This window comes from Aethalodelphis obliquidens, unplaced genomic scaffold (genome assembly GCF_003676395.1).
Source record: "Aethalodelphis obliquidens isolate GAN/ISIS:26980383/991018 unplaced genomic scaffold, ASM367639v1 scaffold13, whole genome shotgun sequence".
NCBI classification, from domain to species: domain Eukaryota; kingdom Metazoa; phylum Chordata; class Mammalia; order Artiodactyla; family Delphinidae; genus Aethalodelphis; species Aethalodelphis obliquidens.
Window position 1 is genome coordinate 35802379 of NW_020837957.1, and position 72089 is coordinate 35874467.

General features: G+C 36.8%; 1 protein-coding gene and 1 long non-coding RNA gene across 5 annotated transcripts; one reads left to right on the plus strand and one right to left on the minus strand.

Annotated features, from left to right (window-relative positions):
* Positions 1-1365: 1365 nt before the first annotated feature.
* On the minus strand, positions 1366-39246 carry DPH5 (diphthamide biosynthesis 5). 3 transcript variants are annotated; one of them, XM_027114490.1, is made up of 8 exons: positions 39137-39246; positions 38215-38372; positions 30789-30913; positions 23866-23974; positions 11218-11338; positions 6303-6342; positions 4722-4825; positions 1366-2971 (listed from the first exon to the last, which is right to left on the minus strand). In XM_027114490.1, exons 2-8 carry the CDS (start codon positions 38347-38349, stop codon positions 2748-2750), a joined length of 858 nt encoding a protein of 285 aa, XP_026970291.1. In that variant the 5' UTR covers positions 38350-38372; positions 39137-39246; the 3' UTR covers positions 1366-2747. The 3 variants fall into 3 exon arrangements, with proteins under 3 accessions (XP_026970291.1, XP_026970290.1, XP_026970292.1); XM_027114489.1 differs by lacking the exon at positions 39137-39246 and adding an exon at positions 38598-38730; XM_027114491.1 differs by lacking the exon at positions 39137-39246 and adding an exon at positions 38598-38732 and having other exon boundaries at positions 2047-2968.
* Positions 38762-52313, plus strand: LOC113624556 (uncharacterized). 2 transcript variants are annotated; one of them, XR_003434384.1, is made up of 4 exons: positions 38762-38864; positions 39155-39202; positions 51387-51429; positions 52265-52313. It is a non-coding gene; the product is annotated as an uncharacterized LOC113624556 (long non-coding RNA). The 2 variants fall into 2 exon arrangements; XR_003434385.1 differs by having other exon boundaries at positions 38780-38864; positions 52238-52285.
* The last annotated feature ends 19776 nt before the right edge of the window (positions 52314-72089 follow it).

A 72089-nucleotide genomic window follows, 5' to 3' on the forward strand; every position in this document is an offset into this window, starting at 1 on the left:
ATTCCCTGGTGGGTTCCCCAATACCACTTTTGGTGGCTTTTAAGATTCTCTCTTATCTTTGGTTTTCATCAGTTTTAACTATGATGTGTTAGGTGTGGTTTTCTCTACATTTATTCTGCTTGGAGTTCACTAAATTTATTGGATCTGTATATTCATAGTTTCACCAAACTTGGGTAAATTTTGGCCTTTACCTACTCGTACTTTTTCTACCCTATTTCCTTTCTGTTCTTCTTCTGGGGATCCAGTTACATGTTTGTTGGACTGCTTGATATTGCCCCACATGGCACTGAGGTTCTGTGCTTTTTTTTTCTTCCCTCTAACCTTTTTTCCTTATTCCTCAGATAGATATCAATAATTTCTATTCATCTATCACCTGCACTCTGTTGTTAAGTCCAACCGTTCGGGGATTTTTGTTTGTTTCCAATTCTCTGCTGAGCGTACCATTTATATTAATTCATTACAACCACTTTTCCTTTTCATCCTCAGACATAGTTCTAATAGCTGCTTTGAAATCCTTGTCTGCGAATTCCAATATCTGGATTATGTTGGGATCTCGTTTTACTGTGTGCTTTTCTCTTTTTGACCATAAGTCATATTTTCCTGTTTCATTGCATGCCTCATAATATTTTATAGTATTCTAGGCATTACTGATAGATTGATTCATTTTGTTATGCTCCGGAAGTAATAAGCTTTGTTCTAGCAGGCAGTTAAATTATTGGCTAATCACCTTGATTTTATGGAAGCTTGATTTTACATTATGTTAAAGATTTTGTCTTTAGTTATAGCACAAATCCTTAGTGCTGGGCACAGCCTTTTCTGATAATACACAACCATTCTAGGGATTTGAGGGAAAGCTTAAGGTACTTACCAAGCCTTCTAGCTTGTTGGGATTCAAACTCTGTTTTCTCTTGCAACTGAGAGCAACAATCTCTGCTCAGCTTTTTCAGCCTTCCAGTTATGGCTTTCCACCTGGTTCACTAGAATCTTCCCTGCACATGCACAATGCAGGAGTTAGTCAAAAGACTTAAGAGGAAATCATATGCAGATTGGAAGTCTCCTCCATCAGTGCCACCTTCATTTCTAGAATTTCCTCCTTCAATTTACAGCTCCTCAAGCAGCCCCCAATTCCTCCAATACCTCAAGTCATTAAGACTGCAACTTTCTCTTCAGTTCTAGCCACCCCCTCACCAGACAGACTGGTGAATACCCTGAGGGAAAAGTCATATAAGCATAGTTCTCAGGCTGCTTCTGGTCACTCCCCAGTGCCTTTAGACAGTTATTTATTATATTTTTCCAGAGTTTATAATTGGGAGGGTTTGTACATTACAAGCTATTCCACCACTACCAAAACCAGAAGGCCTTCACTTTATAATTCTTCATTGTTTAATTTAACACCTTAGAAAAAAACAATACAGAACTGGTACTTAAATGCCCTTGTTTCTCTCCTCTTTTTCATCCAACATAGTGAAAACAGACTGTTTCACATATATTAAAATATCTTTTATCTCAAGTGAAATGAAACAACTCAAAATAATCTCTTCTTAATTGATGCTTTCAGAAAGTAGGGAAGTAGTTGCTCAACTTCCTATGAATCTACTGAACAAAGAGTTCAGATAAGTTGATTAGGCCATGAAAACACAATTGACTGACCTTGAACAATGTTGGGGTTAGGGATACTGACCCTCCATGCAGTTGAAAACATCCCTGGTTCCACAACCATGGATTCAACCATCTGAGGATTCAACCAACCATGGATTGTGTAGTACTGCAGTATGTATTTAGTGAAAAAAAAATCTGCGTATATGCAGACCTACACAGTTCAAACCTGTGTTGTTCAAGGGTCAACGGTACTCAGAGTTAGACCAATTAAACTAACATGTAGCAAAGCTATTTCTGTTATAAACTGACAAAAGTATGAGACTTCATAGTCGTGAAACATAATAAATGGAGTGTGATGTACAACTAGGAAGAAGAATGTGGCTACTTGCATACATACAGAGGCATATTAACTGTTAAGAGATATGATAAATCTTGACCAATCCACTGTTGTTTTCAAACGTAAATTTTTAAAGATTTTATTTTGTAGTCAGCAAGTTTTCCATTTGTCAGCTTGGATGTGAAAGATGCTACTTAAAACCAAACAGCAACTGTACATGGCTGGCTGAACATTTATAATTCAACAATTATATAACCTCCAAAATACAGCAGAATATGAGGCACATAATTAGGACATCAGCTAAACAAGACAAGGCAATTCAAAAGGATGTCATGTTGTGGCATGTGCTCAGCTGAGCTTTAAGTAAGTAGGACTGTTGGGTGGGGACTTATTCTTCCCACCTCTGTTTATATGCATTAATACCAAATGCTGTCAGGACAACTTATCTTGCAGTCAGGACATCTGACTTTTTAAGAAAGAAGAAAGTTCCACCTTGTATCAACTGATTTCATAAACAAAAATTGCTTTTAAATGGTTCTGTCGATGGATGTCTATCTCTAAGTTTTCCAGCATGGTCTGCTCCATGTATGTATATCCTGAAAAACTGCCAAAATAGCAGCAAAAACTGATGACATCATAGGGAAAAAACTCATTGCCAAAGGAAACCAAGCACTGTTGAGTCAGCATCTTTCTTCTTGGTCACTCGTTTTATACATACTAGGTAAACCAAAAGACCTGTTTGATTTGTTATACAAATATGTGTATGTGCATATATAACTGAAATTAACATCTAACAATAAAATGCCTATGTTCAGAGTCCATCAATGCTTTGGGATTCTGAGCTCTTTTCTGAGATGGAAAACAGACTTAGCATCTCCATCTCCAGTGGATGCAAGCTGCCTCCTGTGATAATCAAGGAATGTAATGGTCCTCCCAAGTCCACAGTACACATTTGCTGCAAAGTGCCTGCTGCAATTTTCTGGTCTTCAGCTCCAACCCTGGCTAAGCCAACACAGAGTGTCTCCTCGGTGACTGCTATTAAAAAAAAAAAAAAGATACCACCATTCAATTCAGCAAATGCATTATCTTGAATCCATTCAAACTAACACTAGTACCAAAGTACATTTAAAGAAGACCCAAATACATTACATCTCCTTAGTCACTCATTATGGACTGATTATCTACTGATAATCAGTAGATAGATCAGTAGCACTCATTATCTACTGATTTATCTAAGGCTTTTCTAAATTATTTGCACTACCTGACATATAAAGTAAAGTAGTACTGCCTAACTTTACCCTTTCAGAATTCCTAAGACCTACCTTAGTTTAAATTTTTAGGACTTGCATAATTCCTGTATCCATACTCTATTGCATAGTGTTTGTCTTTAAGTTCCGAGTGAACAATGTTTATTACATGCTTATATTTTAAATAAAACGTTTGAGATATATTCACATTGGCCAAGATATACTGGAAAAACCAGGCGATTATAAGCTAAATGCACAGATTTGAGTCTGTGCTTGGCCACCTAACTACGTGACAAACTTCAGTTTTTTTCTTTTCTTTTTTTTTAGTGGAATACTATCTGTCATAAATGGTGGTTTAAGGACTAAGATAATAGATATGAAAGTACTTAGTAAACTACATAGCTCTTAACAAATAATAGGCATTATGACATTCCTTATGCTTTTTTTTTTTTTGCGGTACGCGGGCCTCGCACTGTTGTGGCCGCTCCTGTTGTGGAGCACAGGCTCCGGATGGACGCACAGGCTGAGCGGCCATGGCTCACGGGCCCAGCCGCTCCTCGGCATGTGGGATCTTCCCGGACCGGGGCACAAACCCGTGTCCCCTGCATCGGCAGGCAGATTCTCAACAACTGTGCCACCAGGGAAGCCCCCTTATGCTTTTAAGTTCAAAATAACCAACATTAGTGAACTTTAGTATTATTCACTCTGGCCTGACAGCTGAAGGGCTGACGCTCTTGTGGTTTTATTTAGTTGGGAAAGCTGTCCTGATTGAAAAATGATCAAAATGGGGCAAATGATTTCTACAAGGACAAGCAGGCATGTAAGGAACTCTGTGCATAGGTATGGATATAGAGCACCCTTGCAGATTATTTGTTTCATGACTTTAACAAGGCCTACTGAGGCCAATTTTATTCAAGAATCTCTTCATGTATCTTTTCTATCAAGAAATAGGTGCTCAAAGCCAGTCAGCACCTTACAACAGAATATAATGACAGATTCATTTAAGAACGTCTCAATAAAAACCTACTGACAGTGAAAATTTTATGATATACCACATCTATTAATACTATGTCTAGATATTAGGAATATAAGGATAAATTCTCTTGTCTTTATCCTGAAGAAAACTATACCTGGTCTCATTGTTGAAAATGAGAAAAAGTAGAATAAGTATACTTTTACAGGACAGAGTTTACCATAGACTTGGGCTAAAATGGAAGTTCTGTATTTTACCAAAATATTTATATGTTAACATATTTACATAAAAGCTGATTTATAGTTAATTTGTAAAAAATCCTTACTTTCTAGAATGATATTAATTTTACTAGAAGGAACTCCATTATTTTTCTTTCAGTAGAACATTCAGCTTATGAGATTTAAGGTAATGTTGAAAAAAAGTGACATGGAAAAATGCAATGCAAACACACTGACTCTCACTTCAGTGGTGTTGGTATATATATGTGTGTGTGTGTCAGACGTTACATACACATCTCGGTGTAACAGTAGGGGAATACGAGAGCCCTTTTAAGGTTCTTCAGTACCTGGTTCTTCTCCTCGTATTCGCTGATTCTGAACAATCTCCAGAAGTTGCTGGGCTGCTTGGTTTACACTCATATAATGAGGAGGTTCATAGATCTTTCTTCCCCTGTAAGTGTAAAACTAGATGCTACTGTTCTTAGCCATGAAATTATACAATACATTTTTAACACAGTTACTCCCCCAGGTATACTCAATTACCATAGTCTACGTTATGTTTGAAGCGGTCACTTGTTACCCACTTTAAGTATACATTAAAGCACGGATACAGTGATCATTTATCTTAAGTTTCTTATGCTTTTTTCATTGTTCTACTTCAAATGCCCTCTCATCTCACTGAAATGCTGGCAGAAATAAAAGTCCAACAACTTAAAAGATAATGTTTAAATCAAAGTTACTTTTATTCAAAGTGATACTTCAGGCAAAAATAATTCAAAATAAGTGGCAATTTGTTCTATACCTTAGTTTAATCAGGTTCTATAGTGCTCATTTTTATTACCATGTTTAAACCACATATCCCTCTTTTCACATCTTCCTCTAAAAAAAGTAAACTAAAGAGATAAATATCTCAAAATCTTGGAGGATAAGATGTTTACTTCCATATGCCTCAAAAGCCTACCACATTTGCCCAATGATCAAAATAAAAACACTGCTTTTGCAGTTTACAAAACAGTTCATATAGATTATTTTACTGACTCTCAGAACAATTCTATAAGTCAGCACTCTTCAAGAGGAATATAAAGCAAGCAGTAAACAGAATTTTAAATTTTCTATAGTCTCTACATTAATAAAAGTAAAAAAAAAGAAAAAATTAACTTTAATATGTTTATTTAACCCAATAGATCCAGAATGTTATATTTCAACATTTATTCCTATAAAAATTATTAAAGATTGTTTTTGTACTAAGTTTTTGAAATCTGGAATGTATTTTATATATTAGCACATCTTAATTCAAATGTTAAATTTTCATTGGAAATACTTGGTCTGTATTTAGATTTCATAAAATTCATGGTTGTAAAAGTAGATTTACATACTGAATTGTTCTAAATATACTTAAATGTTTTCTATTAACTAAGTTGAGTATGTTTTAATTTAATTAAAATTAAATTATAAATTCAGTTCCTCAGTTACATTAGCCATACATATTTAAAGTGCCCATTAGTTACACGTGGGTAGCAGCTACTGTATGGGACACTGCATCTATAGGCAAAAGGGGTTAGTACTCGCATTATACAAATGAAGAAAATACAGCTCAGAAATGGAAGTAACTTGCCCAAGAGCACATAACCAGAGGCCAACTCAAGACTCAAACCTGTGTCTTCTGACTCCCAATTAACTCATTCCACAAATATTTACTGAGTGCCTATCGGGTGCCAACCACTGCTCTCAGTACTGACCCAAGAAATCTATTGCTATTTCCACTCTATCTATCACACTGCTTATCATTTCATAAGATTGAAAGTATTTAATTTTGCACTATTACTGAAAACTGATTTTCAACAATCTTTAGAACTCATGTTATTTAAGTAGAACTTATTGTTCACGGAATTAAAGTAGATGTAAGGATTCTCAGAATAAGAACTTACTTGATTAGATTTTCCAAAGACTGCTCCTTTACTTTGATGTCTGTAGGAAGTAAAAAATAGTTCTCTTTTAATTAACTACTTTATCCAAAATCCTACGTGTAAACTTCAACTGAGTCACCTAAGTTTGTGGTAGACATTATTCTCAAGTCTCCAAATGCTAATTTGATTGAGTCTATGACAATCGGTCCTCACACTTGTATCTGGCCACTTTTTAAAGGAAATATGAGGAAGAAGGGAAGCTTGTGGTTGTGTAAACGTCATTAGTTAGAAAACAAACATGAAGTTGGCCCTGAGACCATCCTGAAAGGATCGAATTTCCTCTTGGAAAAGAAGACACAGGAAAGAGTTAGATAAATATTGGCATATACACTACCAAACAGCTAATCAAAATTTTTGTGTTCATTTCTATTAGGTGGTAACTGCATAGAACCAACTGAAAAGTCTTGTTATGTTCCTCTTCTTACCTATTTTTCAGGCACTAGAATATAAGCTTCAATGCATGTAACATAAATAAAAGAAAATTCTTACCACATTTTGAAAAGAGACTTTTGCTTTCTTGTGAATGGTTAAGACATGCCTAATAACTTATGAATACTTTAATACCAAGTATTCATACTTTAATTGGGATTTCCTGAGCACTGACTGGTAGCCAGGTACAGGGCTACCACAGCGGCCAAAACCCACGTAGTCTTTGCTCTAATAAAGCTTGACAATGCAAGCATCACAAAGATTTGATCCTTTACGCTTTTTAATCACTGATGCTCAGCTAAACAATTCGGTAGAAGGTAAAAAAGCAGAATCACTCTACATCCTCACAGGAACTCAGCACACAACAGCAAGAGCGACAGCTGCTTCCTGTTCTACATGCTGAAAACAAATGGTTCAGTCAAAGTTTGTTTTTGCAAAAATAAATATAGTGCAACTGAGTGGTCTTTCTGATAGACCTCTACAGCTTTCCCAAGTGATTATAAAAGTTTTTCTCATAAAGGATACTAAGTATTTGCTTGGAAAATACTCCAGAGATAATCCCTACATGTATTTCTAAATGTTCTTGGAACCAGCAGTGAATATATTTTTCAGGTTCGAAATATCATTAATTATTTAATATTTCCAGTTGTCTGGCACATATAGGAAAAAAATGTATATCTATTATTGAAATATGGCCTGCAATAAAATTAATGATATATAAGTCGACTTTGAGCTCCTTTACACAGTAGTTGTAATATTTTTTAAAAATTAAACACATTTATTAATGTATTCACCTTGAGCTTCTGAAATGTTGTCATACTTAAGTTTTTAATTTAATATCTTCAATAGTTTTACTTTTTTACTGATATGCTCTACAGAATTTGATTTTAAAAATTAAGAGGGCTGGGGAAAATTTTTACAGGCAAATGCTTTTTAATTGAACATAAGACTGCATTAGTGAACTAATCTCAAGCCAGACCTATCTTGATACTTTTCCCTTGTCTTCACACAGGCCATAATTATTCCTTTCTACTTCTACTTGCTGGAATGTAAGCTTCTCCTATTCATCTTAGTACCAGCACCTAGCATAATGCAAAGTACCTAGTAGATACTCCATAAATTCTACTGAATAATTTGTTCACATGGCTCTACTACCACCAGCCCATCTTAAACTATCTACCCTTTAAGTAGAGTAAAAGTCCCAGCTCCTTCAGAAAGCCTTTACTGACTTCCTCTTAAATGCTCTTTGTCCTCTGAAATAGCCATACAATTAATGCTGTATTTTATTAATCTCTAATTACATTATATATAGCAGTCTTTTCCTTCCAAGTAAATTTTAAATTCTCTATGGTTTCATACCATGACATAATCCCTACAGGGCATGGCCCATAGCAGGCATTCAATAAATAGGTACTAATTTGAATAATGAGAATTCCAGGTGATTAAATGATGAGATCTATGGTTTGAGAATTTGGAATCATGATATCTTATACTTCACACCTTGTTCCTGTTTTTGTTAATGAAGCAAGGAAGATATATTGTTTAACCTTGTTTGTCTTTTCCCAGGAAAGCCAAGAAAAGAGGCAGCTCTTAGAGAGAGTTCAAGAGCCAAAGTTCTGGTCTGTCCTTCCTGCCTCTCCATACAATAGAACTTAACTGTTCTATAAACTTTCATGTACACAGCACATTAGTTCCAACTAGATTTCAAAACCCTGAGGGCAGAACCCATGTCTAATACTTCCTTAGTGTTCCAGAAGAACCTAACTCCACATTGGGCATAGAGTAAATACTCAATAAATACTGTAAACTGATTTTCTGTCCTTCCAAAGTTTCCAAAAGATAAATCCTATTTTTCCTCCTTTCCCCCATTTTTTATGATACATGAAGATGTTATCAGGTAGCTTGCCTCTTAAGACTACTTTTCTCCCCGTTCTGTTTTAAAACCTCAGTTCTGTTGTAAAACACACACACACACACACACACACACACACACACACACACACACATGCTTTTTAGTACCTGAGTTCCAATGAATCCTTATTTTTTATCCCTCAGTTGCATATACTTCTACATCTGCCTTTAATAAAAGTCCATTTAACAGCTGTCCTTCTCACATCCTTCTAGTTTGACTTTCTACCATACTGCTGGCCTTAATTGGATCTAAGTTTAAGATAACATGGATATATCTAATGGCATATTCCACATGAATTAACAAGTGTGTTACAGTTGGCCTGCCAGTAGGAACTACAAAAAAAGGAAAACTAGTATCTTTCCACATGGAAAATCTAAACACAAAACTATAAAGCTAATTAATAATGAATTACTAAACTGCCCTGATAATAAACTAAAATAAGAAAACATTATTATACCAGTTAATTGTGGGATACAGGCATAAGCCAAAAAAATGTTAGAGAAGCATGCATGGCCTGATCTAGATCTAGAATTAATTAGATGTCAATGTTAATGGAGTAAAAGGAATGTATTCTAGCTGGAACTGAATGAGCTAGCAAGACTTAAGTCCCTGCTCTTATGAAGTAGGGAAGAAAACCAACAAGTTAATAAAATAATTCAGATGGATGGTAAGACTTAAAAGAAATAATACAAGGTAATGGGAAAGAGAATCACTGGGGGATACAAGGTGTACCACATCCGATTAGGCAGAATTTCACTTTAGATCAGGAGTCAGTAAACGTGTTCTGTAAAGACGTAGGTAGTAAATATTTTAGGTTCTGAGGGCCACAAGGTCTCTGTCAAAATTACTTATCACTGCCAGTGGAGCATGAAAGCAGCCACAGATAATACATAAATAAAGTAGCATGGCTGTGTTCTAATTAAACTTTATTTATAAAACAGGCAGTAGGCTAGATTTGATCCACGGGTGCTAGTTTGCTAACCCCTGCTGGATAATTTCTGATTTTTACCCTATAAGAAATGCTAACCATTAGTAAAACTTTTCTACAGCCTTCTCTTTTAAAAGAGACATATTGATTGAGGTTCTGATAATGTACAAATTATATATCATTGAATAATAGAGAACTGTCTATATTATACAAATAACCTAAATGCCTTTGGCAAATAGAAGTCTTTTCTAATGTTCTGAATATCTGTACTTACTACAGAGGCCAAAACCATGAGTTCATTCTTTGCCCTGATTCTGTGCTATGTGGCAGACATTCTTCTGCTGTGACAGTATCACTAAAACAGTGCAATTCAATGTATGATCCGAGGACTGATGCCACTATGTGAGAATTCTGTTCCCAATAAATGATAAAAAAAAAAAACTACAGGAGTAAGAATAAGTGTTTACAAACACCTACAGTAATTTGACTTTGACACAAAAGATTAGAAACTTAAAAGTAAATAAATATATGTATTTTTACATATATTTATTTTATGTATGTGTGTATATACACACATATCTACACACACACACACATACAAATAAAAGAACAAAAATTTGGTCCTTCACCACAAATTGAGAAGTACTGCTCTAAACACTTCCATGAGGCAAGAAAAGATTATTCCTATTTGATAAAAATGAAGGCAAAGGTAAGGACTGTTGACAATATTCTCTAGCTAGTATATAGTAGCACTCAGATTTTGTCTTCTGATCCCAAGTATAAGTGTCATTTCAAAGTTATCAAAGATGCCAGTTATTTCTTTTCTGTTAATTAGCCACAGATTAAAGCTCTGGTTATAGCATTTTTACAATACACACTGTAGAATAGGAACTGATAGCAAATGTGAATCAGTACAATTCCAGTACCTCTGATGACAAACGCAGCCCATCCCTTCTGAAGCTCTATCAGTACCACCAGCTTAGTGTACAAAGACAGTGATCCCAGCCACTTCCACACTAGGTAGGAAACAGAATTTGGCAGCATAATACAGTGAAAAGAGCTGTGAATAACAGGCTATTTGGATTCTACGAATTCTGCAACTAATAATCTGGGTGACAGTGGGAAAATGATTCAATATCTCTGGGCCTCAATTTCATCTGTAAAATAGGGCTTCAGTAAGATGATGTCAAGAGTCTCTTTCAGATCTATAATTCTGTGATTCTGATAGCATTAATACTGCAGTATTCAAAGGACACCATAAGGAAGACAGGATGGAACGTGGTAAGAATAAATGCTCAATACGTCTACTGAATTGCTGTAAATTGACCAGAACAGGGTCTTACTGGACCAATGGGTAAAAGATGGAATGCTGGTGAGGCTCTATTAGGGCGTAAGTAGGCAGCAGCACGAACTATGGCACGTATGTAGGAGTAGCCATGTCGTATTTGGAACAGAAAATTCATTTCTCCACAGAGTACGGGGGAGAGCATGCCATGCAGAGTAGCTAGCCTGTATCCCACAGAACAGTTTCACCTTCACACAAAATCAAAATGAGAACAATATGACAACTCCACATTGTCACCCTAAAGAAACTCCACAGCCCTTACCTAGTAAGCATAATGTGTGCATGCCGTTTTGTCTGTTCTTCTTCACTTTGTCAAAAAAGCTTTCTGGTCTCCAAGTGTCTGTCCAAAAAACAACAGACACTGTCTCTCCAAACCTATACAACTAGAAAAAATAAAAACTAAAATTAATTAATGATGGAACAATTCACTAACTACTATTTCATAGACAACAATAAAAATAAAAAGCGAGAACCAAACTTGAGATGGACTGGGTATCAAGACTGTCACACACACACAAAAAAAGGTAATAAAAATTCTCTTTGATCCACAGCAGCTGGTGTCATTCTGATGCCCTTTCAGTTGGATATTTCTAGTATTTCTGCATTCAGTATGGGAACATATGTAACTACTTCATGATTTAGCTAGGTAGCTGCTAAAAATACTGAAATACAAAGAAACCAGAAGGAAGCCAAAAAAAAAAAAAAAAGACTTTTGAGCAGTCAGAGCACAGTTCACAAAGTTAATATTATCCTCACTTTACAGATGAGTCCACTGTCAAGATCAACTGACTTGCCTAAGGTCACACAGCTAGTTAGTAGTGAAAAAGAAACTCAAACCTAGGTCTGAGGAAAAGCTCCTTTCTACCATGACGTCTCAGTAAAATTCATGCACTGTATACTCACTGCAGCCATATCCCAAAATCTACTCCCTTACTTTACCCACTGTTTATTCCCTCACTATAGAGTTCAGTGATAGGCCTTTTCCCAAACCTCCTCCTTTCCCCCCAAGAGGCTCACCCACTCCACCTGACCACCACACAACCAAGAAGCTTGCTTTGTTCCAACTTGCTTCCAGGCTGACTGCACATCTCACTTAAGTGAGTCCAACTCCAAATCTTATGCTGAGAAAATCTAGTTTTGAATTTTGGTTCCTCAACTTGTTAGCTGTGTGACATTATTCTTTCTAAGTCTTAATCCTTAAAATAGGAACAGTGATAACATATGCCCTTCCAACCCACACGGCAGTATGAATCAAATAACATGTAAAAAGTTATTCAAACTGTGAATAATATGCTTATATTAGTTCTTATCTAGGTACTGCACAAAGGATTTTATTTTCAAAGACTTAATATATGGTAAAACATAACACTGAAGTTGTTATGTAAAGGTTTAATTATTCAATTTAAAGAGTGCCTGAAAGCATTTTTAGTAGAGCTGGAAAGCACTAAATGCTGGAAATTACATCTAGTTCTCTACTGTAAATTAGCTGTGTGATTGAAACAGCTCTGTGACTTCAGGAAATCACCTAACTTTTTTAAGTCTAAAGTTCTTCATTTGAAAAATGAAGAAACTGGTCTGGAGAAGGGATTATTGTCCCCAGGCTTCTCAGTTTTCAGAAGCTGCTGCAAGACGCATATAGGGAGGACAGAGAGAAGCTAGGACATTCAAAGTCCTTCATCCCCCCATCACTGAAGAACCTCAACTTTTCTCAATTTTTATATGTTGAGGTCTTAAAAACTATCACCAATATTCATAATGGTGACTTTGAGATCCCAAGGAAAGGTTCATCGTATTCCTCATATGGCCACAACCTCCAACCTACCTACCAATAGGCTTTATTCCCAAAGTCCATTTGAAAATTGTCTGAAAAGGTATTTCCCCATAGAAGCCATGCTATCCAGTGGCAGTCGAATTCATAGTGTACAAAGACCCATGTAACTCTCAGAATTCAGTCATAAACCTTCCAGCCACACCTAACATGGTTTCTCTGTAATAAATGTATTTAGAGTGCCAATGTAAGATCCCTGGAATACATTCACCCAAGCTACAAGGACTAAGCCTAGCTCTGTTGAGGGCTTCTGTTATTGTTGTTGTTCTGTAAGAGGCAAATCTGTCCAACAAATATTTTATAATAAATTTATTATAAATCATCCACTATGTGCCAGGCATTATGCTATGCACAGGCATAAAGTGAGAAGCAAAGTAGAGCTCCGGTCCTCATGAAGTATGCAGTCTCACTTATACCTTACATAGCAGGCAAAAGCTCTGGAGTCATGGCTCTGGTTCCTACTAGTTGGATGATCATGGTGACTAGTTCGGTGACTTTCAGGAGGAACTCCCTTGCAAAATGGATATAATAATTATAAACCTAATAATGTGTTTTGTTAAGGATTAAATGACATACTGTATGTAGTGCCTAGTGCCATAGTAAAGACTCAATAAATGTTAGGAATTTGATAATATAACAATGATAATGTTTATAATGATGATATGAAGATGTTCTAAAATGCTGTGTTGTGCTATAATCCAACTGCTCTCCTTACTGGAGTGAGCTCAAAAACATTAACAAACATTTGAAACTATGTTTATGATTTAATTCTGACAAGTTCAATCGTTTACATTCTTAAAAGGATTTTTGGCATCTCTGATCAGATTTTAAAATATTAACATTACTCTATTAAAAAAAACTTTAAAGGAAAACCATTAAAGAAAATTTCATATGCAACCATATATAAATACTTTAAATAGCTTTTCAATATTCTAAGAGTCATGAAAATATAGTTATGGAGGTAAATTCTTCATTCAGATATAAGGGGATAGATGATTTAAAAGAGAATTGAGATGCTAGTCACATATAAACATTAGTTGAAACACTTTATGTAAAAGCGTCTTTCAATTGTCTAATTTGGGGGATTAAAGAAAACCTCACATAAGCACTGCTTCCTAGGACCCTGATTTATAGACTGTAACCATTTCCATGGCTGTGGTACAAACTTCTTCAATGAATTCTGGAACATTATGCAAACAGTTTCGCCATTTAGATGTCAGTACCTCAAAGAACAGAAGGGCCAATTCCTTTGTGTTTCACAATTCAAGGACTTACCCGTAAATTACAAAAAGAAACTGGAACAAAATCATACAGTGACGAGAACTGAGGTTACAGAAGCCTAAGCACCTACCATCCTAAAAATGTAAGCCTTTGTGCTTGTGATCATTTTCCCCCAAACCATTATTGATGCAGATCTACATTTAAAGATTACAAAAAGTACTGTTTTCAAAAACAGTAGGTAAATACAGGCTTTTTGTGTGTGTTTTAACCTAGAGTAAGTTATAAGGAAAGCAGTTTATCTAACTTGATACTGGATCATGTTTTTTATCAATTGAAGACAAAAACTCAATTCAAAATGATTTACTTAATTATATATAAGGCACTAGTTAAGAGTGAAAAGATGCACAAGAAAGACAAATATGAGGTAATAAATACTAATAAAAAATTAGATATAAATTGTATAAGAGTTCAGCATTTCCCCCACCGAGAGCACACCTGAAGGTAACTTCTGAATAGACAGGATATAAGCTGGACCTTAAAGGATGGGTAAGATTTAGCCTGGGGAAATTGAACATGCAGAAGAATGAGATGATGTGAACAAAGTAACAGAGGTGGGAAATCCTGGGCAGTATTTACAGTGGCATTAACCAAGTATCTAGAAATAAGTATTGCCTGACTTTGCCTCTAACAAGTATGTCTAATTCCTGACACCTTACCAGGTACCAATTCCTGTCAATTCTAGCTCTACAGTTTATCTAGAAACTATTAATTTCTTTTTCCTCTACCTTAGTTTGAGTTCTCAGTACCACCTGCCTGAATGACCTTAATAGTCTTAATTCATCTCGCTGCCAGTATTTCCTTTCTTTCAGAAGCACAGGTGCTATGAAAACTCCATTTTATAATTAGATTTTAATGCTTTGGTATTTTATATTGAAATGAAAATATTTTGTGATTTTTAGATTGAAAAGTATCTTTTCTGGATATGGAAAAATTAGAAAATTTAACTTGCTAAGAACTCTATCAAGTCCCCCATGTATCTTTTATATATGTATATCCTAATCAGATCACTTAAATCTGTGAGGTAAAAGAAAGCTGAGCCAGCAGTTGTCAAAAAATGTACTACAAAACCATATAATCAAGAGTTACTAGTTTTTTATATAGAATACTTGCTGTTTTTAATCTTCACATGCATTTTGCTTAACATTGATAAAACACTGACTTTTGCTAACAGTAAGAAAGATTATACACATGCCTATACACTAGGTACACAGATAAAGCTGAATGACTATGTAGACAGAAGAGCAGCTAGATTTATATTTTCACATATAAATGAGAGAACCACATACAAATTAAGTGAAAGAATTACAACTTAAAGCATACAATTCCAAAGACAAGATTCAACTTGGGGTAGGGGGTGGGGAGGGGGAAATAAATAAGCAATTCAACTCAGCAAATATTTGTTACACATTATTTGTTACACATTGATTATATGTGCATGGCACTGCAATAAAGTACCATGGAAGATGTGAAGATAAGTAAATTAAGGAGTTTATAATATGGTAAGCACATAAACATATGCAAGCAACTGAATACTCTTATAGGATAGAGATTTACCAGGATTGTTTGAGTAGAAGAACGGCACAATCAGATCTATGATTTAAGCAGAAAACTATAAAGTGGAAGAGAATGATGGGAAGGTGGCTATTAAAATAGTGACTAAAAAAAGGAAATGGAAAGGAAGGAAAAAAATTTTAACATGCTCATGATTTAACAGGTGGTCAAAAAGAATTCCAAAGTGACTAAAAGAACAGAGAACTTATTAGATGAATTCTTCTAAGGTTACATAGTAATGTAGAGCTCTAATACCTTTATTACCCAGTTAAGTGTTCTTTGTACTCATTAGGTTTTATCATTTCTACAATAGTGCCTGGACAACAATGAAAGCAATTTAACGCTTCTGAAAACTAACAGTAAGAACTACTACAAGGTCAAAAATGCTGACTATCACAATGAGTGTTGTGTTATTTAAAAAAAAGGAAGGAAATGAGTTCTTATTTTTTGAAAGTAATATACATTTTTCCCCAAAGTAGATATGTATTATATAAACAGAGGAACATATGGCAATAGTCAAGGTCACTCATGCAACAGTCAGCGAAAGTGGAAGCACTTCATAATGATGAGAAAATTATACAACCTTTTTCCCTGAAGTCAGCCACAACTGATAATGCAGTTTTTTGTGCAGAAATCATTGCTACCTGGTTTCAAACTGTCTTACTTATCTTTCCTTTAAAAATGTCTCAAGATCATTTCAGTCACCAAACTTTTACAAAATAATTAACATATTCTATCACCCAAATGGCTAACAATAAATGAAGTACCATGCAAAAAAATTATTTGAGGATCTGTAATTCTTTTTTAGCCTGTCAGATTCAGGAGAATGTACACACAGTAAGTGCTAAGTAAAAAGACTGAAAGAAAACATACCAGAATGGTAACTATGGTTACCTTCAGGTGGTGAGACTACGGATGCTTTTATTTTCTTCTTTATACTTACTGTATTTTCCTGATTTTCTATGCGTATATATGTCATTTGTTAGCAAGAAAAAACGTTATTTTATAAGTGGCTCTTCAAAAGCAGCAACAATAATAAAAGCAATTCTGATTCTGCATGATTAAGCTGCTAAATGCCTAACTTGAAGATTTCAAGAGAAGAAGGACTTGTTCCTCTTGTCTTTTGTGTACTGAGAAAAATCCCTGATTTTTCATTATCAGGAATGTCTAAATACAACCACCTTGCCTGGCTCTCGACAAATAAATGGATTTTTCTTTGACTAGAAAAATCCTCAAAATACAAATAAGTGTTAGAAATATCTGTTACTTAGGAATTTCAGGTAACATGATTTTAAAGTATACATGTTTATAACTAATATTTTAATTGCAAAAAAATCTTAAAATTAACTCAATGAAAATTTGAGTATCTAACATATCTTGGTCTATGTATCCTTTGCCTAAAACTGGAAAACAGGCCCGCTGTTTTTTTTAATAAATCTTTTTTTTAAAAAGTTATTTATTTATTTTTGGCTGCATTGGTTCTTTGTTGTTGCACGCGGGCTTTCTCTCCAGTTGCTGAGAGCAGGGGCTGCTCTTCATTGCGGTGCGCGGGCTTCTCATTGTGGTGGCTTCTCTTGTTGCAGAGCACGGGCTTTAGACGCGCAGGCTCAGTAGTTGTGGCATGTGGGGTCAGTAGTTGTGGCTCGCAGGCTCTAGAGCACAGGCTCAGCAGTTGTGGCACACAAGCCCGTGTGGTGCAGGGGCTTAGTTGCTCCCAGACCAGGGCTCAAACCTGTGTCCCCTGCATTGGCAGGTGGATTCTTAACCACTGCGCCACCAGGGAGGTCCCAACAGTCCAGCTTTTTGGCTTCCAAAACTACAGGATATTAGAACTTCGCTAGTTTAGTATTCTTCATACTTTTTAGTGACAAATCTTTTTTCCAAATGAATTCTTATATAGAACATCACTGATGCTAAAAATTGAGTTAAAGATAATGACCTGGCTCTTCAGGGATTTATTCTTTGTGTTTTGGTGTCAATTACTTCATTATGTGCAGAACCCTAAAGCATCTTCATAAATCATGGTGCACTTTGAAAACCACTAGTTTTGTTCAACATTCCTCCCTGTTCCCACCTCATTCCCTTGTAGTTAAGAAACTTAAGATCCGGAGCAGTTAGATGACTCCTTAGTTACCACCTGAGCAAAAAGAAAACCAAAACCTTTTAATTTACAGTTAAACTCTAAACCTTTTCCATTATATCCATTATACCTTTCCTTTACTAATTCTTCCCAATATGTAGTCAGTTTTTACCCAACATACGTATTGTAAGTCTTGTGTTAACTTATCTCTAGATAGCCAAGGTTTCTGTGGTATGTATGTATGGATTCATTTGTGTTTCTGTAATACCCTGCAGATGCCCCAAAGTGCCTCCATGACTCTCTAACTCTACCTTTCTCTCTTTTGGGAATGTCTTTTAACTTCTTGTCCATCTAGAAAACCCCTTATAATTCCTTTTCTAAACCACTTTATTGAGGTATAATTATCATACCATAACATTCACCCATTCCAAGTGTACATGAAATGATTTTTAGTAAATCTAAGTTGTGCAACCATCACTATATGCAGTTTTAGAGAATTTTTATCACTCCAGATCCCTTATGTCCATTTATACTTAATCCTGTTCTCATCCCCAGCTTCAGCCAACCACTAATTGCTTTCCGTCTCTATAGATTTGCTTTTTCTGGACACTTTATGTAAATGGAATCATAAATTATGTGGTCTTCTATGTCTCACTTCTTTCACTTAACATACATACACTTATTATCTATGCTGGGACTACCAATTGTTCATAAGAAAAAAGGAGATACTTCAGGGAAACATCATGCCTTCGAGAGTCTGGGAGTAAGACAAACCCAATCCTATTCTTCTACATAATCAGTTCTAAGATTGATAATGGTCCTGAAAGCATACGAAGACTGGCACAGGGTTCTTAGGACAGGAGGCAACTTCTCTAGAAATGACAAGTTAATATAACCAACCAAAATGAGAAAACACCTGGGCAATGGTGTTAGAAGGGTCCAGCCCCATGGACAAGTCTATGGGGGTAAGGACCATGATAACTGTGGTAGTGAGATGGTAGGATCCATTAGCATACAGAGTCCGTTTCCTTTCCTAGGATTATCAGTAAGGCACAAATGGCTCTCTACATCTCCCTAAATCTCAATTCTCTTAATAGACACTGCTCCTATGTATCTACTTCTTTTAATCGTCTATTGCACCCTACCCTCTCCATGAAGTCCAAGCCCCCATCACCTCTTCTCTAAAAGACTGCAATAAACCTACTAATTGATTTCCTCACTTCTAGTCTTCCCTGGCAGAAATTCAATCTCCACATACCAGCCAGAGATATCTTTTTAAAACACTTACCAGATAAAGTATTTGCTCTGTTTAAATCCCTCTAAAGGCAGTTAGTCTATATCACTTAGAATAAAATCCAAATTCCTGACAGTGTATTAGCCTAGTGATCCAACCCTACCCACCTATCCAGCCTCAGATCACTCCTCTCCTTGCCTACTACTCTCCAGCAAGCCTTCCTTTGGTTCCTTTAACAAGCCAAGCTCATCTCTGCTTTAGGGTCTTTGTCCAAACTGTTCCTTCTGACTGGGATATGGTTGTTCCTTCTGACTGGGATATGGTTGTTCCTTCTTGATTCATATCTAATCTTAAATGTTACCACCCTGAGAGACCTCCCCTGACTACCCAACTATAGTAGTGACCTAGTCACTCTCTAAACTAGCAGTCTATTGAATTTCTTATACTTGCCACTACCTGACTTTATTTTTTAAATTTGTTATTGCCTCTTTTTCCTACTAGAATGTAAACTCTTTGAGAGCAGAGACCTTCTTGGTCAGGTTTACCACCATATTCAAAGAAACTCAGTAGGCAAACAATAAAAGAAAAACAGTATTTGTTGAATAAAGACATCACTATTCCTCTTAATGATGTCTAACTTGGCAACCTCTAATATACTTTCCATATAACAAAAACAACAATTTCATTAGGTATATGGGGTTTGTGGTAAGGAAGTATATTTACGGCATGCCTAGAATAGAATGCATATCAACTGGCTATGTATGTGTTTGTGTGTGTGTGTGTTTGTGTGTATGTTTGTGTGTGTGTAGAAGTGTTAGTCTTTGCAACTACTTACCTTCATAGATACTGATAATCAAGAATCTTCTGTTGGTTAATAAACTACGAAGTTAATAAAAAATACTCAGTGGTCGATTCTGAACTATGCTGCTTTAGAAAACAAAAAAACCCAAAAAAGATAGTTCAAAAGGAGCTGATAAATGATTGCTAAAAAAATTGTACCCATTCTCAGGTTAGGAATTTCATACTACTCCTCTTTAACCTAAGGTAAAGATGTTGGAAAAGTATATACCATTCAGGTCTGTAACCTTACCCAAGCAGAACTTCTGTTTAACAACTCGATGGCTATTTTTCAATTCATAGGAAAGCTCTTTCACATAGATGACAGAATGCCTTTCGAAAGGGGTGCCCACTTCCCTTTTAGAAAATTGAGCAAGAGAGCATGGCAAGGTAACCTGTTAACACTCGACATTTAGCAAGCGTATTTCTGGGAACTAAAACGTACTTTTCCAATTCTGCCATGCTAAAAGAATGACAGTGCAGTTTTTAACTTTCTAAGAAATTTTTTACCTGCCTAGGTTGATGAATCTCAAAGTGTGGTGCCTGTACCAGCAGCTTCAGCATCACCTGAGAACTTGTTGGAAGTGCAAACTCTCAGACTCCTACTCCAGATATACACTATATCAGAAAATCTGAAGGGAAGGCCCAGGAAACTTTAATAATCCCTTTAGGTGATTCTGATGAATACTGAAGTCTGAGAACCACTGGTATAGGTTATTGTTTTTCCATAAATGCTAGTCCAAAGAGTAAACAGAAAAAGACGAGCTATTATAAGGGGACTTTGCCAAAATTTTTGCATTATGCAGGATATCCATATACATTTATTTTAAAATTTAAGTGTGCTATGCATATGATTATTTTTTTTATGTCTTTTATCTTAGAAAACTACACAAAGGAATCAATAATTACCTCCTTCTCCTGGGATATGAATACCTTGGGTGGTACAAGAATTATACTTCCATAGAGATTTCATAAATACAAAAGACAGAAAATAGAAAGGTACTTCCTGTTTTTCACACTAGTAGTAAGTCATTTCATATCCAGATTAGGGAACAGAACCAAGATGGGGAAACAGTACTTTGTGGCTGCTTAGAGAAATCCCATATAAAACTGAGAGAAAGCTAAATTTAAAATAATAATAATATATGTAAATGTGGATATGATCTTGGGGGCTTATATGTATGGAGACTGTCAATTCTCATAGTAAATTCCCTCTCAAATACCTTCACCCATTTTAAATATGAGAACAATAATACTGCACTTCTTTATCAGTGTGGGTATCAGAGGGAAAGGGTCACCCTAGTCTACCTTTACCCAGTCTGGATAACAGATTTACATAATAAAGACAAAGATCTTTTAAAATATTTATGCCTTATACCCTGAGAAAACCATAATTCAAAAAGAGTCATGTGCCACAATGTTCATTGCAGCACTACTTACAATAGCCAGGACATGGAAGCAACCTAAGTGTCCATCGACAGACAAATGGATAAAGAAGATGTGGCACATTTATAAAATGGAATATTACTTAGCCATAAAGAAAATGAAATGGAGTTATTTGTAGTGAGGTGGATGGACCTAGAGTCTGTCATACAGAGTGAAGAAAGTCAGAAAGAGAAAAACAAATACCGTACGCTAACACATATATATGGAATCTAAAAAAAAAAAATGGTTCTGATGAACCTAGGGGCAGGACAGGAATAAAGACAAAGACACAGACACAGAGAATGGACTTGAGGACACGGGGAGGGGGAAGGGTAAGCTGGGACGGAGTGAAAGTAGCATTGACATATATACACTGCCAAATGTAAACTAGAAAGCTAGTGGGAAGCAGCTGCATAGTACAGAGAGATCAGCTCGGTGCTCTGTGACCACCTAGAGGGGTGGGAGGGAGACGCAAGAGGGAGGGGATATGGGGATATACATATGCATATAGCTGATTCACTTTGTTATACAGTAGAAACTAACACAACACTGTAAAGCAATTATACTCCAATAAAGATGTTTAAAAAAAGTACACTTAAAAAGCAAAAAACTCTAAATAATAGATTATTAGAAGATAATTTAGAGCAAAATATGATGGAAAGGGGCTAACTAACCTTCTTCACCAGAAATAAAATTAAAACCAATATGAAAAAATATATATAGTCCCTTATATATAGTCCATTAGCTTAAGATTTACATATTTTTGTCTATCACAAAATTTATTCCTCTCTTTTTTTCCTTTCTCATGGCAATCATTCTTAAATGATTAAAAGATAGCATGTCTAGAGGAAAGAATATTGGACTGAGAATCACTCATGAATCTGAGAGTCAAGAATTCAATTTATTCCAACACAGAAATGTTGGGAAAAAATTTTAAGTGTAAAAAAGACTTGAATTGGCAAGGTTTTTTTAAAGTATGCCTTTTATTAGAAGACAAAACAGACAGCAAAGTTCTTTGCCAATTTAGACGTAGTCATAACTAAGAGGAAGTAATGAATACTGAAAGGTGAATCATTTATACTTCTTCTCTGGTTCTTCAGAACCAAAGGCAGTATTTCTGGGATGCCTGGCCAGGATTAGTCAATTAAAGTGAGCTACTCTTCATAGGTAATACAGAAAATACAGGTCCCTCTAAAGCCACAGACACAGCATTGGGTACCAAGGCTAATGTAGCTTCTTGCTGTAAACAGCTACTTTTTTTTTTAATGGATGAATTAAATAGCATTTTATTGACCCTCAGAACAAAAGAAAAGAAGAAGTGTTTTTTGAGATTTCCTATATATACAACTAGCAATTGAATTCAGAGTCTAGGTGATCCATTGGCTGTGAGTTGTCTCTTTGTGCCTAATAATCAGCAGCTCTTATTCTGTGTGGTATCACACCTTTAATTTGGGACATCTAATTAGTGTGTAGAAAATTAAAAACTGCCTTTATCAGAATAATCATGCCACTACTTCATAACTGATAGTAGCTTTTATCCATGGGCTTCACTAAAGCATAGAAGTATTAATTAAATTTTATGGGATTATATTTCCTTTAAAATACCTGTGTAGAAAGGATCAAGCTATCTTTATATTTCCCAAGAGATTAGAAATACATAAATGATTCCCAAAAAATCTTTACTATTTTTTCTTTTATTTGATTTTGAGAATATTTCAGAGACTCTTGACTACTTTTCTAATGGACTCTCCATATATATGATCAAAATATTTAAGATTTCATTAAAATAAAATGCCTGTTTCATATTCCCAGAGAGGAAACCAACTAATACAGGCCAATAGTTCTCAGTTCATGCTGTCCCTTACTTTGTAAACAGCTATTTTAAATTATGCATTCCAGGAAGATATACTGGGAAATACCTATTTCATAGATTCTAAGATGCAAATTTTTTCCTGTTATAATACATCTGAAATAGGAATGTGTCTTAACAATCAATAAAGTCTTAAAACTACTGTTGGCCACAGGCAGTCACAATTGTCATGGATTATATATGTGTGAACATCAGAACACAGATATCAAACTTGTAAAATGAATGTCAGCAGCCTGGAAGAAAATATTAAACACAGTTATGGAGTGCTCCTTTAACTCCTCAGGACCAAGATTTCTGGGTTAAAAACAACTAACTTTACATATCAATAATTGCAAAGCTGGCTTAAAAGCCTAATATCACTGGTTTTTAGCTCTTTCATGGATTATTTTAAGAAATGCTGCATCACCGTGCTCTTAATAGCACAGAAAACAATACTGGGTGGAAAAACATGGGTCTCAGCAATGCAGAGTAAGTCATTTGGAATAATTTTAAAAGGTTTTAGGAATACTTAACCAATTTAATTTGGTTATATTCCCTTTTTTGTATATTACAATTTGGATATAAAATTAAAATCTTTCTCTAGCTAAATTTCAATGATCTATTCCAGTGAGGGGAAAAGAAGTCTAAGCTATGGGAAAATTATTATAAAAAAATCTAGTATTAAAAAACTTAATACATAGTCTTATATAAAATAATAATGTCTTATAATTCATGAAATACAATAAAATCTATGGAAATTTGTAGAAAACTAAAACATTTTTGCTAAATACCATAAAAAAAAAACCCGTTCTTTTGTAGTATTACCTGTAAACCGCAGCAGCCTACAGCATTCATTATGGAAGCATTGTGAATAACTCGGTAAGGGATTCCCAGTTTTGTTGCTCTCAGAATAAGATCACTATGTGTTGTAGCTCTGTAGTGAGAAAAGATCAGGTTGGATTAAACTAACCACAGCTGACTTTTTAAGACAGTAAAGCCACAGCATTTCATGAGCTCAAGTCAATCAAAGGGTCAAGGACACTGCTTTCCCTCAAATATTTCGAGGCACCTGCATAACACTTTCATCTGGGTTTCTGGGCAAGAAAAGTGTAAGTTTACACAGGCCCTGTACAATGTTGAACTGCACCTTTAACACTCTTAAAGCAGCCTTGGCAGCTACAGAAAAAAGGGAACTTTTAACTTGCTCTTTTCCTCCTGTTAACACCTGCAAAAGACATCTGTGGAATATTACTCAGCAACTGAACTCCTGAGTAGCAATTCTCAAATGTTTTGGTCTTAGGGTCCCTTTAAACTCTTAAAATTTCTGCTACAGAGTTCCAACTTACAGCACTAGACTTCCTCCTTGATTTCTGCTCTATTTTGAAGGCTTTGTTTCTGTATAAGGCACAATTTACAGAACATTTTCACAGCCTGTAGATCAGAGTTCTGACTGATATATTCCTAGTTGGATTTTATCTGTCTAGCAGTCATTTTATTTATAACTGTTTTCAGCCTGGTTGTTACTGTGCATAATTAGTATGTGTAAGGGTGTGCCTATTCTGCCTGCTGCCTTCCCTTTTTTGAGATAGATCTAACGATTATAATTAGATAGATTGGGGTAAGAGAGAATACATATAAATATAAATATGGATACTGTGAAACTTAACCCCATATCAATTTAGAACTGCATTATTAAAGGCATTTTTCCCCCTTGATGAAAACTCCAGGCACTACTGGGGAAAGCAACATTAGCATGTTTGAGAAACTACATACAAACAAGCAGAACCTGTCAACTGGTCAATGCATACCAAGTAGGAAGATCAAGGGCTTTCACCCCACGAGGCAGTCAGAAACAGATTAAAGAATGCCCACCAGGGAAGTCTGTTTTAAATCACACACATAAAATACAAACTACTATAAAAATAATCCTTAATTTGATTTAAAGTAAGCTTTTAAAAAATAATATAAATGCCAGTTATAAGTTTTTAATATCACTTTCAACAGAATTTCACTATTTAACACTAAGCTAAGGGAAAACTGAATCAGTTACTTGGTGAGTTATTTAAATAGATGAGCAGAAAGAAAAAACTGGTTTAAAATTATTCTCTTTTTATCACAAGTTCATTTAAAACGACCGGATGTGGTTGGTGTACTATGAAGATTTAATGACCTGGCAAAGTGATTTGATTTTTTGAAACTGATATAAATGTGATTAAATTAGCCTTTCAGATTTCTGCTATGAAAAACTGTGATAAAATTGGTATTTTATCATCACAATTACCTAGATTATATTGCTTCATTAAAAAAAAAGAACTGTACGAACCATGGGCTTAACACCCTTATACTGGGCATTCCTCCAGGTCCGTGGCTTATGAAAATGTTTCACTGCAGTGACTGGGAAAGTGTGTGCGTGCGTGTGCACGCGTGTGCACTGCCGTGTGTAAAGACAAATTTATTACTATTTCTGGGCATGTGGCTCTATCTAAAATCATATATACTTATATACACACACATATAGTTCTAGATAGAGCCACATGCCCAGAAATAGTAAATGTTTCTTAATAATATACTTGGAATTGCTCTGAAGGCAATTTCAAAAGAGGAGATTCAAGAATGTTGTGATTGGGCTTTCCTGGTGGCGCAGTGGTTGAGAATCTGCCTGCTAATGCAGGGGACACAGGTTCAAGCCCTGGTCTGGGAGGATCCCACATGCCGTGGAGCAACTGGGCCCATGAGCCACAACTGCTGAGCCCGCGCATCTGAAGCCTGTGCTCCACAACAAGAGAGGCCATGATAGTGAGAGGCCCATGCACCGCGATGAAGAGTGGCCCCCGCTTGCCACAGATGGGGAAAGCCCTCACACAGAGGCGAAGACCCAACACAGCCAAAAATAAATAAATAAACAAATGTGGGGTTTAAAGAAAATAGAATATTATTTAAAAAAAAAAAAAGAATGTTGTGATCAATGGAATCAATAAAATGAAATTCATAAAGGTGACAATTTGAATGTATAAGGCTTAGTATGTCTGTTTTAAATTTTATTTTATAATAACATTAATTTGCAGAATGGAAGCAATTAAATGATCCACGTTAAGGCACATAGGAGACAGGTGAATAAAGGTATATTTGTGTGTGTGTATGTGTGTGCATGTACCATGAACATATTACAGAGCATATTAAAATAGCGAATGGAATAAAAACAGAACCATCTTTAGAAAGAATTTGTTTTTTGTTTTTTAATTTATTTATTTTTGGCTGTGTTAGGTCTTCGTTGTTGCATGGGCTTTCTCTAGTTGCAGTGAGTCACGGCTACTCTTTGCTGCAGTGCATGGGCTCTCATTGCGGTGGCTTCTCTTGTTGTGGAGCACGGGCTCTAGGCACATGGGTTTCAGTAGTTGCAGCATGCAGGCTCAACAGTTGTGGTGCATGGGCTTAGTTGCTCCGCAGCATGTCGGATCTTCCCGGACCAGGGATCGAACCCATGATCCCTGCATTGGCAGGCAGATTCTTAACCACTGTGCCACCAGCGAAGTCCAGAAGGAATCTGTTTAATGATGACCCTGTTCAACTGCTCTTTATGGGGACAGAAAGCTTAAGACTGTCATCTCTCACATGACTGAGTCAGATCTACTGATGCAGAACATTTTTAGAGTCATTTACATTATTTATGTGATTAACTTCCACATTCCTTTTAATAACCTAGATTAAAAGGGCAAAGATGAGAACTACACCAACTGACTTAACTTACTTTCAATTACCTTCTCCATGAATTTAAGATTGCTGGAGATAAACAGTGCTGATGGATGCACAATAATGTGAATGTTCTTAATGCCACTGAACTGTACACTAAAAAATGGTTAAAATAATAAATTTTTAAATATTTTAAAAATATTAGAAAATTTTTAAAAATTAGAAAAAAGAATTTAAGATTGAGTAAACAGTTTTCCCTTCTTTTTGAAATTTTTATTCAAATAAGTAGAAAGGGGCCTAAAATTAAACAAAGTACAATTTTTGGTCATATATATACATGGAAGAATTTCAGTGCCTTGTTGCATTCTGTATTCCCTTCCTGGTTTATCCATTTAATTAATTCAAATTCTAATTCTTCAAGGCCCAATTAAAATTTACACCTTCCTTACCACCCTGTCTCCAGCTACTATATCCCAACAGTAATCCAGTGGATAAATGAAAAATAACTACAGTTACAGTAAATATTATACAAATCCAAATACAAGGTTATATATGATTAGTCACTGACATAGGGAAAATTAACTAGCTAGAAGTTTAAAAAAAAAAAAAAGCACTTACTCCTGAATAAAATAAGGGAGGATTCATGGAAGAGGTGGCATCTAAGCTGGGTCTTAAAGAATCTATTTCACTAAATAAAAACTAGGAAGAACAGTCTGTTTAAGGAAAAAGCACGAGCAAAGACATGGAGAGCAAATACTGTAAAACATTTACAAAATGGCAAAGTTATACAATTTGGCTCTACCATAGTCAAAAAGAAGAGGAGCCAAAGGAAGAAGTAGATAAACTGTTAAAAGATTTAAGGCCACGAAGGATTCTGAGTAGCGTCACAGCACTTTCTCTGGGCCTCGGTTTTTTCATTTACATTGAAGTTTCCCTTCCATCCCTCCTTCCTTCCACCCCAACCCCGCCCCCCCATCCTACCCCACAATCTTACCCCACAATCTTCAACTATTAAACCAGACCTTGCTCAAGCACCAACTCCTCCATAAAATAAAGCCTTTAAGTTTACACACACTTTTCTATCCTCATCTTCTACTTAACCTTTCAGCAGTACATCAAAGCTGACCACTCTTTCTTTTCTAAAACATTCTCTTTTCTTGGCTTCTGTGACAGCACACTCTATCGGTTTTCCTCCTCCTCTGCTCTTGAGAGACCATGAAATGCCAGTTTCCTAGGGATTGATCATCCTAGGTCTTCTGTTCTTGCTCTTGTTCCTTCCTAATGTGATTCCATCCACTACTCAGGTTTTAAATACCATCTAGATACTGATGACTTCAAAAGTCATATAACTAGGACAAATCCTCCCTTGATCTCCAGTAGCAGATATCAAACTGTCTATATGACATCCAAAAGTTAAAACATTTCCAGAACCAATTCTTGTTTCTCCCAGCCCTTTTTCCTGCTGGTTTTCATCATTTCAAAAAATGGCATCATCAACTACTCAGTTACTAAAGCCAGAATCCTTGAAGACTTACTTCTTTCCTTTTCCTCATCTATTATATACATCCGAGCATTTTTCCTTCTAATTTTTTCCCAGTTTGTCTTTTTCTCTCTTCTATCAGAGCCACCCTTGCCTCCCTAAAACCCATTCACCCAAGCATTTAGAGTGATCTTTTAAGAATGTCAATGAGATTGTGATTATTTGCTGCTTATAATCCTCTAAAAGTTTACCACTGTACTTCAAACAAAATCCCTACTCCCTCCAAAGCCTTACATGTCTGGATCCCACCTATCTATTTAACTCCTTCTCAGGTCCCTTTTTCCTTCACTCACTGAGCTCCAACCACTCTGGCCTTTCAGTTCCTTGAATACATTCTTGCTGTTCCCTCTGCTTAGAATGTTCTTCCCTTCTGCTTTTCCTTTTACTTTTTAGACACCTGCTTGAATATCACCTCCACATGAAGGATTTTCCATATGACCTTGCATAAATAAGTCTGTTCCTGTTAGTCTCTATTTTTTTTCCTTTACAGATTTATTGATTTTTTTTAATTTATTATTTTTTTCTTCAACTAATGTCAGTCTCCTTTACTAAACTGTAAACCCCATGAGTTATCATCTAATATATATCCAGCACATAGGAATGCCTGTCATGAGATAGGTGCTCAAAAGATATTTGCTGAATGGATGTCAGTCCAAATACACCTGGTCCTCCTTTGTCATGACCTCAGGCAAAATATTAACAATTCTTTCAATTAATATTTAATTGATGTCTACTATAAGCCCAGTATTGTGAAGGAAGCTAGGGAGATAAAAATGTGAAGGGCAGCCTACAAATCTAAAGAGTAAATATACAAATAAAAAAATACTTTGTGAGGTAATATATGAAAACTAACATCAGCAGTTAGGAAGAGATATAACTTCTGGTTGGGTTAATTAGGAACTATATCACAGAGAATGTGATGTTTGAGTTGGGCTTTGAAAAATGAGTAGGTTTCTGACAGTCAGAAACAGGGCAAAGGGCGTTACAGATGAGGAAAACAGTTTGAACAAATGCATGATGGTGAGAAAGCATGACGATCAGGGAAGGGCAAACTGGTTGGCGTGAGTGTGGGTTTCAGTACAAGACTGGCAGGACACCAGTAGAAGAGCAGGCTAGACAGTATTTTTCATGTCTGGCCAATGATGGAGCTAATAATAGTCTAATTTTGAGCCCAGGTGAGATTTTAAAATTGTGGATCTACAAACATGAATTTGATCACAGCATAGGTAATGAGTTAAGAATCTACACCTGGACCAGGTAAATGGTTACTATATTAAATTAGTATAATGAGAGCTTGGATTAGGTAGAATAGTGGCTGCCACAGAGGAAAGGAATGAAAGGATATGAAAAACATGGTAAAACAAAAGTCAACAGCAGTGCTTCTCAAACTGTGTGAAAGGCCAATATTTTTTAAGTTCTAAATTGTCATGGAACATTAGTTTTGTAAAATGCAAAAAAAAATAACTATTAGAAAAATAAAATAATACAAAATACAAGCTCCAAATTTTTATTATTAGTTTCAGCAGAGATAAAATTATTTTGTAAAATTGCTATAAAAGTTTCTAAATGCCTACTTTCAATTTCTGTAGTTATCTCATCATGGACTGGTAAGTTTGTGGGCTGGCAATAGCCTGCAAATCTCACTTCAAGTAGCATGGGTTTACTGGACTTCATCAGTGACCGGATACCATTTGCAACTAAGTATCATAATGATACATAATCTCTGGCACCTCATATTGATATAAATTACTTTCTTTTTGACAGACACATGCACATGTAACTAACAAGCACAAAACAATTACATGCACATGTAATTGTTTTGAAAAATATCCTTGGTGGTGGGTTCACAGTGATTTAATTGTCCTTATGTTCCTTAAACCTGTGACATAAATCCTGGGTCACCAGCTGGAGAAAAAGAACTGTTCTGTTTGGCTTGACATTAGAGATTGATGATGCTTGACTAGACAAGTATAAGCCCATCTTTTTAGTAATGGGGAAGAACAGAGCTCCCAGTGGATATAAGAAATTGAAATCTGAGGCTTGATAAACGATAAATTCAAGGCAAGTAAAGTGACAACAGTATTGCTAAATAGTAGATGATTAAAAAAGAAAAAAAAAGCCGAGGACAAAGCAAGCAGAAGATACTTGCACTTACCTGCAAAATAAATGGCGGGTACAACTCTTGATAATGTAATATACTTATTTAATAATGATATACTAGTTTAGGTTATTTGAAGGCCCTAAGTGACTTTCTAAAAAAATAGCTGAAGCAACGATATAAACTTTAGAGTTGACACTTGATAATCAATGTAAGCGATATATGATGACATCCTTCCCCAATAAATTTTCTTCATTAATCTCAAAGACAATGAAAGTTTAAACTACAAAATTTTAGACAGAGCCTAGGTAAACAGTCCCCTATCAGGACCTGGAAGATAGAGTTTTAAATGTAATAAAAGAATTCTTAATGATTAAAAAAGTAAATAAATTAAAACTCAAAATATCTCCTTTGACTTACCCAAATGGATCACCAACTACAAGGAATGCGACATCACTGATATCAGCATCCTTTAAAATATTATTTGCTTCCTGTTCCACTTCTTCTCTATCAGCGAGAATCAATTTTCTTCCATAAAACTCTTCCTATAGATTTAAGTCCAATATAAAAATGAGACACAGGTGACCATTTCAACACACACACACACACACACACACACACACACACACACACCCCTCTCTCACACACACAAAACAGTCTTTGTCTGGGGCCTGTGCAAATCTTGGCAACCATCCAAACAGATCATTGACTACAACTCTTCAATGAGCTAGGCCTCTGTATCATGTTGCAATTAAACTCTGTCTTTGGGGCTATCTTAATATCCCAAGAGGAGGTAGACCTCCTAACACCTCAGGCTCTTTGCATTTCAAATTAACCTCTAAATTTGGGTCTAATAGACCAGGCCAAACATTGTAGGATGAATAGCGAACATGTATGCATGAGCCTGACTTCAGAAACACAGTACTGCAGAATAAATATATTAAACAATAATTATACACATACATGGTAGCTGGGTTTGATTAAATTTTCCTTGGGAAATCTATGAGACCTTGACTAAAAAAGAAGATAATTTCAATGAGAAACAGTAGAAAATTAAGATTTAGTTGTTTACAGAACCAGCAAACATTCCTGCATAATTGCAGGAAAGACTAATTTAAAACTGTATTTCCTAGTTCCTGCTAAAAAAGGCAGAGCTGCAGGAGCAAGAAAAGAATTCTAAATATATAAGAATTCTCCATACAAACTGCTTTGTGAACGAATCCGCAGAAGTTCAACTCTAAAGCACAAACCCAGGAGGGTGACCTTAACTGGAATGGCAGCATGGAAGTAAGAGTGTGCTAGTTGTCATGGGGTAGTGGTTACAACCTATTATGCAAGATCATGAATTTTATAACAGATTTCCTGTGGCGTAATATATTGAATATAACTCAAATATAGTAAAAGTGGATGCACAGATAAATAATACTATTTCTTACATGCTGAGAAGTTTATTTTTGTCATAAGGATTATATCATATGTCAAAAGTTATAAGGATTGCTGTAATGGAAGAGTATCTGCTACTCAGTAATATTTGTCAAGCAAATGAGTAAATGAACAAATGATTAAGCATTTGAAGATAAAGGCTACAGTTTCAACTGTGATAATTACTTCCTAATACTTAACTAGAATCTGTTCCTCAAATGTGAAAAAAGATTATTTCCTTTTCTCTGAATATCTTCTTAGAGATAACGTTCCAGAAGTTCCCAATGACAATGATGTTTTCAGAGATGAAAATGTTTTATTTTCACTTGTACCACATATTTTTTCTTAATCCTTCATTTTTATACAACTTACTTTTATTTTGTAAGCCCAATAAACTTAACAGTTGTAGAGGGGACTTCCCTGGTGGTGGTTAAGAATCCACCTGCCAATGCAGGGGACACGGGTTTGATCCCTGGTCAGGGAAGATCCCACATGCTGTGGAGCAACTAAGCCCATGCGCCACAACTACTGAGCCTGTGCTCTAGAGCCTGCAAGCCACAACTACTGAGTCCACGTGCAATAACTACTGAAGCCTGCGCGCCTAGAGACTGTGCTCTGCAACGAGAAGCCACCGCAATGAGAAGCCCGCACACTGCAACCAAGAGTAGCCCCTGCTCGCCGCAAGTAGAGAAAGCCCATGTGCAGCAACAAAGACCCAATGCAGCCAAAAAACAAAACAAAACAAACAAAAAACAGCTGTGGAACATTTATATTCACATATGTAAGAGAACACACATATGATTATTGAAAACTGAAGGAAACAATGTTCTTTTCTGAACTTCTAACATTTCTTAAAAATCAAGGAGTCACAGGTTACTAGGTTAATGCTGGCAGTAATCCTATCCAATATTTTATAAATGACTTAACAACAGAAAACCCACTCTCTCCTCAAGACTTTTATCATGATCACTTCATATTTATCACTTACCCTAACCCAAGAAATATTTCATTATCTAATTGAAACAACAGATTATTTATTTTTTAAAACATCCTCCTTAAAGAGAAACACACATTAACACCTCAATATAATCAAAGGTTGATCCTCTTTAAAAAGAATGTTTAAAAAAAGGAAGAGCTTGCTAAAGCAGAAATAGACTGGTACTACATTATTTTTATCTTAACCACTTATTTATGTATTCGTTCAACCACTCATTTGAAAAATATTTCTGTGTACGACCTCCATGCCGAGCTCTATGCATGATGTTGGGAAACAGTGTGAATGAGACACACATGACCTCTGCCCTATGGAGCATAATGTCTAGCGGGGAATTAACTACCACATTATATGTGCTATAGGAACATCAAAGCTAGTCAGGGTCAGGAAAGGAAAATTTAAAAAACAAGCAGCACCATTTAACAAATGATTTTAAATTTATACTATATATTATCCAATGACTGATTACAGTTTTCGTATCTCAGCCCTAATCTTCTCCACTCGTGAAAATGAAGGTAAAACTCAAAATTAGTTCTTAGTTTTCCATTGGTGGGTTTTGTATATAGGGAAGAAAGTAAAAACTAACAGCTAAAATTACTTTTGGGTATTTCTGGAAGGATACACAAGAAATTAGTAATGATTGCCTCCAGAAGGAAGAACTGGGATAGAAATCTTTTGATGTATATATACCTTTTAGTATCTTTGAGTTTCAAACTATTTAACATATTACTTAGTCAAAAAGTAGAAGAGTAAAGGCTCAAAGTAGCATATGGAAACAAATGCAAGAACAAAATCTTAAAAAGAAAACAAAAACACTAACATTTAAAGTAGGAATGGAAAAATAAGGAGCTTACAAAGGGGACCGAGAAAAATGAAAAAGCAGGAATAAAACCAATAGAGAGCCATGTCTTGAAAGTCGGTTTCAAGGAATAGTCAACTATGTCAAAAGAAGTAAAACAGACAAAAATTCAAAACTATCCTCTGGAGTTCTCAGGTACTAAATAATTGTTCAATAAACAGAGAAGTATTTCAGAGAAATGGAATTCAGCTTGTAGGAGTCTTGAGACATAAGGGGACGTGGGGGGACAAGAGAAGTATACTGCTTTTTCAAAAAGCTTTGGAAAAAGGAGAGAGAAACAGAATAATAACTATGGGGAAAAGAGGTTTAAAAAAGGAGAGTTTTCGGAATGGACAATACACTTGATCCTTGAAGAATGCAGGGGTTAGGGGTGCTGACCCTTCAAAAAGTCAAAAATCTGAGTATAACCTATAGTCAGCCCTCCATATCCGTGATTCCTCCATAACCATGGATTCAACCAACCTCGAATCAAGTAGTACAGTAGTATTTACTATGGAAAAAAAACCCCAAATATAAGTGGATCTGTGCAGTTCAAACTCAAGTTGTTCAAGGGTCAACTGTATTTGACCCTTGAGAGGACAAAAGGATATTAATATAGATCGAACATAAAGAAGAAAGAATAATTGACAGGAGAAAGGTTCCAAAGGAATGGAGAGAAGAAGTTTGAAAGAAAACCCATCTAGATGGCATTAGACTTGAACAGGAAGAGAACCTCATCTTACAAGTCATTTTCTAAGACTGGAGGGAGGACAGATTCAGATTTAGGGTACGGATAAATAGGAAGCTAATAAAGGTCATAGATGATGGCCTCATTTTTCTCAATGCAAAGTTCTTTACTGTTCTCTCCTATCCCTCCAATCTCAATCCACAGCAGTTAGATAGGAGGACAAGGAAACAGAGTTGGCTGATATACCGAGGTGAAGTATGTTAGGAAGAAAGGAGAAGGAACAATGATAAATATAATTAACACTGCCGTACTCTACGTATGAAAGTTGTTAAGAGAGTAAATCCGAAGAGTTCTCATCACAAGGAAAACAATTCTTTTTCTTTTACTTTGTATCTATATGACATGATGAATGTTCACTAAAGTTATTGTAATCATTTCATGATGTGAGAAAGTCAAATCATTATGTCACTTATACACTTTAAACTTTTACAGTGCTGTATATCAATTATATCTCAATAAAACTGGAAGGAAAAAAAGAGGGAAAAGATACACCAGAGGAAAATGAAAGTTATTTTGGTGTTGCCCAAGGACAAGTTATAGGAAATATTTGTTTTTCTCCTCCCTGCTTTTGCTCACTATTATTTTTTCTTCAGTAAGGAATGTTCTTTCTCTTCCCCTTACCAAATCTTTTCTATAGTAATAACTGTCTCTTGCTCTTCCCCTTATCAAATATCATCTATAATAACAATATCTGTAATAATACATTTACAATGGGCTTACTCTGTGGTCAGGCACTCTTCTAAGAACTTGTGCATATGAATTCGTTTAATCTTTACCACAATTTATGACATAGGCACTATTTTTATTCCTGTTTTACAGATAAGAAAAAGAGCAAAGAAAATTTAAATGACTGCCCAAGGACACAGAACAATAGTTGACTGCAGGACTTCACAGAACTGCAAATGGGGCATAGACAAGCAGAGATGAATGATCTCTGCTTTATGCAGGGTAGCTAGGGCCCCAAAGTTAGTCCTCGCAGGCCATGAGCAGCTTCCTCCATTTATCCTGAAGAACTATACAAATATTACCATTTTGTATTTGGACCATGATTTAAACAAAAGAAACAAAACAAAAATAAAACAATTGAGATGTGTCGTTTGAAAACATAGCTCAAATTCCATCTGTTCCATAGTATTCCCTGACCAGCACAGCCTGAAGTGACCTTCTCTCTTACATGTACCTCAATTGTAATTAATACCTAGTAGCTATTTGAGATAGCTTCTACTACTTAATTGGTGAAAAAGTGTTGGCTTAAATAAAATAATCAAGTTCTTGTCAGCAATATAATTTTATAGTTTCTCTCTTCCACTACTGTCATGAATTGTTATTTACATCTTCCAGTATTGTTTAAGTTTTCCTGGGTAAACACAGATGAATCATGACCCACTTAAGAACAAAGATCATAGCTTATATCTCGTTGTATAACGTATATAGGTGCGTTATATCAAATCAGCACATAAGATAATAATTTAGCCACAGAAAGTGCCTAAAGAAATCCAAACTGTATATACCAAAACTAAAAGTCTTTCCTGGATTCACTGTCTCTAGTTTAATTAACTTCTGAATAATAGGGAATATATAAACGATACTACCCATCTGGCAATTTGAAAATAATAGCTTTCAATGTAAGAACAGATAAATTCTAGATTTCTTTAGCAACATCCATGTGGCCCTTTTTAAAAAACAATTATTATGTGTAATTAGTGATAAAAGGAAGCATATATTCATTGCAGAAAACAGAATTTTCCCATCTTTTTTTCACTGTATAATAACTATCTAGAGTTATTGAGACAAGATTGTACGATCACATCTTAACAACTTTTTAAGTAATTTGTTTAAAAAAGAAAGAAAAGGTAGAAATTAAAGGAAGAAAGTGGCTGAAGATAAAGTGGTTCTAAAATTTTACTGGGCAATATAAGGCATGATTGTATTTATTCATACCTTACTTTATTCCAGAAAGGATTCATTTAAGGTGGCTGATGTATGGAAAGTTGTTCAGGGAAGAACATGAATTGAGGACCCAGAGGGGCTCACGGAGAGCAGATCAGTAGAATTTTGTGACGGGGGGGATCCAGGATTGACCACTTTACTTGAATTCTAACTTCTCTGTAGGTGTTCTGTGACGTTATATTTTGTGAAGCTATTATCTATCCCTAAGAGTACAGAGACACAGTATGGTCAAAAGTGGTGGATCTCAACTGAGGACTGCTTTGGCCCATATTCTGGCTCTATCATTCACTATCTGTATGACCCTGGACAAGTTTCTCTGTGCCTCTAAAACTGCGAACAGTAATTAAAGAGTAATAATCCTGTTCTACATGTAAAGTGTTTAAAACAGTGCATAATAAGTGTTCTAAAAATATTAGCACTTTTTATTGTTGAGGAATAGAATTCTAGTACCTTAACAAAGTACATATAATTTACCTGTGAGGTTGAGCTCAGCCCCAGATCTTGACCCTGTATGTAGTAACTCTACAAATATGTTTTTGGAAAAAAAAAAATAATACCTAAAAAAAACATAGCAGCCGAAATTAACATTTAGCTAGCACTTAAATTTGCAAAGCACTTTCAAATACATCATCTTAATAAATGATACACTCTTAATAGCCTTCCAACTGATTATTATCTCCATTTGACAAATGAAGAAACTGAGGTTTAGAGACGTTTGGAAATGTATCTGTTAACAACTCATGTTTTCTGAACGCTTTTGTGCCAGACGCTATGCTAAAATCCTATAAGGTAGGCATTTCTGTCCTCTTTTTACAAAGTAAGAAACTAGTTAAAGGGCTTGTCCAAGGTCACATGTTAACATGTGACAGAGCAAAGACATAAAACCACGTCCAATTCTATAAAACTACTGATTTGTCTATATTCTCTAAAAAGATTTTAAGTTCATTCTAATTGCCCTTTATCACTAATTAGAGAGGAACATTTCTATCATCTTGAGCTTGGATATTAATAAACTGGAGCCAACAAATCAAAGCTGTTCATTAGACACAACTTTTATTTCAACGCATGGCCAATCAAGTAGCAGCCCTTCTTTAAGATTTTAAAGAAACTCTGAGACCTTCAGAATTCTCTGGGCTGTGAATCTGAGAGGCCAGAAGACCTGAAATTCTCTAGGTCACCTTTTTCTCTGGAAGACTTGATAGACCAGACAATCCTAAAATGTTGTCCCTCCTCCTATAACATGTCCATCAATCTTATCATCTTAATTTACATTGTATTTGAAATTTGACAATGAACCTGAATTTGACCCCTCCTCCAAAATTTACTGAGCCCTTAACCAAAGCCAGGTAAATGTATGATATACTAGCAAATTCTACGGTTACTAAGTTCCAGTCTCACTCAACACATCCAAGTGTATAGGTATAAGCCTTACTGGGAGATGTCTATTCAAAGGTTAGATCTCTCTGGATATGATACAGACAGAACGGCGATTACCATTCCCTATGGAAATACTTCAAAGGGGGGAGGTTTTCAGCTTGGTTCCTGAATACATTACCAACTCATTAAGGCTGTGTCAGAAAGGATTTCTTGTCTATCTCATGAAATAGGGATTCTGATAATTATCCCCAGGAGTGTAAAATAACTTTCCTATTTAATGGAGAAAGCTACACAATTAGACTTGTAAAGTAAGAAAAAGCACCCTTTCATTTTACAAGTCACTTGGTTAGTGTGTTATTTCCATTCTTGTACTCCTCAGATTCTTAATAATAAGCAGGGCATGTGTTTTAAAGGATTTGAACCAACAGACCTGAAAAATTCGGCTCAGCTTGGTGTAATAAAAATCAGCTGTTAAATATCGTTCTTCCCAGGAGGCTGGAAAGCCTTAAGCACCTACCAGAACTTCCTTCCCTACAGTCAGGACTGAGGTATAGGCTTCCAGATACACTCGACTGCAGCGTCTTAGAACTTCCAGCCCCTTGACTGTGATGTCCTTGGCATCTCCCAGGCCCAAACCGATCATGTAAAGCATTTCAAAGTCCAGGGGGAGGGCGACTGCAGGACGAAATGAATAAGAAAATCAAGTGTCAGCTACATGGAGGATGCCTAAAATCTAGTGATGAACACTTAGACGAAAACCAAAATAGCACGAGGAGGGACGGCATGTCACAAGGAGGGAGGTTTAAGAACCTTACTTCAAGGCTTTTAAATAAGGACTGTACTGTTTATAAACAACCCTACCCACTTTCTCTCTTGTTACACAAACCTAGGATCAATTACCCTTTGAGAGAATCGTAGCTGGGTCACCGTCCTCCCCAAACTCCTATCTGCCGCGGTTTCCCAGAAGAAGCTGCCCACCCGGAGGAATTGCGCGGAGCGAGGATCCACGCTGCCACCTCACCTACGGTGCCGCAAAGCGCCGGCGCTGCGCTTTGCGGCACTTTACGACTAACTGGAAGTGATGGGTCGTTCTGGCAGCTGGCTGGGCGACCTTGTCCCACCGCGACTAAGAATGATACCCAGGCTGCTGGGGCGGAGAGGCGAAAGGTCAGCAAGTCGGAGGGAGTCTGACCAGTGCCCACAGCATGATCTTTGGGAACGGACGAGGCCTGCCCGCGACTCCCTATGTTTAAGCCCCCAGCCTGGGACCGGCTAAGTGCCGGAGCTCTCCGCCCGCGAGGAGAGCCGGCGGCGAAGTTGGCCCGAGGAGCCCCACGCCCTCCCCCTCTCCTCCTGCAGACGCACTAGGAGGTGGCGGGTGGAAGGGGTTTCCCTAGTCTGCCCTGGGATTGCCCAAGTGCGCACGTTCCCATCCTCGCCTTTTCATTCGGCCGTAGTTTCACCAGCTGCCTTCCTCGTGAGCTGCCAGCTTGGCGAACCCGTTGGTGAGTGTTAGTTCAGATTTCCCAGCGGGGCGGTGATTCCTTGGGCTTGTCCCCAAGACCTCATTCTGGAGTGCCCCAAGGGGCATGACGGGAATCTGTCTCAGTCATCGTCAGTGTCGGGAAGGCCAGAACCCTCCTGTGCCCCGAGAAGTGACCTTTAAGAATGCTCAGGCATTTCAGACCTCGTCCCAATGCTTCCACAGGGGGAATTCTTAAAGTGGTTGGTTAAATGAAGTTCCAATGTCGAAATGATTTGTTTTGACTGAATATGCTCTTCCTAAGGTCACTAATGACCTCATCCAAGTTCAGAAGACAAGTTCCATGGCTTATCTTAGTAGACAGTGTTGATTATTCAGAGTTTTCCTTGTGCTTCTCTGACAATGCCTTGTGTCTTTTTTGCTCAACTCTACTTCCTTTAGCCTAGGCTTATCTTTTCTCCCCGAATTTCATCCACCTTTTGGCCTTCTTATTGTGTACACTCTTAGTGGTTGGTTCCATCCACTCACATTATATCAATCCATTCCTCAATAAACAAAAATAAACTCAAAATGTCTCATAGATGTAAGTGAAAAACTTGAAACTTCCAAAGGAAAACAGGAGAAAATATTTGTGACCTTACTTAGGCAAAGATTTCTTAGGTGCAACACCAAAAGCATGATGCAGAGAAGATAAAATGAAAAAATTATACTTAAACAAAATAAAAACTATGGTCTTCAGAAAACACTGAAACCACACACAGGGAGAAAATATTTGCAAAGCGTATATCTGGTAGAAGACTTATATTGAGAACATACAAAGAACTCTCAAAACACAATAATAAGAAAACAAATTAATTTTTTAAATGGGGAAATATTATGAGCAGACACATCCCCAGAGAAGTTATATGAATAGCAAATAAACATTTGAAAAGATGCAAAACATCATTAGGGAAATAAAAAATAAAACCACCATGAGCTACTACTACACACCTATTAGAATGGCTAAAATCAAAAACAAAAACAAAATCCTGAATATTCAGTCTCACGATTTCAAATATCTCTATGTTTTGCTGACTCAAATTTCAACCTCCCATTCAGACCTCCTCCTCAGCACCATGTATTTAACTTCCTTCTGGAAATCACCTAGATAACCCAGAGGCATGTCAAATCCAACACATCCAAAGCTGAATCCATCAGCTTTCAACTTGGCTTTTCCTTCTGTGTTATCTACTTTGATGGGAAGACTTTGTTATCTATTGACTCTTATCCAATCCAGACACCTGGAAATCACCTCACATTTTAATCCGACAATCTGCTGGTCTTTCTTAGTAGAAACCATACCTACCATCACAATCTTGATTCAGGTCCTCATTATGTCACTCCTGCAGCTGGTCACCATGTCTCCCTCACATTCATCCTTCTCTCAGGAGCCAGGGAGATCTAGCTAAGATACAATCTGAAAATGTCACTCCACTTCTAAATCCTTATCAGGCCAAGAGAAAGTCCAGGTTCCTTTATATATCCCACAAGATCATCCATGATATGACAACTGCCTACCTCCACAGCTTCATCTGTCTCCATTACATACCATGAGCTTTTTCTCTAGCAGTACAGTTCTGTGCCCACAACATGCTGCTCTGTGCCTTTAGTCAGGCGGCCACCTCAGCATAGAATACCCTCTCCCATTTTCTCCTGCCTAAATCACTGCTACCCATTCTTTAAGACTAAACTCAGCAAGCAGTCCCAGAGATCCCCCAGCTAGGTTAGGTATCTCCTTTTTCTTACAGTAACACTCCACACATATACTTATTGGTCAATATAAGTGTTTTGTAATTGTGTATCTTCTTTACCAAACCGTAAATTTCATGAAGTCAGGGACTGTATTTTATTTATATTCTCATCCCTAAGCCTTAGCCCAGTGTCTGGCACATGGTAGGTATTCAATAAATCTTTATTAAATAGGTCATTATCCACTACTAGCTGAGCAATTTCTTTGAGATGATGTCTTTTTCTGTCTTTACGAAATGCAGGGAGTGATATGCTTTTGATGACTACCAAAAAATCATTGATAGAATTATCAAACATAAAGATGCCTTGCTTATGACACTTTAGAAAGTCATTTATGTTGAAAGGCTTATGACACATATCATATATACTTTATATGCACAAAACATACATACCTAGGCATATAGCTGATTAAATGATATCATATTTAGTATGTAAATTTTCCAATCTACTGGTCATTTTTTAACATGTTTTTGTTTTTATTTTCTTTGAGTGATTTCAAACAGCTTCATAGGGAAAGGGCATTGACAAAAAGAATAATTAGTAATCCAAAGGAAGGTATACTTTATCTCCTTTCAGGAAATCTATATTGAAAATGAAGTTATTCTGAGTAGGTAAAGAAATATTGTATTTTTAGATACACAAATAATTTCAAGTCTTACTTTTCAAAATTCAGCTAAAGGAACTTACTTTCACTATAGAATTCTTGAACAAACCAGGCTTTCTGCCTGCCTTCATTTCTCAATAGCAGTGTGAATTTGGATGACTTTTCTGGAGGTAGATTGATGAAGGTGTTATGGCAGTCATTTTCCTCCTCAACTCAATATAAGCGGCAAAAACTGGTCTCATCTTTTTTTGCAGAATTATTCTGTGTGATTTGGTTTCTCCCTTGCCACGTAAAACAGGTTTCAAGTATGATTGCATTTTCCCCAGCAATTTATCGTTAAAAATTTCAAATATATAGAAAAGTTAACACAATTTTACAGTAAGTGTCCATACAGTGACCTCCTAGGTTCTACAGTTTTAACATTTTGCTGTATTTTTTCAATCATACATTTATCCACCCACTCAGCCATCAGCCCATGTTATTATTTTGTTGCATTTCCAAGGGAGTTACAGACATAAGCACGCATATGATTGCATTTTGCATGAAAGATAAACCCCTCATCTAGGTAACAGATTAACAAAACATACATATCTAAGCATATAGCTGATTAAATGATACCATTTCTTCATCTAATTTCAGCAGGGCCTTGAGAATTTTGCTTTAAAACAGTTTAGTTTTTAATCAACACTGTAACATTATTTTGATGATAATGAAAGCAAATAGAATATTTATTTCTAACGTCATAGCAAATATGAAATTTCATACGTAGCAGAAGACAGGGGCATGGTTATAGAGAACCATTATTCTAGGGGAAAAAAGGGGGGGATAAAAGCCTTTTTAGTGTAAAGAATCATGGGGGGCCTGAAGAGTTTTCTGCTTTCTATTTCTGCTTTCATGTAGGACAATAGCAAATCATCCCTGAGGGTAAACATTCAGGTCTTTCCTGAAAGGTCTTTAAGATGCTTTCGTAACCTTTGTTAGTAACTCATTTTTAGTACCTTCACTGTCAGAAATTCTTCTTATAGCTAATCTAAGACCTTCAAGCAGTAGTCATAAAATGTGAAAAAGAGATGCAGATAGTCCTAAGAAGTTAATACTGATGGGTTTTCCATTCCATTGTCATAAACACATCATATAGTAGTTTTATATTAAAGTGATAACACATAGTTGAGACACTGCATTACATTATGAACAAATTGTAATTACCTTACATCTGAAAGGACTCATCCATCAATTTTCCTATTTGAGTTCATTGTGTGTCTTTTGAAAAGAAGATATCAGGGCTACTGAGTAAACTCCATCTGACCTTATTGTGAATAGAGAGTATTATTTTACTCTGAAGCTGTTCCCAGAGATTGCCTCTTTGTTAGAGGAAATTTTGATTAATATTCGTAGAGCTTAGAAACCCTGAATTGATTGTCATTATTTTCTAACAATTCACAAATAAGTTATAATTAAAGATAGCATTGCTTCAGAAGACAGAGTTATATTTACTAAGATCAAGAAAAGTTCTGAAGTTACATTATTGTGCATTTGCTTACTCAGGGGGAAAAAAGGTAATTGTTTATTCAGTGATCTTGCTCATCTACACATTTTACATGATGTGATCATGTAAAATGCACAATAATATTTTTTTAAAAAAACCTCCATATCCATAGTGATTTTCTGTGAAAAATATGGAATTTTTACTGTTATTTTTAACCCTAACTTAATAGATTGAAGGAGTAACCATGTGGACTGATTGTAAGAAAATCACTTACAACCCTATATTTTTGTGTAAAGTAACTCCCCAAGATGTTTCCTTGTGTGTGTAAACTTTTTTTCTTCGTTTCTAACCCATTTTTATACTTGGCAATTCCTTCCTCCAAAGAATATTGCTAAAAAGGTAGAATCAGGGATACATAGTTTCACTCTTTCTACGCTTAAAAAACTACATCCTGCCCTTTTAAGATTTATTTAGGGAAACATATCTCAATTAGCCAAGATTTGGTGGGAGAAGGAGGGTGGTTTCCCCTTCACTCAAAAGCCAAAGTTCTTAAAAGTAGTCTATCAACCCCCCCCCCCCCACCCTCACTCTACTGCTCTTGTATTTCTCTGACCTCACTTCCTGCTATTCTCCCTACCACCACCACCATCCCCTCCACAGATATCTGTGTGGCTCTGGCTCCACTTCCTTGAAGTCTTTGCCCCAAATTTACCTCCTCAGTGAGGCCTAATCTGTATAAAACTGATACTTCCAATCACTTCATCTGCTCTTTTCCCCCAGAGCACATGTTCATCTTCTAACATAACTGTATAATTTACTTACTTATTACGTTTATTGTCCATGTTGTCCTAGAATATAAGCACCACAAGGGCAGGGATTTGTTGTTCCATTTGATTTACTAATGTGAAGGAAATACCTAGAACAGTGTTTGGCACATATGCTCAATAGATGTATGTAGAATGAATGAGTGCATATCTACATATGGTAATATATTATAAATACATTTTTTATTCATAAGGGAAGAACTGTGCAGAGAGAAGTTTGCATAATTATTAAGAACTCAGGTTTTCGTGTCACTCAGACCTTGGTTTAAGTTTAGGTGTTTTCTGTTCAGTAGTGTTACTGAACCAAACTTAGGTCTGCTTACCTGCGCACGATAAAGACAATCTACTGACAATGAATTGTGGTGATGGGAAGTGCAGCATTTATTGCAGGGTGCCAAGCAAGGAGAACAGGCAGCTCATGCTCAAAAGACCCAAACTCCCCAATGGCTTTCAAGGAAGGGGTTTAAAGGCACTGTGAGGGAGGGGACTGCAGGGTACATGATCAGCTCATGCATAGTTCTCAGATTTGTTGGCATCAAGGTAAAGTTTCAAGCATCATCAACCTTTGGGTTTCAATGGGTCTAGGGTCTATGTGCGTGTGGTCAGTGTTTTTACATCTGATGGGGGTCTGCTTCCTCTAAAAACAACTTAGGAATGTGTGTCAGGCCTTTATATATTTTAGGGAACTTGGAGTTCGGTGATTCTGCCATGTGGCAGATTTATAGTCTAAACTGTTACCAGTTTCCCAGCCCAATGGCTATTTGTCTCCACATCTTCACATTTCCTAATCATTAACTCTTGAGTCAGCCTTTTGAGACTCAAGGGAGGCCTGGGAAACTAAAGCAAAAGCCTTTTACTTCAAAGGACAGGGACACAGGGGCTTGTATATGGTTTCAGTAGTTCATTCCCTTTCTAAACCTCAGTTTTCTCATCTGTGGAAATAGTGATAATAATACCATCCCTCATAGGATTATTGTGAAGATAAATGAAAGAATACATATTAAGGACTTAGCATAGTGTCAGGCAATTAGTAAAGATTCAATCAACACTGGCAGATATGGAGTTTGAAATTAATTTTATAGTAATCTACAGTGTCCATCAGATTATGAGAATCAGCCCTTATCTCCCACCTAGATTTGTTCTCATTCTTTTCCTCATTCACAATAGTTCTCTGAAATCATTACATAGTTCATTATAGACCAGTCCTCTAGATGGACTATTTTATTGATTCACAAAGGGTCATCTTAAGCAAACATTATTATTATACTCTGAGGTACTTTCTGAGAAAAACTTTGTTTCTATCATTTAATTGAGTTTAGCACTGTAAACTTGATTGGCACCAAATAAATGTTGCTTGGTAATATGTTAATACTTAAAATAGAAGATGGCTAGCATGCAGATAGACTTTGTTTCTTAGTATTATAGTAAACAAAATCTACTGATGAGCAGAGAAGATGTTCACTTGGGTTTGAAACAATTTTTAAAAATTTTAGATACTCAACAACAATTAAAAAGTAATTGTGGTACATTCATACAATACAATACTATACAGCAATGAAAAAAATGAACTACTGTTACATGAAACAACATGGATGAATCTCAGGATCTCAACATGGATAAATAAAAGAGTACCTTGGAAATGGGATATAGCTTACATACAGCAAAGTCCACAAAATCTTAAGTGTACAGTTTGATAAGTCTGCTCTGAACATTGTATCTGACTTTTGTGGGACATAAGCACTCATTTCTCTTGGTATATACCCAGGAATTGGAATTGCTAGGTTATAGGATGCATGTGTTTTTACTTCAGTAGATGGTGCCAAACAGTTTTCCAAAGTGTTTGTACAATTTACATTCTCACCAGCAAGAGATGAGAGTTCCTGTTCCCCCATTTCCTTGCCAATACTTGGTATGGTGAGTTCTTCGAATTTTGGTGAGTGTGTATTGTTATCTCATTGTGGTTTTAGTATGCAGTTCCTTGATAATTAAGATGTTTATCACCTCATATGTAATTTTTTTCTTGAGTCATTCTTTAATTTCTTTATTCTTTAATAGTTTTAAATAAATGTATTTATTTATTTATTTTTGGCTGCATTGGGTCTTCGTTGCTGAGCACAGGCTTTCTCTAGTTGCAGTGAGCAGGGGCTACTCTTCGTTGTGGTGTGCGGGCTTCTCATTGCAGTGGCTTCTTTTGTTGTGGAGCATGGACTCTAGCTGTGCAGGCTTCAGTAGATGTGACACACGGGCTCAGTAGTTGTGGCTTGTGGGCTCTAGAGTGCAGGCTCAGTAGTTGTGGCACACGGGCTTAGTTGCTCCATGGCATGTGGGATCTTCCCGGACCAGGGATCAAACCTGTGTCCCCTGCATTGGCAGGTGTACCACCAGGCAAGTCCCTGTTTCCCTGTTTATTCTTTAATATTAAAACAATATCAATTTTTGTATTGGATGAAAGTAGTTTTTTGTTTGTTTACTATATGATTCCATTTATATAAAATTCTAAAAGAGGTAAAAGGTTAGTGGCAGAAAGATCAGTGGGCCAAAGATGGGAGAAAGGATTGACTACAAGAGGCATGAGGGAACTTTTTGAAGTGATGAAAATACTCTATACCTTGATTGTGGTGGTGGTTGTATATTTGTCAAAACTCATTGAATTGTATACTGAAAATTGATCAGTTTTATTGTATGTAAATTATACTTCAGTAAAAAGCTGATTTAAAAACTGAAGTAGGTAAATATAGTTTGCTCATGAAAAAATAGAAAATGTGATCTTGAAAGAGAAAGGAGGAACATTGTATTACAAATCAAAATAGATCTCCTTTATAGTTTATATATTTCACTTTCAGCTTTTAAATAGTCAATTTTCCAGCCTCATCTCTTGTGCTGAACATTAGTCTCTAGTGATACCAAACTCGGTAAGAAGTCCTCCATGCACACTATATTGTTTCTTTCTTTGCTGTCATTGGCTTATACTGAACACTTGCCTGGAACAGCTTTCTCTCTTGTCCTCCCCTGAGACTCCCACTTCCTCTCTCCCTCACCTGGCTAACTCCTACCTACCCTTGAAGACTCAGTGTGGAATTCACCTTGGATGAAAGTATTTTTAAAGACAGTATTAATTGAAAACATTTCTAAGCAAGTTTATTTATTTTTAAAGATAAACGCTGTCATTTTTTTAATCTCCTTGCTATACTTAAGCAATATTTTTTCTAGCTCATTGAGGTATAGTTGACATATAACATTGTGTAAATTTGTGTACAATAAATTTACTTGTTGTTTTAAAGCATAAGTATTTATTTCCCCCATCACAATGTTATTTAAGTGGTGAATCTGTACTTGTAAGTAAGTAAACCAATTATAAACTAAGATACTTTTTTTCAGTGGGAATATGTGTGCACCAATGACTGTGCGTGCCTAAATATTATTATTCCCAGAGAGAATACCTGTGGTAAGGATGCCCATTCACTCTGGCTCTGTTGCCAGTCACTATGTGAGTTTGGACTGTTTTTTTTTTTTTTTTTGCGGTACGTGGGCCTCTCACTGTTGTGGCCTCTCCCGCTGTGGAGCACAGGCTCCGGACGCACAGACTCAGCGGCCATGGCCCACAGGCCCAGCCGCTCTGCAGCATGTGGGATCCTCCCGGACCGGAGCACGAACCCGTGTCCCCTGCATCGGCAGGTGGACTCTCAACCACTGCGCCACCAGGGAAGCCCTGGACTGGTTTTGCTCTCAGTGAAATTGATGTTTTTAGCTAGATGATTTCTAAGACACACTCCAGGATTCAGAAACTTCCTTCTGTAGAATAAGCAGGTTAGAATGGAAAGAATACTAGACCAGGAATCAACCTGGGCTCTGCACCTGTGGGCCTTTGCTTCATTTCATGGTTCTAAACCCCAGTAAGTTTCTTTGTCATCGTACTCTTTTCCTACCTTCCCTCCTTTAACAGATTCTGATATAAAACAGTGAGCAATGCAGTAATTCCTTAAGCCTGGAAATTAGCATAACCAGAATATAAATTTTTTAAAAACCGTATAAGTTGTTATTAAATGTGTACACTAATAAACTGTGTAGACATTGAGTTATTCAGATTTAGTAATACGGTCACTTATGATACTTAGAGTGTTTTTTTTTCCTATGATAAATCTAGAAACTTTTTAAACCAAAATTAAACCCCTGGGCTTCCCTGGTGGCGCAGTGGTTGGGAGTCTGCCTGCCGATGCAGGGGACACGGGTTCGTGTGCCGGTCTGGGAAGATCCCACATGCCACGGAGCGGCTGGCCCGTGAGCCATGGCCGCTGAGCCTGTGCGTCCTGACCCTGTGCTCCGCAACGGGAGAGGCCACGGCAGTGAGAGGCCCGTGTACCGCAAAATAAACAAAAAGAAAAAAAACAAAATTAAACCCCTGTCTATATCAAGTTGCAGAATTTCCACAAAATTAATTTTCTTGGAATAGATTTGGTTTGCATTTTCTAGATCCTAGGCAGGCATGGGATATGATTCACCCTAACCTTATTTCCTTGCATTTTACTTTATTTTATTTGTTTTTTTGCTTGTTTTACAGTAGTTTTCTGCTGTAGCTGAGTATCATTGTTTCTTTTCAGCAATTTCATCACCTCACTATCAAAGCCCATTAAATTTTCTGAAAATAATTTGCTTATTGGGATCCAGACTCAAGATCTATTTTAATCTTATCTTTGCTTCTGGTTGTTGCTCCTCTTTGGACATTCATTAAATAATATGCACTTGATGAAATTCTAACAGTAGTATCAAAGATATTATTTACTCCTTGAATACCAGTTGTAGAAGCAGTAGAAAGCTGTGAGTAAGAAAGAGCTTGGGCTTTGGAGTGAGACTACTAGACTACTAGACTACTAGAGTGGGGGCTACTCTTCGTTGCGGTGCACGGGCTTCTCATTGTGGTGGCTTCTCTTGTTGGGGAGCACAGGCTCTAGGCGTGTGGGCTTCAGTAGTTGTGGCACGCAGGCCCAGTAGTTGTGGCTCGCAAACCCTAGAGTGTAGGCTCAGTAGTTGTGGTGCACGGGTTTAGTTGCTCCGTGGCATGTGGGATTTTCCTGGACCAGGGCTCGAACCTGTGTCCTCTGCACTGGCGGGCAGATTCTTAACCACTTTGCCACCAGGGAAGCCCGATTTTACACAGTTTCTATGTGTCCAAGTAAAACTGCACTTTAGGACCATTCTCTCCCCTCCCCCCACCCAAAAAGTGAATGTGCCATTAATATATTTGTACTCTGAAAACATACAGATTTCTAGGCTAAAGCTCAAAGTTTTTAAAAATTATAACATAGCTGAAATATGATTTGTAATGAAAGGAAGCAAACAGGGTATTAATAACCATAAAAATAAAGGCTTAAACATTTTTTTCTTAAATAATGATGTGATGACATATTTTCCTTCCTAATAACTTTGTTCTATGGCCAATTAAACTCCATCAGTAAGTTGGGGGTGTTTGGGGGTATTGTGGTGCGAGACTCTGGAGCCAATCCTTTTCTTAAAGAAGCTATAAGAATTCTTACATAGAAATTACACTGAGAGTCATACTGTCTTGATACATTGCTTATATCTTGTTCCTAAGTTATAAGGACCTGCATCTCTATCTTGTTGTTTCAAGACTTTGAACCGTACAACTGATTTCAGTCTTCTGAGAGACTTGATTTCTTGCCCTCTGACCCATCTCTACATTAATGAGTTCCCTTTTGCAAAGCTAGACTCCGGCAAAGTTAATTACTCACCTGTCTGAAACCATCAGGGTTACTGAGTACTTTTGAACAGGTCGTGCACTGAACAACTTTAGAAAGTGCCATTCACATAGACTACATACAACTGTACAACTGCACATGGTGGCCCAGTGACCAGTTTTCTATTTCTTAAACTATTGTTCACCTGCTATGCCCCTGCCTGGGTAGGTACCCTGAATCTTGCATTATTTGATTTCTTTGTTTGTTTTTGTTTTAAAGTAATATTATATGCCATATCATTATGTACTAGATAGAATAGCACTTTTAAAGAGTGGTCTTCATTAGATAGCATGTGCTGAGTTTCCTGCCCAGTGTTTGTAGTCTTTAATTATTTGATCTCATCTGCTTTGTATATTGCTTCTGGTTAACTTGCCTCAACTTTCACAGCCACTCATTGCTCAGTGCTGTTGCATCCACCTGGAACACTCCTCTACTTTACCCATAGGAATCTCATCCTTTAAATTGTAGTTTAGAAGCTGCTCATCTATAGTATCTCACCTGAGCTGCAATTTTTCGTTTCTTCCTCTTCTGATTTCCTTTAATGTTTTATTACGATTGCATGTTACTTCTCTAGTTAGACTGTAGATTTGAAGGGCAAGCACAGTGTTTTACTGGTCTTTATCTGCTCTATAACACCTATATCAGTGCTTTGCTCATAACAGGTGCTCAATGAATATTTGTAGAGTGTCTTGGTGAGACTGCCACTTAACAAGAGCCATCAAGTAGATATGCTTAATGGAACTGAGAGGGGAGAGGCTAGAAGCAGGGAAGTGATTTGGTAAACTCTTGTAGTGATTTGTATGTGAGGTGATAATCAATCTTGAGTCTACTCCATGGCAAAATAAGTTGAGATGCACTGATTATATAAATCAATGTGGATGACCATGAACATAATTAAATGGGGGAGGGGAGGACAGGGATTGATTAAAATCTGTTGTTGATGCAAATTGGAACCTGTTTCTTATGTTTAGAAGTTTATGTCAGATGTCAGGAGAATAAAAATAAATTCAGATCTAAGTTAACAGTACTCTGCATTCACTTTAGTAATGGTTAAAACCACCGAGAAATGTATCCTTAAAAAACTTTTGTTTAATCTTTCTAAGGCTGTCTTAACATTTGATTATTTTAAATATGAAATCCAGTTTTTTGTGAAATTCAACAAAACCAGAATGTGCTGTGGGATTTTTTTTCCCACTTGTAACCAGCTGGACACAGGAATAAATAGGCATAGTGAGAGTTGAGATTATTACTCATTTTGGCAAATTATTTGGAATACTTTTATGCCTTTCTCCCCAAAAGCCCCCAAGAGCTAGACTTACTCATATCTGGAGGATCACATTTTTGACAGATTCTTGCACATTCATGAGTGTCCATCACATGCAGAGATTTAGCTTAATTCCTTTCACAACTAATCTGAAGCCCTATAATACCTAATTGACCTTAATTGTGCCTGGTTCAATATAGCAAATATTTATTGAGTGTCTGTTGTGTGTAAGGCTATGTGTCCTGTATTCTTAGGGAAAAAGAAAAGCATAAGTTACTATCTATGCTCTCTAGAAATTATATTCAGGTGGGAAAAACAGCATAAATAGCTATGTTCCATAGTGATAACATGATAATAGGCAGTGATACACATGCTATAATAAAGGCACAGGCAGTGTACAGTGGGAGAACAGAGGGAAGAAGGGATTAATTAAACTGGATACTGCTCTAATAGCTTGGTCTAATTCTGTTCTTTTTATAATATCTAGGTAACACAAGGAAGCTCTTTCTGGATGCTTGACTGGTCTCCAGGTAAGCAGAGTTTATTTATGTCACAGTTTCGGGGAGACTGTATTGGTGGGTGTTGTCCAGGGAGCCCAGCTAGTTGCAGATGAACTTCAGCCTTGCAAACATATTAACTGGATTTTCCAGGTTACCCAGAATACCAGTTTCTTAGCAGTGGGCTAAAACTAACTACATTTATCTGTTTCGGACATACAAAAATATGGGTGTCATTTTGTCAACTTTGTTAGTGTTTGGGGAGAGGTAGGGGATGTATATTCCTAATTTGGATATTCCTTCTTTTGGATACCATCTTGAAGGTTACTTGATGACCATACAATCCATACAGGAAAGTGAGTATTATTACCTAGATTCCGGGAAGACGTAAGGAAGTAGCAATCTTCCACACAGTATACAGGCATAATGGGATTCTTGTGAGTCCCATTTTTATAAGTTCCCAGTCTGAAGCCTGTTTCCAGGACATAAATTTGAATCAGTTGCCCTGAGGGGTTGGTATGCAGAAATGAGTGACTCACCTTGTGAGGATTCCAAACAGCTAAGTACCACCATCATTTCAGAGTGTTTTGTTGTTGTTGTTTGCATGAAAACTGCCAAAGTCCTATTGAAAAATTTCAGTTATAGGATGAGTTCAGTCAGTTTTTGTGGGCTATTTTTATGAATCTTTTCATAGAAAAATGAGTACTAGTGATTACTAGTTTAAAGTGTTGTAAATACACCTCAACAATATGGCCATGCATTCTGCATACTCAGCAGAAACAGAATATCCACTTATGTATCTATTTCAATAGTTAATTCCTGGGCTTCCCTGGTGGCACAGTGGTTAAAAATCCACCTGCCAATACAGGGGACACGGGTTCGAGCCCTGGTCCGGGAAGATCCCACATGCTGCGGAGCAACTAAGACCATGCACCACAACTACTGAGCCTGTGCTCTAGAGACTGTGAGCCACAACTACTGAAGCCCGTGCGCCTAGAGCCCGTGCTCTGCAGCAAGAGAAGCCACCACAATGAGAAGCCCACGCACCGCAACGAAGAGTAGCCCCAGCTCACTGCAGCTAGAGAAAGCCTGTGCGCAGCAACAAAACCCAACACAGCCAAAAATTAATTAATTAAAAAATAGTTAATTCCTGGCTTCCTCAAGAAAATGAAACATGGCACAACATACTTCTTATTCTTTGAGGCTGATATTATGCATAGCATTCCTCTGTAGAGAATGTATGTAAATTGTTGCCTATTTTGTATCATTTTGAAAGATTAGCAGGCTCAATAGGAGCCATTGTTAGTGAATTTCCTGTCCTTGTAAGTAGTTTGAGTTGTAACTTAAGTTTTCTCTTTGTAGTGCCATCCCTACCATTGTTTTTTTTTTCCTACTCAATACAGTATTCCTCATATTGTTTGTTGAACATGTATCCCTCTACCCCTTCTCTTAATCTCTTCTCCCACATTCACAGAGCCCTTGCTTCATCCATTATGCTCTTTCCTAATTTCACTGCTTGCTTTTTCCCTTCAGCATATTAGAGTGTACCCATCTTAAAAATAATCAGAACAACCTTCCTCTAATTGTTGCCCCATCTAGCTATTATCCAATACTTCTTCCCTTCACACACCATGTTTTGAAAAAATAACCAGAGGTCATCTCAAATTCCTCATTCCTGCTATTTTCTTAATCCATTTTATCTGATTTTTCATCCCTTCTACAATGAAACCATGGTCTTTAATGACCTGTGTTACCTTCTGCTGCTGGATCTCTGTAGCTCTGTTGATCCTTCCTTGGTTTGTGACACCATTTCTCTTCAATTTCTATATTCTGATTCCATCTACTCCTCAAATGTTGGTGTTCTTGGGATTCTTATCTTGATCGTATTCTTTCCTTGCTCTACAGACTCCAATTTGATGATCTTATTCATTCCTGTAGTTCCAAAATCATTGTTAAAGTTATAACCTTTAACAGTGGTTGTATTTTCACTTGCAGTAACCTTCCTGAGCTGCCATCTCATATATTCAGCCGTATATCTGCTATACTTACTTGTTTCACAGTATCTCAGTATGTACAGAACTGAACCCTACTCTTCCCACCATGGATGCTTTTCTTCCTGGATTCCCTTTAATGAAGAGAAGCACCATCCAGACCAAACCCTGATGCCTCCCTAAGTGCTTCCCCCCTCAAAATCAAATGAGGCTAAGCCAAGTTTACCTGCTTACGGTCTCTTGATTCTAATTCCATCTTTCTATCCTAATTCCAAAGCCTACTGTTTTTGGCCAGAATTACCTCATCACTTCTTAAGACTGATTCCAATCTCATCTGATATTTATTCTATTTATAACACTGCTTCAATTTTTTTTTTCTGAAACACATCTTTTATTATTTTATTCCCCTTCTTGAAATCCTTCAGTGCTTCCCCATTACATTTAAGATAAACTCCAAACTTCTTAACGTAGTACATATAAGGCATTTTATGTTCTGGGCCCAGTGTTTCTCTCTAGCTGCAACTCTTACCTCTGCTATGTGCAGTTCAACTTTGTGTCCGGTCCCAGAGGTCACTCCACTCTCCACCTTCCACGCTGTCCTCTTTCCCCTTTTTACCCTTCCTTCTGGCCATTCCCTGCCCAGCTCTCAAATTTCAATCCTAACAGCACTTCTTCCAGGCCTCTGCTTTTCTTTCTCACCTACTCATTTGGCATTGCCATGTTCCCTATTCATGTTTCTTTTATCACACTGATTAATTCTACTGTAATGGTTTGTCTGAGTCTTTCCTAGACCTACACTCCCTAGCAGCAGGAATTATGTATTATCTTTGTATCCTGCTAACTAGAATGTAGCTATGGAATATACTTAATAAAAAGCTTGTTGGATAAAAATGTCTGATGTCTGATTTACTTCAGAAATAATCACTGCTATCTACAATTATAGTTCTTTTTTTAAAAATTACATAATGCATAACAAGTTTACTCTTTAAAAATGGTCACAGTTCCTCTCTGAACCAAAGAACTTAGAGATAAGGGAAAGTAGCTCAGGAATACAAGTGGCAATAAATATGGTAGAGCCTTTGCAATGCAATTCTGACTCTACCCATAGTTAGGCCAAATTTCATAGGTTAAGGGCACAATCTTCCACAAGACTGCCCTCATTTCATTCACCAGCTGCAAGCTTCTGAACTCCCACAGCTACCCTCACTTCTGACCAGCTGACTACAAATTTGGGAGGTTCACATGACCCGCTCAGGTTTGATTATTCACTAGAACAATTCACAGAATTCAGGAAGGCACTAAATGTAAATTATAGTTTTATTATAGCAAAGAAGATTCAAACCAGAACCAGCCAAAAGAAGAGACTCATAAGGTGATGTCTGGGAGGGCCCAAAGTGTGAAGTTTCCGTGTCCTTTCCCCATGGAGTTAGCTACCCACCTTACACTGATGTGTGACAATGCTTAGTGTATCACTAACCAGGGAAGTGCATCTGAGCTTCAGTGTCCAGAGTTTTTACTGGGGTTTCATTACGTGAGCATGATTGACTAAATCGTTGGCTATAAGGTTGAACTCAGTCTCCATCCCCCCCACCCCTTCCCAGAGGTTGTGCTGATATTATATGGCTCAAGGTCCCAGTTTTCTAATCACATGATTGCTCTTTCTAGCATGTCTCTCTCCCATCCTGAGTCATCTCATTAGTATAAACTCTAGAAGCCACCATGAATAAGAAAGCCACTCCAATCAAAAATTCCAAGGATTTAGAGGCTACCTCACAGAAACTGGGGACAAAGGCCAGCCACATTCTCTAGCCAATAGTCTTAGACCATCTAAAATTAAAACAAGTCTGGCCACCAGAAATGAAGCTTGTGCAAAACCTAAATTATATTGATAATCTAGAATTTGTATTCATCTGTCCTTTTAATCATACCAGGAAAGGACCATGGTCTGAAGGAAATGAAAACAGAATACTGAACAGATATTTGCACTCCTGTGTTTATTGTAACATTATTCATAATAGCCAAGATATGGAAACAACCTAAGTGTCCATCAACAGATGAATGGATAAAGAAGATGCAGTGTATGTGTGTGCGTGTATATGAATATATTCCACACAATGGAATATTATTGAGGCATGAGAAAGAAGGAAATCCTGCCATTTGTGACAACATTGATGGACCTTGAGGGCATTAGGCTACGTGAAATAAGTCAGATGGAGACAGACAGATACTACATAGTATCATTTATGTATAATCTTTTAAAAAGTTATACTCATAGAAACAGAGTAGAAAAGTGGTTTCCAGGGTCTGGGGATGGCAGGAAATAGGGAGAGGTTGTAAAAGGTTACAAACTTTCAGCTATAAGATAATAACATCTGAGGATCTAATATATAACATGGTGACTATAGTTGATAACACTGTATTGTATAATTAAAATTTGCTAAGAGAGTAAACTTAAATGTTCTTTAAAAGGGGGTGGGGCAAGGAATTTGGCATTCATGTACAGGTTAAAAGTCTTAATGTCACTTAAAAACTGAAGTGATAGCATAAATTTCTATTTGGCAAAGTCTGTTAGAAGCTGTCCATACAAGAAAAATTTATCAGAATTAGGAGCTACTTCTGAATTAGATTACACAAGGTGTAATTAGATTACACCTTGTTTAGAGAATATGTTTCAGAAATTGTGCTAATGTGTACGTTAAGAGCGTATAAAGAGAATAAAACTTGAATGATCCTTCTTATAAAGCTGATGGTCTGTGAAATCTTGTTAGGTTCTGCATCAAACAAACTAGATAGAATAGACAAAGAAATCTTCCCTGAAAAAGGTTTATTTCCTCCATTTGGTATTTCTTACTGATTGAATTTAATATTTTTACCATATATAATACATCAAAATTTTGTTTATAAACAGGAATTAAATCTTGATTAAGGTTTCTGCCTACATTAGAGATACCTTAAGTAACCAAACAACATTAAATCTATTTTACCAGTATTGACACTCTTTCTTAAGAGCTGTTAGCCTGGAGTGAAGTATAACCCCTAGGAAGAGGGTCTCTGTTTCTGCAGAATGGCAAAATATTCTGACTAGCCCTCCTACTGATAACAGCAATAAATGATTGGTAAATGTATAACTGAGTTGACAAATTTTAAAAATTCACAGGACAAAAGCAAAGTGAATACAGAAGCCCAGAGAGCTAAAGTAGTGCTCAAGCTACCTTTTGTCCCAGGGATTTATGCAAAAGCATTTTGACCCTGAGCTTCATCTGCACAACTCGGACTATTGAGTGCAGGAGACAAACTCTGCAGCCTACCAAAGTAAAGCAATAAGAAACCTCTGCTGTAAACAGAGCTGTCCTCAAAGGGCTATACCTTCAGTGTAAGGGTGAGCCTAGATGTAAACCTGTCCCACAAAAGGGAACAGCAAGGAATATTAATTCCCTTGGTTAGGGATCAGCAAACTGTATATCTCAAGACAAATCTGCCTGCTGCCTGTTTTTGTATAGCCTGTGAGCAAAGAATGATTTTTATATTTTTAAATGGTTGAAAAAAATCAAAAGGAGAACCATATTTCATGATGTGAAAATTATACATGAAATTCAAATTTCAGTGTCTATAAAGTTTTATTGGAACACAGCCATGCTCATTCATGTACATATTGTCTGTGGCTGCTTTTGCACTGGGACAGCTGAGTTAAGCAATTGCAGTAGAGACTATGCATGGCCTGCAAAGCCTAAAGTATTTACTATCTGAAGTTTTACAGAAAAAGCTTGTCAACCCTTGGTTTAGGATTTATGATTAGAAATCATTCGAGCTTTCTTCAGGTGCAACTCATAACCCATGTGATACTACATAGTCCTTTAAATAACAGAATTAAAAGAAATAGTGATTTGAAGTCAAAGAAATAGAACTTAAATTACTTCAGCTCTGCCATTTTTTGTGACCACTTTGGTTTACATTTGAAACTTAATGAAACTGTGCAAACTATGAGAAATAATATCTTACTGAATTTTAATATCTTTAAAATTGAAATATATTCTCATTTATTAACTGTTAATTTTTTAAACTAAAGAACAAATCAGGAAAATAATTTCTTATAAAAGTCCCCCAAAGCACTAACCCTAACCTAAAAGCAATTAATAAATGTAAACTTCAAAATTAAAATCTTCTGCTCATCCAAAGACATCATTAAGAAAATGAAAAGTGAAGTCACAGATTGAGAGAAGACATTCAAAATACATACATCTGGATAAATAAATCCTGCAAAGAGGTGAAACTCCCTGTTTCTACTTTGCTCTTACAATACAACCACACTACTTCTGTCACTAGACGTGTGGAGTTTTCCCACAGCAACAAATTCTCCAACACCAGCTCAGTGTTGTACAATTCAATTCAATTCTGAAACTAACCAGAGTTAGCACAGACTCCACAGGTTAAGGGCTCAGTTTCATGAGACTGCCCCCAACTTCAGATGCCAATGACAAGTAGTAGGTCTCCAGGTTACTGTTTGGTGTGTTTTTTCCAACACCAAACAATTCTCCATTTCTCAGCAGATACTTACCAGGTGTCCCACAAATTTAACTCAGTTCTGACATTATCTACCTGGAGATAGTGTCAGAACCCACAGGTTAAGGGCTCAGTCCCACAAGACTGCCCCCACTTCAGATGCCAATCATAAGTCCAGGTTGTTACCTGTGCTGCTGGCCAAGTGGCTGTAGGTTGGAGAGTATCACCACCTTGTCTTTGGGCTTGATTAATTTGCTAGAGTAGCTCATAGAACTTACTAGATTACTGGATTATTACAAAAGGATATAACCCAGGAACAGCCAGAAAGAAGAGAGGCATAGGGCAAGGTATGCGGGAAGGGTACTGAGCTTCCATGCTCTTGGCTTGCGGAGTTTCTGAGAGACTCCATTAAACAGGCACAATTGATTATATCATTGGCCATTGGTGATTGATCCAAACTCCAGCCCCTCTGCCCTCTCCAGAGCTCAGGCAGTAGGATTGAAACTTCCAACTGCCTAATCATGGTTAGTTCCCCTCACAACTAGTCCCCATCCTTAGGGGATTTCCAAAAGTCACCTAATTAACACAAATTCAGATGAAGTTGAAAGGGGCTTGTGAATAACAAGACACTTCTTTCACCTTTATGGCTCTGGAGCTATTTCAGGAACCGATGACAAAAGGCCAAATATTATAGCAAAAGATGCCCCTACAGATCTTATACAGGGAATTGCAAGGTTTTACAAGCAATGTGCCAGGAACAATGGACAAAGATCAATTATGTATTTCTTATTGTAAAGCACAGTATCACAGCATTATCCACAAAGTCTGTCTGGCTTAGCTGCAAATCAAATGTTCACATGACCCCCTTCTTGGATTTGATCATTTGCTAGAACAACTCACAGGACTCAGGGAAACACTTATGTTTACCAGCTTATTGTATAATAAGAGATATGTTAAAGGATAAATATGAACAGCCATATGAAGAGATACATAGATGGTCTGGAAGTGTCCTAAGCACAGGAGCTTCTATCCCTGTGGAATTGGTGTGTACCACCCTCCTGGCACATAGCTGTGTTCACCTACTCAGAAACTCTCCGAAGCTCATACCACTGGAGTTTCTTTGGAGCCTCAACACATAGGCATGACTGATTGTTAACTCCATTTCCAGACCCTCTCCAAATCTCCTCCCTTTGGATCTTTATGGAGGCTCTATTACATAGGCATGGTTGATGATTACATTCAAGAGAAGGGAGTGGGGTGGGGCTGATGGTTCCAAGATTATGACTTGATCTTTGGTGACCAGTCCCCATCCAGAAGCCCACCAAGGGTCCTTATTAGAACAAGATATTCCTATCACTCAGGAAATTACCAACTTCGTAGTATGTCTTTGTCAGGAACTCTGGTCAGAGACTAAATATTAGAAAAAAAGATTCTTCTAGTACCCCTATTTACAAGGGTTTTAAGAGCTCTGTGTCAGGAACTAGGGGCGGAGATCAAAATATACATTATATGTATATAACATGTATTTTATTATTTCATGCTACCGTTCAAAAACAAGACAATCCAATTTTTAAAAATGACTTGAATAATACTTCACCAGAGAAGATTTATTGATGGCTAGTAAGCACAGGAAAAAGTACTCAGAATAATTAGTTATTAGAGAAACGCAAATTAATATTAACAATGAGATATAACTTTACACCCATTAGAATGGCTAAAACATTAAAAACTAACACTACCAAATGTTGGCAAGGATGTGGAGCACCTGAATTCTCATACATTGCTAGTAGCATGTAAAATGGTAAAAGGACTTTGGACACCTGTTTGGCAGTTAAACAAGCACCTACTCTACAACATAACCCACTTGACTTCCAGTATGTATCCAAGAGAAATGGTTACATATGCCCACAAAAAGACTTGTACAAGAGTTTTTGTAGCAATTTTATTCATAATAGCTACAAATTGGAAACAACCCAAATGTCCATAAAAAGACAAGTGGACTTTTAAAAATTGAGATAGTCATACACTGGAATACAATACCATAAGCAATTAAAAATGAACTACTGAGCAGAAGCAAGAAGAACTACAGTCCTGCAGCCTGTGGGGGAAAAAACATATTCACAGAAAGACAGATAAGATGAAAAGGCAGAGGACTATGTGCCAGATGAAGGAACAAGATAAAATCCCAGAATAACAACTAAATGAAGTGGAGATAGGCAACCTTCCAGAAAAAGAATTCAGAATAATGATAGTGAAGGTGATCCAGCACCTTGGAAAAAGAATGGAGGCAAAGATCGAGAAGATGCAAGAAATGTTTAACAAAGATCTAGAAGAATTAAAGAACAAACAGAGATGAACAACACAATAACTGAAATGAAAACTACACTAGAAAGAATCAATAGCAGAATAACTGAGGCAGAAGAACGGATAAGTGACCTGGAAGACAGAATGGTGGAATTCACTGCTGCAGAACAGAATAAAGAAAGAGGAATGAAAAGAAATGAAGACAGCCTAAGAGACCTCTGGGACAACATTAAATGCAACAACATTTGCATAATAGGGGTCCCAGAAGGAGAAGACAGAGAGAAAAGACCCGAGAAAATATTTGAAGAGATTATAGTCGAAAACTTCCCTAACATGGGAAAGGAAATAGCCACCCAAGTCCAGGAAGGGCAGAGAGTCCCATACAGGATAAACCCAAGGAGAAACACGCTGAGACACATAGTAATCAAATTGGCAAAAATTAAAGAAAAAGAAAAATTATTGAAAGCAGCAAGGGAAAAATGACAACATGAAAGGGAACTCCCATAAGGTTAACAGCTGATTTCTCAGCAGAAACTCTACAAGCCAGAAGGGAGTGGCATGATAGACTTAAAGTGATGAAAGGGAAGAACCTACAATCAAGATTACTCTACCCAGCAAGGATCTCATTCAGATTCGATGGAGAAATTAAAACCTTTACAGACAAGCAAAAGCTAAGAGAATTCAGCACGACCAAACTAGCTCTACAACAAATGCTAAAGGAACCCACTAAGTGGGAAAAACAAGAGAAGAAAAGGACCTACAAAAACAAACCCAAAACAATTAAGAAAACGGTAATAGGAACATACATATCTATAATTACCTTAAACGTGAATGGATTAAATGCTCCAACCAAAAGACACAGGCTTGCTGAATGGATACAGAAACAAGACCTATATATATGCTGTCTGCAAGAGACCCACTTCAGACCTAGGGAAACATTCAGACTGAAAGTGAGGGGATGAAAAAAGATATTCCATGCGAATGGAAATCAAAAGAAAGCTGGAGTAGTAATACTCATATCAGATAAAATAGACTTTGAAATAAAGAATGTTACAAGACACAATGAAGGACCTACATAATGATCAAGGGATCAATCCAAGAAGAAGATATAACAATTATAAATATATATGCACCCAACATAGGAGCATCTCAATACATAAGGCAACTGCTAACAGCTATAAAAGAGGAAATCAACAGTAACACAATAATAGTGGGGGACATTAAAACCTCATTTACACCAATGGACAGATCATCCAAACATAAAATTAATAAGGAAATAGAAGCTTTAATTGACACAATAGACCAGATAGATTTAATTGATATATATAGGACATTCCATCCAAAAACAGCAGATTACACTTCCTTCTCAAGTGCTCACAGAACATTCTCCAGGATAGATCACACCTCGGGTCACAAATCAAGCCTCAGTAAATTTAAGAAAATTGAAATCATATCAAGCATCTTTTCTGACCACAACACTATGAGATTACATATCAATTAGCGGGGAAAAAAACCCATCACAAACACATGGAGGCTAAACAATACATTACTAAATAACCAAGAGATCACTGAAGAAATCAAAGAGGAAATCAAAAAATACCTAGAGACAAATGAAAATGAAAACACAATGATCCAAAACCTATGGGATGCAGCAAAAGCAGTTCTAAGAGGGAAGTTTATAGCTATACAAGCCCACCTCAAGAGACAAGAAAAATCTCAAATAAACACTCTAACCTTACACCTAAAGGAACTAGAGAAAGAAGAAGAAACAAAACCCAAAGTTAGTAGAAGGAAAGACATCATAAAGATCAGAGCAGAAATAAATGAAATAGAAACAAAGAAAACAATAGCAAAGATCAATAAAACTAAAAGCTGGTTCTTTGAGAAGATAAACAAAATTGATAAACCATTAGCCAGACTCATCAAGAAAAAGAGGGGGAGGACTCAAATCAATAAAATGAGGAATGAAAAAGGAGAAGTTACAACAGATACCACAGAAATACAAAGCACCTTAACAGACTACTACAAGCAACTCTATGCCAATAAAATGGACAATCTGGAAGAAATGGACAAATTCTTAGAAAGGTATAACCTTCCAAGACTGAACCAAGAAGAAATAGAAAATATGAACAGACCAATCGCAAGTAATGAAATGGAAACTGTGATTAAAAATCTCCCAACAAACAAAAGTCCAGGACCAGATGGCTTCACAGGTGAATTCTATCAAACATTTACAGAAGAGCTAACACCCATCCTTCTCAAACTCTTCCAAAAACTTGTGGAGGAAGGAAAACTCCCAAACTCATTCTATGAGGCCACCATCACCTTGATACCAAAACCAGAAAAAGATACTACAAAAAAAGAAAATTACAGACCAATATCACTGATGAATATAGATGCAAAAATCCTTAACAAAATACTAGCAAACAGAATCCAACAACACATTAAAAGGATCATACACCATGATCAAGTAGGATTTATCCCAGGGATTCAAGGATTCTTCAATATATGCAACTCAATCATTGTGATACACCATAGTAACAAACTGAAGAATAAAAAACATATGATCATCTCAATAGACGCAGAAAAAGCTTTTGACAAAATTCAACACCACTTATGATAAAAACTCTCCAGAAACTGGGCATAAAAGGAACCTACCTCAACATAATAAAGGCCATATATGACAAACCCACAGTAAACATCATTCTCAATGGTGAAAAACTGAAAGCATTTCCTCTACAATCAGAACAAGACAAGGATATCCACTCAAGCCACTATTATTCAACATAGTTTTGGAAGTCCTAGCCACGGCAATCAGGGAAGAAAAAAGAAATAAAAGGAATATAGATTGGAAAAGAAGAGGTAAAACTGTCACTGTTTGCAGATGACATGATACTATACATAGACAATCCTAAAGATGCCACCAGAAAACTACTAGAGCTAATCAATGAATTTGCTAAAGTTGCAGGATACAAAATTAATGCACAGAAATCTCTTGCATTCTTATACACTAATGATGAAAAATCTGAAAGAGAAATTAAGGAAACACTCCCATTTACCACTGCAAGAAAAAGAATAAAATACCTAGGAATAAACCTACCTAGGGAGACAAAAGACCTGTATGCAGAAAAGTATAATACACTGTTGAAAGAAATTAAAGATGATACCAACAGATGGAGAGATATACCATGTTCTTGGATTGGAAGAATCAATATTGTGAAAATGACTAAACTACCCAAAGCAATATACAGAGTCAATGCAATCCCTATCAAATTACCAATGGCATTTTTTACAGAACTAGAACAAAAAATCTTAAAATTTGAATGGAGATACAAAAGACCCCGAATAGCCAAAGTAGTCTTGAGGGAAAAAAACAGAGCTGGAGGAAGCAGACTCCCTGATTTCAGACTATACTACAAAGCTACAGTAATCAAGACAATATGGTACTGGCACAAAAACAGAAATATAGATCAATGGAACAGGATAGAAAGCCCAGAGATAAACACACACACATATGGTCAACTAATCTATGAAACAGGAGGCAAGGATATACAACAGAGAAAAGACAATCTCTTCAATAAGTGGTGTTGGAAAACTGGACATCTACATGTAAAAGAATGAAATTAGAACACTCCCTAACACCATACACAAAAATAAACTCAAAGTGGATTAGAGACCTAAATGTAAGACCGGACACTATAAAACTCTTAGAGAAAAACATTGGAAGAACGCTCTATGACATAAGTCACAGAAAGATCTTTTTTGATCCACATCCTAGAGTAATAGAAATAAAAACAAAAATAAACAAATGGGACCTAATGAAACTTAAAAGCTTCTGCAAAGCAAAGGAAACTAGAAACAACAAGAAAAGACAACCCTCAGAATGGGAAAAAATATTTGCAAACATATCAACAGACAAAGGATTAATCTCCAATTATATAAACAGCTCATGCAGCTCAATATTAAAAAAGCAAACAGCCCAATCAAAAAATGGGCAGAAGACCTCAATAGACATTTCTCCAAAGAAGACATACAGATGGCCAAGAAGCACATGAAAAACTGCTCAACATCACTAATTATTAGAGAAATGGAAGTCAAAACTACAATGAGGTATCACCTCACAACGGTCAGAATAGTCATCATCACAAAATCTACAAACAATAAATGCTGGAGAGGGTGTGGAAAAAAGGGAACCCTCTTGCACTGTTGTTGGGAATGTAAATTGATACAGCCACTGTGGAGAACTGCATGGAAGTTCCTTAAAAAACTAAAGTTAGAATTACCATTTGACCCAGCAATCCCACTACTGGGCATATACCCAGAGAAAACCATAATTCAAAAAGAAACATGCACCCCAATGTTCATTGCAGCACTATTTACAATAGCCAGGCCATGGAAGCAACTTAAATGCCCGTCGACAGAGAAATGGATAAAGAAGATGTAGTACATGTATATAATGGAATATTACTCAGCCATAAAAAGGAACGAAAGTGGGTCATTTGTAGAGACGTGGATGAATCTAGAGACTGTCATACAGAGTGAAGTAAGTCAGAAAGAGAAAAACAAATATCGCATATTAACGCATATATATGGAACCTAGAAAAATGGTACAGATGAACCGGTTTGCAGGCAGAAATTGAGACACAGATGTAGAGAACAAACATATGGACACCAGGGTGGGGAAAGCAGCGGCGGGTGGTGGTGGTGGTGTGATGAATTGGGAGATTGAGATTGACATGTATACACTGATGTGTATAAAATGGACGACTAATAAGAACCTGCTGTATACAAAATTTAAAAAATATAATTCAAAAATTCAAAAAAAAATGAACTACTGATTCACATAGCAAGATGAGTGAATATCAGAAACATATTGATCAAAAGAAGCCAGACACAAATGGCTACATATTGCTTGCTCTCATTTATGTGAAACTAAAAACTGAGCAAAACTAATCTATGGTGTCTATGGGGAGTGGCACTTGCCTGGAAAGTTGCTCTATAGAACTTTCTGGGGTGATATCTTAACTGGTTGTTGGTTACATGAATTTATACATTTGTCACAACCTGTCTAATTTTACACTTATTTCACTGTAAGTAACTTTACTAGAAACAAAAAAAATCAGCACACACATAACTTGCAGTGAAAACATTCCTGAAGCTAACCCAAAGCAAAGTGCTTGCTTAACACTAGTTACTAGTACCTCTGTAAACCATTGTACATACTACAGTATTTTTCAAAATGACATTTTATTTTATATTGTGTGATAGGATCTAAAATCATTTCTTTTCTAAATAGAAAGCCACTTGTCTATACCTTCATCATAAATTAAAAGCCTATCTTTAAATGAGTTACAAAAAACAAAGAATACAGGAGATCAGCATCAGACTGTCAAGTCAAAATCAGGATCACAGGAGGAGCCTTGCTAAGAGCTTGCTACAAGTTAGGTGTTTTACGTTCATTAGTTCAGTTTCCTTTACCATAATCCTGGTAAAGAAGTATAAGGTCCATTTTATAGACAAGTATATTAAGGTTTAGGAAGGCTAAGTAGCTTAATCAAAGACACAAAGCTACTAAATGGTAGAACCCAGATTTGAACTTAGTTCAACTGACTCCAAAACTTAAGCTCTTTCCACAGTACCCACTGTTTCAGATTTCAGCAAAGAAGGGATGGAAAAGCAGCATAGTTAAGATTTACAGGCTGTAATACAATAGAGTCCAGTAGACTGATCACTCCAGTGAGGCCTAAGCACCTTGACTTCTTGGCTGCCCCTTCAGATGTCTCTTCCACTGCTTGACCCAGGCCCCCAAGTAATCTCTCTAGCTCATCTGTGTCCTTTGGGTACTATGAAAGTCACGGACTGGCCCATCGATCAGTATAGTTCAGTTACAGTTCTACCAATACCAAAAATAGAGAAGAGCCAAGGAGAAGAGTGAACATAAGTTAGTGCAGTACCTTCTTCAAAAGCAGGGCAAAAGACTGTGTCCCTGTATTGTAGTGAAGAATAGCAGAGGAGAAAAAAAGAGCAAAAGAGAAAGTAAACTCAAAGGCAACTGTAAGTATACTGAAAAAGCTGTATTTCCCTTTAAGTTTAGCTTTAAAAAAAACTATATTCTAGTGAAAATATAGGAAAGGATTATGTTAGTTGTTGGCACTGAAGCAAGCAATTGATATTTGTGCATGTCTTGAAAAGGCAGTAAAGAAAATTGTGGCATATTGTTATTTTAGTAAAAGTAGTATTGTCTGATTAAAATTTTTGAATGCTTAGGCCATTATAAAATAAGCCTTAGCAGGCTTTCTGGAAATGCTTAGTTCTCAGAATGAAGACCGGTTGGTCCCCTCTGTTAAATCATTCCAGATTTTAGTCCTAACTTGTCTGATCACTAGCTTTACCTTTAGACATAACTTGTCTGCTCACTTGCCTTAGACATTCTTTTGGAGTTTCAGCATTTTCATCTAATAAGTGAGAGATTTAGACTAGATGCTTTATTATTATTATTATTTAGGAATAGTAATCACTAACTTTTAAAAATCTTCTGTCATATGATAGGAACCGTACTTTGAAATGTTTTGAAATAGGTTTTCTCATTTAATTGGCACAACAGCCTTTTGTGATATATGTGATATTGCCTATCTTATAAATGAGCAAACTAGAGTAAAGAGTGTTTAGGTCTGGGATTGAACCCTGACTCCATTGGGTCCAAAGATTTTAACCACTATGTTATCCTGCCTATCTATGGGTCCTTCAACATTAATATGCTTAGATTCTATTCCAATCAGATCAATAAACAGATGTTGAGTTAGGTGTGAATCCTTGAAAGCCAGAGAACTTGATTTAATACCTTACTTTTCTCTTTATCTCCAATGCCAAGCACATTTTAGGCCTGGCTGAATTCAAGCAAAAAGAGCAAAACAAATTAATAATCTTCTTAAGGAGAGGGATTATATTCTATTTTTTCACTCTGCTGACCACTCCTCCCTCTTTCCACTGTATTTAGCATGGTATTTTGCACATCATACACATGCAGTAATTTTTGACTCACTACAGATGGAAAAGATTCAACAGTGATCAATTCTGCTTGGTAAAGAAAAAAAAGTTATACTCAAAGCTTTCATCTAAACCCATCTGTTTAACATAGAGGAACTGATAATAAACCAAGAGTCTGAGGTTAAGAGTGACCTTTCAGAGAAAAATAAATGTCATATATTAACCATATATGTGGAACCTAGAAAAATGGTACAGATGAACCGGTTTGCAGGGCAGAAATAGAGACACAGATGTAGAGAACAAATGTATGGACACCAAGGGGGGAAAGTGGTGGTGGTGGGATGTTTTGGGGGATTGGGATTGACATATATACACTAGTATGTATAAAATGGATAACTAATAAGAACATGCTGTATAAAAAATAAATAAAATAAAATTCAAAAATGTGACCTTTCAGGGAATTCCCTGGCGGTCCAGTGGTTAGACCTCGGGGCTTTCACAGCCATGGACCCGGGTTTGACCCCTGGTCGGGGAACTAAGATCCCACAAGCTACGAGGTGCAGTCAAAAAAAAAGAGTGACCTTTCAGAGCCAGGGGGTCTGCTGCTGCCGCCCATGACAACAATGGTTGGAAGAAGAACAGTTGATGCTGCCTACCAGTGCGCCGGCCTGCAGGAAAAACACCTCCTTCAAAGACCAAGTCTTAGTTTCTCTGATGGTGAAAACATCAGAACCTTCGGCTATGATTGAGAAGCTCTTCCTGCATTATCCCTCCACCTTTCCACTTGATAAGGTCACCTGTGCTCTTTATCACAGGGGCACTTGCCCTGCCCTGGGTTGTGCTCCTGGATAGTGTTTGTTCTTACTGTTACCTTTAAAAAGTATTTCTCTTCCTTTTTTAAAGTAATTTTATTTCATGTAATCTTGTATCTTTTACTTGTAAATGGGAAATAGAAATTAGGGGCAGCTCATTTATGAAAGTATTTGCATATATTGGGCCTGCAGAAATATTTATTGAATTAAATAAAATCTTCATCAGCAATAAAACCATATATATATCATAATTAGCTTATAAATTAAGTGTAGGTCCTCTATTGCAATACCAGTGTTAAAAAATAAATATTTTGTAAAATTTTGGCTTTAACTTATAGGTCCAATGGCCTTTCTCCTAAATGCCAAAAGAAGCCCTTCTGAGAGTAGTTTTAGTCTCGGAGAGGCCCAAATAATTTGTATCTATATTATTAGTTAAGAAACACAATTAAGATTATTATTTTCTCAAATAAATGTGAAGATTATATGCTAAACAAATTTCTAACAAAAGCGAAATTCCAATATTTTAGATGGTATTTTCATTCCAAGTGATACTTCTCCTGGACTTCACAGAGACAAACTAAGAGTTACCTTGATACAAACCCACTTAAATTCTATTTAACTATCATAATGAAATAATTCTATGTGCCCATTTCTTATAAATGCCCTCTTTATTAAGTGTGCTTATCTTATTCAGTCAAACTTTAAATATGACCATTGAACAAAACTGAACATGTAACAGATTGAATCTTTTCTGGTACCAGAAAAGTTCATAGATTACCAATTTTTTTTTTTTTTTGCAGTACGCGGGCCTCTCACTGCTGTGGCCTCTCCCGTTGCGGAGCACAGGCTCTGGACGCACAGGCTCAGCGGCCATGGCTCATGGGCCCAGCCGCTCCACGGCATGTGGGATCTTCCCAGACTGGGGCACGAACCCGTGTCCCCTGCATCGGCAGGCAGACTCTCAACCACTGCGCCACCAGGGAAGCCCACCAATTATTTTTTAAGTAATACTTAATAATGAATTCATTCACATTTCTTTCTACCAAAAAAAAATATTAAAATTTTTCTAGGGATTTGATCCCTTATATCTCCTAGGAGTATTACCAGAATTTCCAATGTAATGTCTAATTTGTCATCTGTGACATGAAGTTAATTTCCATAACGCCTGGCATCTAAACAGCTGTGACTGCACCTGTTGTCAGGTGGCCCCTCAGGGAGTGGGTTTAGCCTTGGGGAAGGCCCAAATAATTTGGTAGTGGGGAGGCCCCTACTGAAAGGAAGGGGAAAACGTTTTTTGGAACATTTCAATTATTGTTTCTACTAATATACTTTAATCAGAAGGGAGAACATTTGTGTTGAATGAATGAGCTCCTTTTTCACATGGCCATTTTCCCTCTAAGCATCTGTGTGTCTATGTTGAAATTCCCCTCTTTTTATTAGAACATTAGTCACTGGATTTAAGACCTACTCTAATCTAGTATGTTCTAATCTTAACTTGATTACATCTGCAAAGACCCTATTTCCAAGTAAGGTCACATTCACAGGTTCTGGGTGAGCATGAAATCTGGGGGAATACCATTCATCCCAGTACAAAGAACTCTAGTTACTTCAGAGAAGTGGTAAAGTAGGAGGCTATACTGCAAGCACTCAGAAATAAATTAGTGAGTGATTAACGTGGAAATGACTTTTTTCCCCTGGAGATTTCTTACTAAAAGAAAAATAGGATTGTAGTTTGAGGCAAGAACTACATTGAGGAAGAGAGACATGGTGATAAATTATATCAAGATAAAGTCAGAAATAGAGATATAGACACAGAAACAGATGTAGCTATAAAACGTAAGAATAGTTTTTAGGCATAAGTGGGGGTGACAGAAGGGAAGGTTATCAAGTATAGTGGTGATAGGTTAGCTGGAAAGGAGACAGGACAACTGTTTCTGAGATAAGACGACAGACTCTATTTTGCAGTTCCAGTAACAGCTTGAGAAACAAATAACTGTTATTAATCATACAGTCTTTAAAATAGTATGCACTGTTTTTACATTGTTTTGTCTATTTTCACCTTGTAGATGTCAGTTATATATTTCTCAACAAGATCCTTTCTTTTTTTCAAAGCAAATCCTAAAAGAATTGCCTGTAATTAAAATTGAATGTAACCAACATAAACATGTTTGAATCCAAATTGTTTTATAGTTTTCTTAACAGAGATATCTTTTTAGGCACATCAGGGTTGGAACCTATAGTTTCCTACTATATTAAGAGTAAGCAGGGACTTCCCTGGTGGTGCAGTGGTTAAGAATCTGCCTGCCAATGCAGGGGACATGGGTTCGAGTTCTGGTCCAGGAAGATCCCACATCCTGCGGAGCAACTAAGCCCGTGCGCCACAACTACTGAGTCTGCGCTCTAGAGCCCACAAGCTACAACTACTGAGCCTGCGTGCTGCAGCTACTGAAGCCCGCGAGCCTAGAGCCTGTGCTCTGCAACAAGAGAAGCCACTGCAGTGAGAAGCCCGTGCACCGCAACGAAGAGTAGCCCCCACTCGCGCAACCAGAGAAAGCCCTCGTGCAGCAACGAAGACCCAATACAGCCAAAAATAAATAAATAAATAAATAAATAAATAAATAAATAAAGAGTATGGGCTTCCCTGGTGGCGCAGTGGTTGAGAGTCCGCCTGCCGATGCAGGGGACATGGGTTCGTGCCCCGGTCCGGGAAGATCCCACATGCCGCGGAGCGGCTAGGCCCGTGAGCCATGGCCATGGAGCCTGTGCATCTGGAGCCTGTGCTCTGCAATGGGAGAGGCCACAACAGTGAGAGGCCCACGTACTGCAAAAAAAAATAAAAATAAAATGAAAAATAAGAGTAAGCATATTTCAAAATGATCCTTTTAATAAAAGTACTTATGTGGTTGGATCCTAGCCAATAACAAGATGTGTATGTCTAAGATGGCATATGTTGTTCAAAGCTTTGACAGTGTTAAAGTGCCATTTCAGATTCTTCCTTTTCCTGGTTAGATTCAATGTAATGTCACTTTTGTGGGAATCTTCCTAAGACAGAGGAGAGCTTAAATAAGTGAAGTTTCCTTATAGTGAAATAGCTTTGTTTCTGTGGATCCTGATTTAGTTTTATTCTTTTATGCAAATTGACTAATAAATAAACATGTGTGGAGACTAAAAGTATTAAGATTATACATTTATTTATAAAAACTTCCTTTTTAGCTTTTTGTTTTGTTTTGTTTTTACATCTTTATTGGAGTATAATTGCTTTACAATGTTGTGTTAGGTTCTGCTGTATAACAAAGTGAATCAGCTATATGTATACATATATTCCCTCCCTCTTATGCCTCCCTCCCACCTTCCCTATCTCACCTCTCCAGGTTGTCACAAAGCACCAAGCTGATCTCCCTGTGCTATGCAGCTGCTTCTCACTGTGAAAGAATTCCCCACATCTGATTAATTAGAACATACATTACCTAACATATTTTTTTTTTGATGAGAAAATTTAAGTTCTGTTCTTTTAGCAAATTTCAGTTATACAATACAGTGTTATCAATTATAGTCACGTGTTTTACATTAGATCCTCAAACCTCATTCATCTTATAGCTGAAAGTTTATACCTTTTAACCAACCTCTCCCTATTTCCCTCACCACCCCCAGACCCTTTCAACTACTTTTCTACTCTCTGTTTCTATCAGTTTGACTTTTTTTTCTTTAAATTCCACATATAATTAACACCATGCAAGATTTATCTATCTCTGTCTGGCTTATTTCACTTAGCATAATGCCCCCAAGTTCCATCCATATTGTTGCAGATGGCATGATTTCCTATTTTCTTATGGCTGAGTAATATTTTGTGACAATCATATACCATACATATGGTATATCATATATATGTCATATATATCATTTTTGTATATATGTGTGTATGTGTATCTCATATCTTCTTCATCCATTGATAGACACTTAGGTTGTTTCCATAACTTGACTGTTATGAATAATGTTGCAATGAACATGGGAAGGCTGATATCTCTTTGAGGTCCTGTTTCCATTTCCTTTGGGTACACACTAAGAAGTGGGATTGCTGGATCATATGGTAGTTCTACTT

Bases quoted from the DNA above. Each gene is read 5' to 3' on its own strand.
- DPH5 (XM_027114490.1), bottom strand. From the start codon at position 38,349: ATGCTTTACATGATCGGTTTGGGCCTGGGAGATGCCAAGGACATCACA. The intron at 30,914-38,214 runs GTAGGTGCTTAA...TTAAATCTATAG, and splicing joins CTGTAGGGAAGGAAGTTCTG to GAAGAGTTTTATGGAAGAAA. The intron at 11,339-23,865 runs GTAATACTACAA...TATTTTTTCTAG, and splicing joins TAGGCTGCTGCGGTTTACAG to TTGTATAGGTTTGGAGAGAC.